General features: G+C 44.8%; 1 protein-coding gene across 2 annotated transcripts; it reads right to left on the reverse strand.

Moving 5' to 3' along the window:
* Nucleotides 1-7,736: 7,736 nt before the first annotated feature.
* LPAR4 (lysophosphatidic acid receptor 4) lies at nt 7,737-59,705 on the reverse strand. Of its 2 annotated transcripts, none has more exons than XM_068249556.1 (2): nt 59,355-59,705; nt 7,737-9,214 (listed from the first exon to the last, which is right to left on the reverse strand). In XM_068249556.1, exon 2 carries the CDS (start codon nt 9,064-9,066, stop codon nt 8,005-8,007), a length of 1,062 nt encoding a protein of 353 aa, XP_068105657.1. In that variant the 5' UTR covers nt 9,067-9,214; nt 59,355-59,705; the 3' UTR covers nt 7,737-8,004. The 2 variants fall into 2 exon arrangements, with proteins under 2 accessions (XP_068105657.1, XP_068105656.1); XM_068249555.1 differs by lacking the exon at nt 59,355-59,705 and adding an exon at nt 50,567-50,889.
* Between the last annotated feature and the right edge of the window lie 12,384 nt (nt 59,706-72,089).

Raw genomic sequence — 72,089 nt, forward strand, 5'->3', positions numbered from 1 at the left:
TAGAGTGCGTCCATGTGGTTGCAGCTCTGGCGCTTTGAGTCTGCCAGGAAAAAAACGCGATATAAATGTTATTTGTCTTGTCTATCCACTAAAGTGAAAGTAGTAAGTAATTCAAATCTGACAGAACCGACAGGTTTTGGACTAGGCTATCTCCTCATGGGGGATTCTCAAGGTTTTCTTTGTTTTCAACAGCATTTTTCTGAATGGCAGTTGCTAAGTCTAACTGCCAAAACAGTGTGCAAGTGAGTATGGAGGCTGGTTGGTGTCTTGGTTGGTAAATCCCAGATTATCCGACACCAACGGGGATTGGCTGATGCCGCATAAGTGTAGTTTCTGGTTGCTTGACAGTCAATGTTAAAAATAGGTCTAGCTAAAAAACAAAAACAGTACTATATCCCACACTGTATACTTACCATAAACTCTGTATTACTGTTGAAATACAGTAGTTAAAACAAATTAGAACAAAGTTCAGACAATGTAACCTACGTTTATTAATGTATATAGAAATGAAAAATTTGATTTATGTATCCTGAGGGCCAGAATTTGAGAATTCTGGTTCACTGGGTACTGTATTTTGGCAGTTAGATTTAGCAACTGCCATTTAGGAAATGCTTTTGAAAACAAAGAAAACCCTAAGAATCCCCCATGAAAGGATAGAGTAGTAAAAAAAAACCTGTCAGCTCTGTCAGATCTTAACTTTCTACTTTTTTCATTGTGGTGGTCCTTTTACAAAAATTAAGTCCAAATATTTATTTAACCATTTCAGCCTGCGGTATTTTTCACCTAATGGACGAGAGGAATTTTCCCATTTCAGTGCTCCTCCCTTTCATTCCCCAATAACTTTATCACTACTTATCACAAATAAATTATCTATACCTTGTTTTTTCCGCCACTAATTAGGCTTTCTTTGGGTGGTACATTATGTTAAAAATTATTTTATTCTTGTCACTAACTGTCCCTCAAAAGGAGCTTACAATCTAATCCCTACCATTGCCATATGTCTATATTATGTAGTGTATATATATATATATATATATATATATATATATATATATATATATATATATATATATATATATATATATATATATATATATATATATATCTTGTCACTAACTGTCCCTCAAAAGGAGCTTACAATCTAATCCCTACCATTGCCATATGTCTATATTATGTAGTGTAAGTACTGTAGTCTAGGGCCAATTTTTAGAGGGAGCCAATTAACTTATCCGTATGTTTTTTCATTCCCTAAAGTCCCTAAAGTCAATATGTACGCTAGACAAGACAAATAACATTTATATTGCGCTTTTCTCCTGGCGGACTCAAAGCGCCAGAGCTGCAGCCACTAGGACACGCTCTATAGGCAGTAGCAGTGCTAGGGAGACTTGCCTAAGGTCTCCTACTGAATAGGTGCTGGCTTACTGAACAGGCAGAGCCGAGATTCGAACCCTGGTCTCCTGTGTCAGAGGTAGAGCCCTTAACCCTAGACGCTACATAGGAAACAATGTGTTGCTACATTGTAACTAGGGAAGTGATGCAGGCAGTGATCACGGTGGCCTGTGGGGAGATTAAAGAATGGATACTTTGTTCTCATTCATAAATCTAACCATTGGCGACAGAAATCATTGGCGGAATGAAGTGCGGTGGCTCTATTTAAGAATAAACACTGTTTTTAAACAAAAACAGTGTTTATTCTCGGCGGACATGTACGGATTGGCACAGATGACTTTTGTCCCCTGCAGCCAATCCCCCCTGCTACCAGCAACATCGCAGTCGCGAGCATTTGCCCACACGTTCGCCCGCAAAGCACCCCAAACTGCAGGGACATGACTATCACGTCCCTGCGACTGTAGCAGCTGCAGCTTCGGACATGAGGCTCACGTCCGTGCAACATAAAGGAAGGATCGCTACAGTGAAAAAACTAAGCACTGCCACTGTACAAAATGTCTGTTCAAGGGATTTAAGCCTGCATAAAATACGACTCATCGTCTTCTCTATCTCTTAGCAAAATAAACACACACAAATGGTTTTTCAACAAATTACATTCCAGGACCCATTTGCATTTGGCCTTGCTCCCAGTGACATAAAAGTTAATGTATGATGTTTGTAGTAATGTGTAAAACATACAGATCATTCTGTCTGCTAATGGAAATCAAACTACTCAAGTAAATGACAAAGCTACAGTTGTGGATGTGAAATTGCTTGTGTTCTATCAAATCATACCAATAAACTAGGGGTGGGACGATGAATCCTGCGAATCCACGAATCCCTCGAATATTAGGAAATATTCGAGATTCGTGGATTCGAATCCCGACGCCATTTTCCACTATACGAATCCGCCGAATCCCGACGCCGCATCGCCGCGCATCCGCCGCTCGCATTCGTCCTCCTCCGACCCCCCCCCGCGCCTCCTCTGCTCGCCCCCCCCCTGCCCGCATAGTTTCCATCCACTCACCTATCGCGGAGCGCAGAGCGGCAGACCTCTCGCCGACTTCCTGGTTCCCCCTAGTGACCGGCTCTTACAATGACGTCATCAGTAAGAGCCGGTCCGGCCACTAGAGGGAACAGGGAAGTAACGAAGAGGTCTGCTGCTCTGCGCTCCACGGGAAAGGTGAGTAGATTCTTGCAGGGGTGAGCGGAGGAGGCACGGGGGACGGAGGGGGCCGTGGGGGGGTTGGCGGGAGGGCGAGGGATTTCTACCTACCGACCTACCTATCTACCTACCTACCACTATCCCTACCTACCTACAGGCCGCTATACCTACCTACCTACCTACAGGCCCCTATACCTACCTACCTACAGGCCCCTATACCTACCTACCTACCTAAAGGCCCCTATACCTACCTACCTAAAGGCCCCTATACCTACCTACCTACAGGCCACTATACCTACCTACAGGCCTCAATACCTACCTACCCACCTACCTACAGGCCCCCTATACATACCTACCTACCTAAAGGCACCTATACCTACCTACCTAAAGGCACCTATACCTACCTACAGGCCACTATACCTACCTACCTACCGGCCACTATCCTTACCTACCTACCTACAGGCCGCTTTACCTACCTACAGGCCGCTATACCCACCTACCTAAAGGCCCCTATACCTACCTAAAGGCCCCCTATACGTACCTACCTACCTAAAGGCCCCTATACCTACCTACCTAAAGGCCCCTATACCTACCTACCTACAGGCCACTATACCTACCTACAGGCTTCAATACCTACCTACCTACAGGCCCCCTATACGTACCTACCTACCTAAAGGCACCTATACCTGCCTATACCTGCCTACCTACCTACCTACCTATACTTAAGGCCCTATACCCTGCTACCTATACTGAAGGTCCCTTTACCTACCTACCTACACTGAAGGCACATGTACCTTACTACCTATACTGAAGGCCCCTATACCTAGCTACCTACCTATACTGAAGGCACATATACCCTGCTACCTATACTGAAGGCACATATACCCTGCTACCAATACTGAAGGCCCATATTCCCTGACACCTATACTGAAGGCCCATATACCCTGCTACCTATACTGAAGGCCCATATACCCTGCTACCTATACTGCAAGCCTCTATACCTTGCTACCTATACTGAAAGCTACCAATATTGAAGGCACCCATACCTAGCTAGCTATACTGAAGGCACCTTTACCTCGCTACCTATGCCTGGGTACCTATACTGCGGGCAACTATACCACGGATCGCACAATTTTTATGTGCAGGATTCGTTAGATTCGGGATTCGAAAGGTTCGAGATATTCGAGAACCTTTTTAGATTCGGATCCGGATTCGAAGAAATTGTGGATTCGTTCCATCCCTACAATAAACCCTAACCCACTGAGTCGAGTGCAATAAAACTCAATCGTCAACAATGCATTCATTCATATAAGCTTTCTCTCCAGTTTTCTTTTCTCATGAAGATGGTTTAAAGGACCACTATCATGAATAAAGTAGGCAGTTAAAATCTGACAGAACCAACAGGTTTTGGGCCAGTCCATCTCCTCATGGGGGATTCTCAGGGTTTTCTTTCAACAGGATTTACTGAACAGCAGTTGCAAAGTCTAACTGACAAAATAGTGCGCAAGTGAGTAGGGAGGCTGACTGGTATCCTACTATTTTGGCTGTTAAACTGCTGTTCAGGAAATGTTGTTGAAAACAAAGAAAACCCTGAGAATGCCCCATGAGCAGATGGACTTGCCCAAAACCTGTCAGTTCTGTCAGATTTTAACTGCCTACTTTTTTTGCGATGGTGGTCCCTTAAATCATCTGTCAAGCCAAATGCAGTAAAAGGATAATAAGTAATATCAAATGCATGTGAATTTAGGACAATCATTTTAAAGAGAATCTGTAATATAAAAAAAAGTGCCCTTTGGGGTACTTACTTCAAGAGGAGGAATCCTCTGGAGCCTCATAAGGCTTCCCCCATCCTCCAGTGTAGCCCTGATCCAGTGTTGGCTCCCCCTGTAAATACGACAAGTGCAGCAAATGGCACTACTATTCTTTAGGATCCAGCACAGACGCAGCCTCGATCGGGCTATGCTATTTCCCCTAGAGCCCAATAGGGAATATGGTACTGCTCCTGTACTGAATCCCGAAAGTATTGCTATTGGTATCAATCATAAACCATATTCTAATCCTAACAGTCCACATCACTGACTTTCATGCTATACTATTATTCCAGAAGCCATTTAATCCCTGAAATGGTTAACCCCTTATTGTGACAGAAACTCCATGCAACTGAAAAACTCAGTTTTAGCCATACAATAAACATACAGTATATAATCACCATCCATGCCAGGCATAAATTACATTAATGCTTACCTCCAACATGACTGTAACACTTGCACTTACCTCCATATTACACTTACCTCTGACATGATGAGCACTTGTACTTCTCCTTCACAACGTCTGGACACCAGAACACGATCTTGCAGAACTCATGTCTAGAAGTACTTCATCACCTCAGATGTCTTCTCATCAAACAGTGCATTACTATATTCGTGAAGATAAAGAGGAGGAGGCACTAATTGTTGCAAAGAAGGTACCTTTAATCCAGGGTGGTAGGATACATCGGGATGGAGTGGGGGTGAAGGAGGCTTCCTTCACCCCCACTCCATCCCGATGTATCCTACCACCCTGGAGGCCTCTTTCACCCCCACTCCATCCCGATGTATCCTACCACCCTGGATTAAAGGTACCTTCTTTGCAACAATTAGTGCCTCCTCCTCTTTATCTTCACATATGCATGCTTGCCTCCGGAGTGCACAATTGAGAATATGAAGTACGTAATCCGGTGAAGTCACATACCCTTTGGTGGACATCTAGTGCCAGGCTTTTTCTTTCCATTTGCATTACTATATTCCAGTGCCTCAAAGCACCAAATGCTCCAGTCAGTGGATGTTTTCAGTGAATTCCCGATGGGCAGAGAGGTGAAAAAAATGTTATAATTACAACAAACAATATTGTTTACAGGCCGCCACCTCTCCAACCGTACTGGTTTCGCTTTACGCACCCCTGATGAAGCAAAGATCAAAATTGGTCAGGTTGGACAGGAGGAAGCCTGTAAAAAATATTGTAGGAAAAGCTCTGTTACTTTTTGGCGCCCTTGTTACTGAAAGCCTTGATATACGTTTTAAATACTGCGGTTTCATGGAGATAAATAAAGAGGTCTTTAAATATGGTCTGCACTTCGTATTGATTAGATTTTTGATTACTCTGCCCAAGTGAAGAACATATTTAAAGATCTCTTTATTCATCTCCATGATAACACAATATTTAAAAAAAGTATATTAAGGCTCCAGCAACAAGGATGCCAAAAAGGAACAGCACTTTTCCAACAACATTTTCTACAGACTCCCTCCTCTCCAAAAGGACCGGTTTGGCTCTACGCTTCATCAGGGGTGCATAGAGTGAAACCAGTCTGGTTGGAGAGGACGCAGCCCGTAGATTATATGGTTTTTTGTAATTATTACATTTTCCTTCCATTTTTGCCCATCAAGAATATGCTAAATACATACACTGACTGTAGCATGTGATTTAAAAGCAAAATAATATACAGTTTCAACCTTATCATTTGGGTCTGTGAATATCCGGTAAGCTGCAGAATGACTTGGTGAAGGCAAGACTGATGGGAAGACATCCAATCTAGTGCTGATATTTATGGGGTTTCATCTTTATGATTGTGTGACAATCTTATTTCGGCCACTTTTGTGTTTAGGTGCCCATACATCTAGTAGTGTAAGAGCAGATCGATCAAGAGACAGATCTCTCTCTGATGGAATCTGAGCAGAGAGAGATCTGTTGACTGCCCATACATTGCAGGCTGATTCCCGATCGATTTTAGCATTACATTTTTCAGGAATCAACCTTGTGAAGCCGTCTCCGTCATCCAAATGGGATATGTGCCCCCGATGACTGCATTAAAATTTCTCACCTGTCCAGCTGTCCCCTGCTAGTGTCCACCTGCTCCTGCATTCACTCCACAATCGCTGCCTATAGCACGTGGCGTGTGACAGCAGTAAGTGGGGAGTGAATGTGGAAGCAGATGGAAACCAGCGGATGGCGGCCTGACAGGTGAGATATTTGAATGTATGGCCACGGGGGGTGGGGGCACATGCAACATTTGGGGGGAGAGCAGCTAGGGGTCCCGTCACTCGTCCTGATAGTGCACACTTTTACCGATGCACACCTGATCAACCACATTGGCCCGGATTTCCCAGCATGTGTGATCGATACATTCAACCGATTTTGGCTCGAAATCGGTTGAACCATCGATCAGGCTTGGTTGTTGCGGCACTGACTGCAAAATTGCCATGGCCACCTTAACCTCCTTAGCGGTAACCCCGAACTGAGCTGTAAGCCGCCGCGGAGGATATCTCAGCCCCTGGTGGGACGATTCCTGTCCTGTAAATTGCTGTACGCGCAGCCAGCACTTTGCTAGCTGCGCATCCAGCTTGATCGCCGCCTCTCTGCGGCGATCGTCCGCACGCAGCGGCGGAAGAGGGCCCCCCCCGCCAGAGCCCTGCGCAGCCCGGACCAATCAGTCCCGGGTAGCGCAAAGGGCTGGATCGGATGGGTCTGACGTCCACGACGTCATTCCGATCGTCGCCATGGCGACAGGAGAAGCCAAAAATTGAACCGCCAAGGAGGTTAAGGGCTCATTTCCATATAGCGCGCTTATGGAAACTTGATCGCAGAGACAGCAGACAGTGCATAGACTGCACTGTCTGCCGTTTCCATGTATGCACGGTGATTCAGCACTCTTTTGCCGCACATGGTTGACTGCATTTTGGGGGCGCTTTAGTCTTCGATTCCATTCAGTAATGTATGGTATTGCAAGACCCCCCCTCCCGCGCCGGGAGTGACGTGCAGCTTCAATGCAAACTAGCCCTTATTGTTATTCAAAGTTAAAAACGTACAAGCAGAGATACAGTATTGTGGAGCCTTTGAATGGGTTGACTGTTTCCTGAATTTGTGAATTCAGCTAGTACTGTATATTATTAGTATGTCATGTTTTGGGGTATGTTACAGATTTTTTTTAATGTGTTCCCTGTGTTAGTGTAACAGCACAGTGTCCCAGGGCAGTTAAGTCCAGATACAAAGTTTTTTCTCCATCACCATTTAAAGATCTCACAAATAAATCAAACTACCCAGAATATTGTATATATTTTTTTTGTTATTTTTTTTTCTTTTCACATTCAAAATGCCATACACTACAACACTGTCAATGAACATGAATACACATACAGTATATCTACAATACTATGATGGATATTTACAGAAAAAAGCACAATAAAACATCTTTCTGTGACAAGATCACACTTTTTTTCTTTACAATATAAATGGTGTTTTCTATTTAAATTAAAAGATCTATTTTTATACACATTTATACCATCTATAATACTGACCGTAGAGCTTAAAGTGGACTCCATTTAGAGTTTCAGTCATTACGAAACTTTCTGTTATGTTTTAGGTTACAACGCAGAGTTCTAGTCCTTAAAGTTAGATTCTGACATCAAATTTCCTCCATTGTTAACGTTCATTTGTTCAGTTAGTTCCTCGTGTGTTACTACTGGCAAAGCGATCTTTGTGGCAGAATCTATTTTGAACAGGGTATCCATTTTTATGAGAGGATTGAGATTGAAGGACTTTTGAAAGGATTTGGAGGTAAAATAGTAGACAAAAGGGTCAAAACAACAGTTAGTTGTTGCAATGCACAGGGTGATGGGATACAATGTCCTAGCAAATCTCTCGATAGAACAATTTTCTATTGCCTGGGAGCGAACCAAAGCATAAAGAAAAAGGATGGAATTGTATGGAACAAAACACACAACAAAAATGGCAACATGAACCACAATCATTTTTAGAACTTTTTCTTTGTTGGTCCCAATCTGGCACAAGGTGGCCGGCTTTCTTAACGTCCTGAGAACCAATGAAGAGCATGTCAGGTTCAGTAATAAGGGAATTATAAAGCCAACCACTTCTATGAAGATTGTGATCTTTGACAAGTAGGTCTTCCAAATGTTCTTAGAGAAGCCTTCAAAACAAGTGGTACTTGTGTTGGAGACATTAGTGGTTGAGAAGAGAGAAGCGGAGATGCCACCACTGAGCACCAAAATCCAAACACCTGCACAGACAATAGCAGAATTCCTTCGTGTTCTAATGGTTCGAGATTGAAATGGGTAGACGATGGCCAAAAAACGGTCCACGCTGATACAAGTGAGGAAGAGCATGCTCCCGTAGATGTTGGTCAAAAATGCCGTGCCTGATATCTTGCATAAAGTGTCTCCAAAGGGCCAGTGGCGGTTAAAGTTATAAAATATTTTGAAAGGAAGTGTGAAAACAAACAGTAGGTCAGACACGGCAAGATTGGTCATGTAAATGGCCGTTTCATTTTGCATCTTCATTCTGAAGCAGAAGACAAAGAGGGAAGCGCAGTTTGTGATCAACCCCAAGATAAATACCACACTGTAAACTGCTCCATAGAGGTTGTACTTGAAGGAGTCATCAATGAGGCAGCTGTTATTACTGCTATTGCTGTAGTTTCCCATCCCAGGGTCTGGAATGTTCTGCTGGATCCTTTCTTGGTTTTAACAGTATCCATAGAATATTCTGGAAGCGGTCATGGCATATCTTGCTTTTTTTGCCGAAGTTTGAAGTCACTTCTAAGTATCCTTATTGCCATGGTGCGTCATTGTCCTAAACAAACAGAGAACACTATTAGGCATTAGTTCTGGCTGTTCTGTTGAGCACCATGCAAGTAACCACTAATGATCACACACTGTTCCCAAAAATGTACTTGGCAAGGAAATGACCTAAACTCAATTGTGTAAGAACACAAAATATGATTTTCAAAAAAGCAGAATACCAGTTGCAGTTGGGAATTAAAAACACAAAGGCATGAATCACACTAATAATAAAGCCAACATGTATATTAGAGCGATGCTAAAAATAAATGTGACCTAAGCTATGGCCTGTTCCTCACGATAGTCTTCAAACTAGACAATGAAAACCTGATTAAACATTAGTCCGGAACATTATAGCGAGATGGCCAATTTCAGTGCAGCTCTGCACCAATGATTTGGGCGCCACCATAGGCCGTAATGTGAATTATGGCTATAGCAATGCTTATTGACTAATTTGGCTTCGGCAATAGCCAGAGCTAAAATTAACCATTTACTGACAAAGTAACGTATTAAAACGTCATGCATTAGCCTATTAACGGCAACATGACGTTTTAATACGTCGCGTATTCCCGCCGCCGCTCCGCACGTGTCTGCGCCGCTACCGCCGCCGTTTCCATCGGGATCCCTTGTTAGGTGATTGGGGAAGAGGACCGAGTGGTCCTCTACCCAATCGCAATGCCTGAAGTAAATGGACGTGACCGCGAACAGCGGCCACCTCCATTCATAAAACAGGAAACTGTTTCAGGTTAATAAAGTGTACATAAAAAAAAAAAGTGATCACTTCCTTAACGGGAAAGTGTTCACTAGCGCCATCTTGTGGCCAAAAAGTATATTACACACAAGCACAAACATACTATGTAAAATATACAATATTAATAAAATAAATAAATTACACTTCCATTCCCCCCTTAAAAAAAAATACTTGTAAAAAAAAAAAAAAATCAGCTTAAAATCAATAAATAAATAGTTGACTAAGGGAAAATTAATTTTATTACATAAGAGTTTAATTTTGGCTAAAACAAAAAAAAACAAAAAAATAACACCTATATTTTAAAATAATATATTGTCGCCATACATTGTGATAGGGACATAATTTAAACGGTTTAATAATCGGGACAACTGGGCAAATAAAAAGTGTTGGTTTTATCCACAGGAGAATGTTTAATTTTAAAACTATAATGGCTAAAAACTGAGAAATAATGATTTTTTTTCCATTATTTCTGTATTTTTCCCATAAAATGCATTTAGAATAAAAAAATTATTAGCAAAATGTACTACCCACAGAAAGCCTAATTGGTGGCAAACAAACCGAGGTATAGATCATTTTCTTGTGATAAGTAATAAAAGTTATTAGGGAATAAAAAGCAGGAGCACTGACAGGTGAAAATTGCTCTGGTCCGTTAGGGTAAAAACCCTTGGGGGTGAACTGGTTAAGAAAACACAAGGTAATTTGAGTGTTGGCAATAGCCGATGCCTGAATTACATGTTCCCTTGTATTTAGCGTGGGCAGGAGTTGGAATAGAGCAGGGTGAGCCATCTATCGCCTTCACCCTGTACCCAAATTTGCCTATGCCATTCTTTGTTTGTATGCCATTATACTAGTTACTTTATTTTTTGAGAAAAAGGAGTCAAAGTTATATATTGGTGTGTGAACTTCTTGGATTACCAGTTAATTTAAAAAATATATAAAAAAGGTATGTACACATGCTGCCTTTGCCGAGATTCCTCCCGATGCATCGGGAAAGATCTGGAATACCGGATCTTATCGGTTGTTCCCCCCTCTTACACTTCCCTCCAGAAGGCACTCTATTATGCCTCCTTCCTGTCCATAGTAGTGATGATCGTAACCTGCTAATTACGATTACGCAAACTTTTGCGTAACGTTTCATAATTACGGCCATATGTAATTACAGTTTGGACATGCAATTGATTTTGTGTAAACCATCCATATTTTTGTGTAATTGCACAAAATTTTGTGCCGACCAGGGAACCTAAACTGAGAGGGATATGGATGTTTCTTTTTAAACAATACCAGTTGCTTGGCAGTCCTGCTGATCTCTTTGGCTGCAGTGGTGTCTGAATCACACACCTGAAACAAGCATGCAGCTATTCCAGTCTGACTTCAATCAGAGCACCTGATCTGCATGGTTGTTGAGGGGCTGTGGCTAAAAGTATGAGGCTGCTTTCACAGTGGGACGTTACAGGCGCACGTTAGAGCAGCCTGTAACGCACCCCCACCGCACAGCAATGAAAAATCAATGGGCTGTTCACAGTGCCCACGTTGCGCTACACAGTAACGCTTCACGTCAAGACAACGTACTGCATGCAGTACTTTATACGCGGCTAGGCCACGTTAGACTGTTTGCACATGCTCAGTACGGGTGTTTTTTTTTTATTTTAGGGGCGCAGAGGAGGTGGGGAGAGGCCGCTACATTGCCAGGCACATGCACTTGCAGTGTTTACTCTTTGGAGCGGCCGCTGATTGGCTGGCGGGACCACGTAATGCGGAGAGCTCCGCTCATGTGGTCTCCACAGCGCCTCCAACAGAGCAGGCGCACCAAGAGCTGCTTGTAACGCAGCTCTTGGTAGCGTCCTGCTCCAACACCACCAGGCGTTGCGTTAGGGGCACGTTATGTGCCCTATAATGTCCCCTAAACGCAACGTCCTGGCGTGTAAGTAGCCTCAGAGACACAGGATCAGCAGGAGAGTCAGGCCACTGGTAATATTTTAAAAGGAAAAATGCATATCCTTCTCAGTTTCGGTTCTTTTTAGATCCTGAGATAATATTCAACACAGCAGACACATTTATGGTTATATTGGAATGCTTGCAATGCAGACTGCATGTAGACTACATAATAAACCCAGAGCAGTGAGTAAATGGGATTTTGTGGCTGACAATCCTGCTTTCAAGCACCTCCTGTAAAAAGCTAGAGTCAGTGCTAGCCTCTTTTCAGTGCTTACAGTGTGAATGAGCCATTAGAAAAATCAAGCAGTGCTAAGCTTCTAGGGATATGCCAGATTCCTTTCAATCGGAATCGATTCAGGGAGTAAGCAATTCCTACCACACACAGCACACTAATTTTAAATAGGTTCCTGCAAAGGATTCAGAATGGATGAGGCTAGTGGTGCCCATACATGGTACAATTTTTTTCGATTAGATAATTTTTTCAATTATTCTGTTAGATCGAATATAAAGATTTTTCCCAACATGTCTGATCGGATTTTTATTGAAAAAAACGGATAATCGTTCATTTTTCTAGATTGAAAAAAAAGATCATTTTTGACTTTTATTCGATTTTATCGTTTTGGACGAATAAAAAAAAAGGGAAAAATCAAAAGTTTTTATTGTACCGTGTATGGGCACCATAAGGTTTATTGACCAGCCTTGCAGAGGTTAATAGATCACTGACAAATATGTTTACAGTGATTAAAACAGTCTGAAAATGAATCACTTGCATGACCAACTTAGGAGAACACATGAACAAGTCGCCTATACTCCCAGTTGGACCCCCTGACGTGAGGTTTCTCCAAGAATGCCACTAGCGCTACACGTGTACAACTACAACCCAAGCCGACCAGATGTGTGATAAAAATACAGAATGACAGCAAACCGCAGCAATATAATAACAGGGGAAGTGCATTCTTGTGGTTGTGTGCAGCATAAGTAGGGCGTTTAACATGAAAACTTGAAGGCATTTCAGGATAGGCCAACTGGCACAGCTGTAAAACTACTTAATGTAAAAGATGTAAGATGCAGCATATAATGGTATTACCATATACTCTGCCCCACCAGCCTCAACCACTGAAAGCTAAGTCAAGCTATAATCTTTTCATAAAGTCATCATCAAAATACAACCACCATATCATTCATACAGACAAGAACTCTTTATTCAACATACCCTTGGATTTCAATACTGCAATACAACTGTAATACAAGTGCAGCAATGCAAACTAACTGCATTATTGCATAGACAAGACAAATAACATTTATATCACACTTTTCTCCTGGCGGACTCAAAGCACCAGAGCTGCAGCCACTAGGACACGCTCTAGATCACATGTGTCGAACTCCAGGCCTGGAGGGCCGGATGCATGCCAGTGTTTAGGATGGACTGAGAAAGAAAGGAATGTGTTCTACCTGATGGACCACACCTTTCCTGATTCAGACCTATCAATTTATTTGAGCTGTATCAAAGATGTGTGAGGATCTCGGCCCTCGTAGGACCGGTTTGACATACCTGCTCTAGATGCTCTAGTGTCAAGGTCTTAGTGCCCCCAGGGTCTCCTACTACATAGGTGCTGGCTTACTGAACAGGCGATGACGTGTAGCGGCCGGCATGTTGACGAGGAGCGTCACGGATCAGGAAGTCAAGGCCCAACACTTAGCGGAAGTGTCGCCGGTAATGAAGCCGCCATAGGGACGCAGAATGGAGCCAGGAGGACACAGGGGGACCTCACAGCCTACGGTAGGCTGGAGGAAGCCCCAGATGAGTACCAATTTTAAATGTAACCCACTGCTTAGGGTCTATTTAAAGCATAAGAATAAAGTTTAGAGTCAATTAAACCCATTTTTCAGTAGAAACATACGTATTTACACAGATCTGTACCAGGGCTGTGGAGTGGGAGTTGGAGTCGGAGTCGAGGAGTAGGAGTCGGGGCAATTTTGGGCACCCAGAGTCGGAGTTGTGATTTCAGAAACTGAGGAGTCAGGAGTCGGAGTCGCATGATTTTTGTACAAAATCCACAGCCCTGTTAAGTATTAGACTAAGGAGTCGAGGAGTCGGAGTCTGAGCAATTTTGGGTACCCGGAGTTGGAGTCGGAGTCGTGGTTTCAGAAACTGAGGAGTCGGAAGATTTTTGTACCGACTCCACAGCCCTGATCTGTACATCACTCCTGAAAGACAGAAGAGGAGGAAAGAGGAAGAAAGAGGGACATGGGGATTGGGTTCCCAAAGTGGGGCTGTCCCTCCAAAAGAGGGACAGTTGGGAGGAGCTATGGAATATGTCCATAGCTTTACAAAACAATGCCTGATCAGATAGGTCACATGATTTGGCTAAATTCTCCACAGGGAAAGTTTCTGTACATAGAATAACCTGATGACTTCTATAAATCAGTGGTGTTATAACTGCACAACAGATCAAGGACAATTTAACCAAATGTTGTCTATTTATAAAATTCACTTATCCTTCAAAATCATAACACACTCAGCTTCAAAGAGAATTTCACTTATTAAAACAACCAAACATTTTAACATTACAAATGACATGCTATTATTAGTAGAGTATTATGTAACTGTGCATTTGCTCTACCAGCAGTGACAAATGCTATGTGAAAGTCAACAGAAAATCAGTCTGGGAAAAAAGATCATTTCCATCCATACGATCTGCTCTGTGATGCCAGCTGCTTAGGAGTATCATTTATACATTTAAATCAGAAGGTCACAAATGAAGGCCGATTAGGAATCCCACTAGACAAGATATTTCACTTAACATTCCAACAGGATTAAAATGCCATAGTGATGCCTATAACTACTGGTGGAATACTCTACAACCAAGATCCAGACCGGTTACTATGGCAGGGTGAAAAAAACTACGAGCAGCAACCAAAATATCTGAAGTGGAGAAGTAATTTCTCTTTCAAAAAACACGTTGTCCTAAGTATTTTAAATTATAAAAAGAAATACACAATCAAGAGGAAAAACTGTGTCTGGCTACCCAATACTGGGGGTCCCTCTGATTACATATACTGGGGGTGGAGGTATTCTGCATTTGGCTATACTGAGGGCACTTACCTTATATTCGGGGCACCTACCTATTCCAGGTGGGCTGCATATGGCTACCTATACTTGGGAGGTTGGACCATGTCTGGCTACTTAAAGGACAACTGAAGTAAGAGATATATGAAAGCTGCCATATTTATTTCCTTTAAACAATAAGCCAGTTGCCTGGCAGCCCTGTTGATCTTTGTGGCTGTAGTAGTGTCTAAACCGCACACCTGAAACAAGCATGAAGCTAATCTTGTCAGAAACACCTGATCTGCTGCATGCTTGTTCAGGGCCTATGGCTAAAAGAATGAAAGGCAGATGATCAGCAGGATAACCAGGCAACTGGTATAGCTTAAAAGGAAATAAATAATAGGGTTATGTCTAGATACCCAATGCAGGGGTAAGGAGTCCTTGGGCAATACTCTATTGTAATTAATGCCTATACGATTAGCTATCCAATTCACTGGGGGGCACAACATAGCAATTGCATAGCAACAGCATACTCAAGTCTGCAGCAGGGGTGGGGTGATTTTTACACCCTGAGGGCTTGCTTCCACTGTTGCGACGCGATTTCGCCGGCATTCCGACGCTTGTAAAAACGCATGCGGATACGTTTCCACATGCGTTTTTACCCGCAATTTCGCATGCGATTTCGCATGGCAGGGTGCCATGCGAAATTAACCATGACACTGCCAGGGCAAAATAAAATTGAAAAAGGTGCGAAATCGCACGCGAAATCGCGGGTAAAAACGCATGTAACAAACGCATGCGTTTTTACTATTAAATACATTAGCGGCGATTCGCATGCATTCCACTCGCAGGCGAATTCGTTGGCTCTTTTGTGCGTTTTTTTACCGCTGAAAAAAACGCACCTCAACAACGCTACAGTGGAAACAGGCCCATCCACTTGCATTACATGTGCGAATCCGCATGCATTGGACGCATGCGGATTTGCGATAGTGGGAACGAGCCCTGAGAGCTCTGTTGCTTAGAAACTGCCCTGGTCTGCAGGCATGAGAAAACATTTTTAAGGATGTGCTCATTTTTGTAAAAAGCCATTATACTGTCTTTCTGTAAACATTTTGAGTCAAAAGCATACATTTTTATATGAAAGGGACTCTGCCAAAGTGCAGAGCATTTATTAACGGTCATACAGCTCTACACAATATGTAACCTTTCATTTTCCACTATAGCAAAAATAATAATTACATGTAAAATATCTACAAGGACTCTGATACATAATCACAACACTGTATAACAATAAGATGGAATTGATGGTCTCATATTATGACTCTTTAATCTCCCTTCTTGCCTCTCCAGGGAGACTAGAGAAGGGCCGGGATAAAAGGCTGATGGATGATGAAGCGTCATGTCAGCTGGAAATTAAACCTGCTAGTCTCAGTCTCTTGATCACCCCCACTCCAGCAGCTGATGATGCTGCAGATTGCTTAATAAACCTAGGAAAAATTGTGTTAAAATCCCAAAGGTAATTTGATGGGATTTATTTTGTGATTAGAAAAGGTAATTTCACTAGGGGAAATAATTTACGCTTAAAGTCAAAACACGCAAGGTGTTTAAGTCGCTGAAATGTCCAATTTTTTTAAAATAATTCACTGATATTTACACTGAACAAAAATATAAACCCAACTCTTTCTATTTTGCTCCCATTTTGCATGAGCTGAACTCAGATCTGAAACATTTTACACAAAAGACCTATTGTTCTCAAATATTGTTCACAAATCTGTCTAAATGGTGTCCATACAGGGTATAATTTTTTTTCATCCAATCTTACCATTTCTATGTAGTAGAAGGGTAAATTAAGTGAATATACTGAAAGGGTAAATTAAGTGAATATACTGAAAGGATAATTTAGGCAGTTCCCTTATATTACATAGAAATGGTAAGATTGGATGAAAAAAATTGTACCATGTATGGGCACCATAAATCTGTGTGAGCACTTCTCCGTTGCAGAGAATGATCCATCTCTTCCCACGAGTGTGGCATATCAAGGAGCTGATTAGACAGCATGAATAGTGCACAGGTGAGCTTACACACGTCCAACTTTATGCCTGATTGTCATTTAAACTGGTTGTTTGAACGACTTGAAATGCAAACAACAAATCGTTCAAACGTCCTGTACACACTGACCAACAAAGCGGCTGACAGTCTAATTTACATGTCATTCCAACTTGATAATGGACAATGGACTGGATAGAACAATGGACTAGATTAAATGACTGATCAAATGACAGCATGTTTGAACGTCCATTAGTTGGACAAATGACTAGAAGTCGTTTGTACACACGTACGGACCTGACAGTTGTTTAAACGACAATTGGTCGAAATGATCCACCAAACGGATCGGGCAAACCGTCTGTTATCAGTCGCTTGACTGGGCGTACACACATCCAACTTGTTGTTCAAATGACAAGTCGGACGATTAGTTGGGAGGAAAATCAGGATTAGCTTTAGACAATCAAAGGACCCTCTGAAATGTGCAGTTTACTCACACAGCACAATGCCACAGAGGTTGCAATATTTGAGGAAGCGTGCAATTGGCATGCTGATGACAGGAATGTCTACCAGAGCTGTTGCCTGTGAAATGAATGTTCATTTCTCTACCATAAGTCGTCTCTTCTCAGAGAATTTGGCAGTACATCCAACTTGCCTCACAACTACAGACCACGTGTACCCACACCGGCCCAGGACCTCCACATCCAGCATGTTCACCTCCATGATTGTTTGAGGTAGCATTGTCCATCGGGCATGCTTCTGGTGGCAGCGATTATCATTTGAAAAGATAATTTAATCAGGTGGTCGTTTGGCCGCCAAATCCCCAGATGTATGGCCACCTTTACTGTTGCCCATAGGATAGATTCTCGACAGATCGACAGATACTGCCTCAACTGGCTGGGTGGGACAGGGGATGATTGTGCTATGGGTGAAAGGGTGTAAGAGACTTTGGGTGAGAGTGCCCAGGGTTACCATAGGGGCAACCTGGGCAGTTGCCCCAGGGACCTCCAAGTGCTGCTAGGGCTCTACAGGTCTCCCCCTGACTTGTACTCCCCGGGACCCCCTGCAACGTTTTCAGCAGCATAGCGACTCACCACTCCTGGCTGGAGTGCTCATCCATAAGTCTTTCCTCCCAGTATTCATCCTCAACTGGCTGCATCTTCTCAATTATGTACTAACATGTGCAGGGCAACGGAGAAGAAGTACTCCTGTGAGGATAAAGATCACCGATAAATGGAAGCGCATGCAAGCAGGAACAAGTGAGTTGCTATGCTGTGGAAAACCCTGGGAGCACAATATAGTGTGTGTGTGTGCGCGCATGTGAGTGGGGGAGTAGATTTGGGAGTGTGGGGGGGGAGGGGGGCTGAGAGGTACATTTGCTGCCAGAAGCAAGGTCAGGGGGTCCCATGGTTAATTTTTGCCCCACTGTAGCTGGAACTAGACCTTAGAGTTGCAATGAGGGAGAGGAGTGGCCCCGATCCAAAAAGAGGACCAGGGATCTGACGTGATGAACACTTCCTGGACAGGAGTATAACATTTTCTACCAAAAGGTTAAGATTTTGCCTGGATCCAATGCTATGGTTTGGTTTGGAAGTTGGTGAAACAGTGTATTGGTTTTATATCCTGGTGAGTACTGTATATACTTGACTAGAAGTCTAGAAATTTAAGTCTGACTCTCTTAATAAAAGTATAGGGGTCGACTTAAGGCCCATACTCACGAGGGCCGGCCGTCGCCGCAACCGCGTGGCACGCGCGTGTTGCGGCGACAGTTCCCCCGTGTGTATGATGCGCGCGCCCCGAACCGTCGCCCGTCGGAGCTGTCGCCAGGCGATTGACATGTTCAATCGCCGGCTACAGTCGTCGCCGCAACCTCGCCGGAACTGTCGCTAGCCCCGCATGTGTATGCGGGCTAGCGACAGCTACCCACACACACCACACGGAGCTTCCGGCGGGGGGGGAGGAAACTCGGCGACAGCTTCCGCCGCATCGCTAATCCCTCTGCTGCCGTGTGGATGCAGAGGGATTTGGCGACGAGCTGTCGCCGAACTGCCGCCGAACTGTCGCGCACACGCTCCCGTGTGCGGCGACAGCTACAATTGTACCCCGTGGGTACTTAGCTTTATACACAAGTCATGGGCAACACTGACTGATGTGTGTACCATTAGTGACAAGCCCATCTTAAGCAATTTACCCAGTGGAAAGTGACATTTTCTTGATAAAGGAAATGTCAAAAAAAAAAAACCTGGGCTGAATGTCCTGGGCACAGCAATTAGAAAGGAAAGGGAGGGGGAAATACTGGGCTGTAGGAAAGGGAGAAAATAATGCTGCACTTGAGGACCTGGAGGAGTTATTGGCTGCACTTAAAGAGGAACTGTCGCGAAAATCTTAAAATTTAAAACACATACAAATAAGAAGTACATTTCTCCCAGAGTAAAATGAGCCATAAATTACCTTTCTCCTGTGTTCCTGTCACTCACAGTAGGTAGTAGAAATCTGACATTACCGACAGATTTTGGGCTAGTCCATCTCACCATAGGGGATTCTCAGCATGGCCTTTATTCTTTATAAAGACATTCCCTGAAAAAGATTTATACAAAGATGCTGACCAGCCTCCCTGCTCGCTGCAACTATTTTGGCAGTTGGACAGAGCAACTGCCATTCACTAAATGCTTTTAAAAATAAAGAAAACCCTGAGAACCCCCCTATGAGAAGATGGGGTAGTCCAAAATCTGTCGGCAATGACAGATTTCTATTTCTTATTGTAAGTGACAGGAACATAGGAGAAAAGAAATGTATGGCTCATTTTACTCTCTGAGAAATGTACTTCTTATTTGTATGGGTTTAAAAATTTTAAGATTTTTGCAACCGTTCCTCTTTAAGGAACAGGAGGGGTTAAGGGCTGCAATACTGTATGCAGTGCAGTCATTAACCCCTCCTGGGCACCAAGTGCAGATGTAAATTCTTCCTGGTTCCCAAGTGCAGCCATTAACTTTGCTAGGTAGACCTATACTTGAGTCAAAAAATTCCAGCTTAGAAGGGTTGAATATTGGAGTAGACTTATACAAAAGGTTGACTTGTATTCAAGTATATATGGTAATAAAAGAGGAATTAAACACATTTTTATAATATTTTAAAACCACATTTGCAATTTAACAAACTGTTACTAAAATAAAATAAAAAATCCTAGTATAAGCAACTTCTAAAAATACACGGTATTGTTGGACAACAAAAGGATGAATCACAAACTATTTGAGATATATTTCCAAATCAATGACTAAAGAACTGCTGATTCTATGGCCTTTTAGCCATGTATATCCTGTGAGGACTTCAGGCATTTCCTGGCCTAGTGTACACTGCAATGAAGGATCTGTTTTGGATTGAGTTAATTTTCTTCACGGTGAGGTCTTGAGCAGATCTTTGGCCTGGGGGAAGGGGGGCACATGTTCATCTCAGTAGAGATAATGTCAGCCAGCCCACCATCACACCGCATGCCAAACAGTCAGGAAGAATCCTACGGCCATATGTTCTCTGACTTTTCCTACATGGAAGTCAGTTGTAGCTTAGTAAGGACATTGGAATTTTACTGTAAAATCATAGTACTGAATTCCAGACTTTCCACTCATTACGTATGGTGAACTGTCCAATTCTGATCATACACAAGATGATGCAGCAAAGGAAATGCAAGTTATTATTGATACATTGTCCAAAATCATCTTAAGGGCTGTTTCTAGACATTTTGGCACTCCAGGCAAAGCAACTTTTTTCTTTCTTGTTTTGAGGGGTGTGTATCCACTTTAAAAACATTATACTGTTTATGCTTAACCTGGGGTCTTTACAGATTAGAATATTTTCCTGGAAATCCAATCAGAGTTGCAGCAATCGACACAGCAGCGCTCATTGAGGCGTTAAAATTACCATCTATCCATTAAGTTTAACTTAAAGAGTTGGCAATTAGAAATTCATAAAGTACAGTGTGCTAAGACTAGCTCTGCAGTGCCTCCCTGCTACAGTTGTCACTACAGGCATCTGCCTGGTCGCCTATGCCTAAAAACAGCCCTGATAATCTTTGTTAGAAGATGGTAGATTCCTGGTAGATTTGATCACTCTGCCAGGAATGAATGCCTCTATGTTCCATCCTGCTTAATGCCTGTGCTTTATGACCCCGCGGCATGTATGTGGTCACGTAACATACATGCCGTCAGGTATGGGTGGCAATGGAGAAAGGACACAGAACAGAGCGCACCAGCAGACTGGTCATTGTGCGCTCCACTGTTTACTTACAGCTAAGCATAGGCTCAGGCTGACATGGAGATTTTTTTTAACAGACCCTATTCCAGTGATGGCCAACCTTGGCACTCCAGCTGTGACAAAACTACAAATCCCATCATGCCTCTGCCTCCCCGAGTTATGCTTAGAGCTGTCAGAGTATTACAATGCCTGATGGGACTTGTAGTACCACCACAGCTGGAGTGCCAAGGTTAGCCACCACTGCCCTATCCTGTTCACTATATGCTGCTGGAGCCTGGAAACAGTTAACTGCATATATTTGAGCAGAGGAAGACAAATGCCCCAATGCAGCGTCACCCATGCAAGGACGGTATACCCCTCATACTGCCCCGTATATCCCCCTCACCCCTATGGACTGTATACAACAACCCCCTATACCCTATAATCCCACAACCACCTGCTACCCTCCAGTGCTGAGCTGACACTAATGTTTTGCTTTGGCATTGCTAACTACATTTAGTCCTGCCAGTAAAACTTTTTGGTTTGGCTAGAACGGATGAGGATCCGTTGGACATCCCAAAATCGAACGCCACTACCGCAACGCACTCAACTGCCCCCTTTTGAGCAAGATCTTTCTGGCCTGTGGATAGTTTTGCTTGATTTAAAAATCATATAAAATTACTATTGGGCAGCCATGTCATGTTGCGGCATTAATCTCTTGCAGATTTGATCACTATGTCCTATCCTATAGCAAGCCTTGATCTAATTCATAGCATCCCATTGTACAGCTTGAGCAACAGCTCATCTCCAGCCTGCTTGAGAAGATCCGCCTGGTTTCTGTACTGAAATGTTCCTTTTCCTCCGGATTAGAGGATTATTCTGTAATTACTGTGGCTGCCAGTTGTATCTTATTTCAAGGAAGCATTCCAAGTGTTTAGTAGGGACAGACAGCCTTTTTCATCTTTTTCACCCTAAAGGCCAACTCCACGGATAATTACTTTCCTGGTGCTGTGTAGGAACTTGGTGGCAGAGCTCGTTTACCTTATTGCCTTGTGAAATGGACTTAGTAAATACTCAAATCAATCCTGAAGTACTGAAGAAAAAAGACATTCTTTTAATAGAGCTTTGACAAGGTCATGCTCATCTTATTAATAACTCAGAGTCCTAAGGTGGGTGCCGATTTCCTACGGGCGACATCCATCAAAGGTGTGTAGGCACCTTAAGGTAGAGTAGCAAATTGGTGCCCTAATGCTGGGCATACACGGGTCGATTTCCCTTATCAATCGAGCCACTGATGGCTCGATTGAGAATATCCGACAGGTCCGATGACCCGCCGGATCGATTCCCCGCTTGATCCGGCCAGCCACGGGGACGCGGCGGGAGTCGATCCGGCGGCTAATCGAGCCGCCTTGTCGACTCGTCTATGCCCAGAATAGAGAATGATCTGCCCTTTTGAGGAAGGATATTGTTCTTGTCCACTTATCAGACGGGGCTTAGCTGGGCTAAGCATTGCTAGGGAACCTTACAGGATTTATTGATTACTCTGAGCTCATGTTATTAATGCTGCTGCTTCTGGATTGTCAGCACTAGGGTTCAAAGCATGTTTAATGGAACAATGCCCTATGCAGTAAATGAGCCTAGATCTCTTATCAGGTTCTCACTAACTAGCATGGATTATGCTGGGCATACACAGCCCAGATTCTTCTTATCAATCGAGCCACTGATGGCTCGATTGATAATTTCCGACATGTCTCATCACGCGGGGGATTCAATGCTGATAAGCGCTGAGAAGGAAGTGCCCGCGGGGATGAGCGGGAATTGATCTCTGCGCACACGTGGACGAGCGGTGACGCGCCATCATCGAGCCGTTGGCTCGATTCCGGCGCATAAACGTGCAATGTATGCCAAGCATAAGTTACTAAGTGCAAGTCAATGCAAGGTTAACAGGTACATACACATGCACAAGTACTGTCGCCTGCAGGGGTCAGGACTTTATCCTTTGGTCGATGGTTTGGGAGAGAGTGCTGTAGGGATGCAACATTGGCCTACAGGCTAGCAACATGTACTGTTACGGGGAGGAGGACGATATACGGCATATGATGGAGTGGGAGGAGATTCTCAGCAGAGGCAGCCCTGATTGGCTATCTCGGCCCAAAACCATCTAGTGTGCGCACAAGGCTTCAAGAGAACCAGAGGTGGTTAAAAACAAAAAACAAACAATGTGATCTTTACCTAAGAAGAGGTAAGCCTCTGGATCTTCTAGAGGCTTCTCACACCCTCCTCCAGACCACTGTAGCTGCCCGGGACCCTCTGGAAGTTCTTCATGCACAAGCATGGCTGTACTGCACTTTCACAAGTGCTATCACTCCCGCGCAGTAGCATGGAGCCACTTGTGGGTGAGGGGCTTTGGCTTACTGTGCAGGTGTGGCCATTCTCCCACAGGTACCATGCAGCCGCACTCTTGCATGGAGAGGGTGGCCACAATAAAAATATCTGACAAGCTCTTATCATATATGTTCTAGGGGTGTCTGCACTTGGCAATGGTGGGGGCGAGGAGGACACGGGAAGCCTCTGGACTATCCAGAGCCTTCCCTTTAACTAGGTAAGCATAGATCTTTTTCTATTCGGGTACACTTCAGTGGCAAGCTCTCCAACCCTGCATGACTACAAATCTTGGCCTGCTGATAAAAGCAACTAGGTCTCCACCTGGATTTAAGTCAAATTTGACCAGTTTAACCTCCCTGGCGGTAAGCCCGTGCTGAGCACGGGCTATGCCGCCGGGAGGCACCGCTCAGGACCTGCTGGGCCGATTTGCATACCGCTACCCGCCGATCCGCTGCTATACGCGTCGCCGCAGCCGCCCCCCCCCCCCCCCAGACCCCGTGCGCTGCCTGGCCAATCAGTGCCAGGCAGCGCTGTGGGGTGGATCGGAGTCCCCTTTGACGTCACGACGTCGATGACGCCATGGCGACGGGGGAAGCCCTCCAGGAGATCCCGTTCTTTGAAATTTTTTATAAAAAAAAAAAACGTATTTGCTGCCCCCTGGCGGATTTTGACAAACCGCCAGGAGGGTTAATAATTCAGAATAAACACAGTGCAAAGCACAACGTTTCGTGCCAAGGTGTAGACCCAGCTGATTTCTTTAGTTTTCTCGATGTGCACCTTTGGTAGATCTGGGTGTTGCCTGCTTGACTCCATGGGGTCAGGGTCAGCCCTACCATGAAGCCAACTGAATCATGTGATTCAGGCCAGCAGACTGTAGGGGGCAGCATCAGCTCCACACTCAGCCTATCTTTTTCAGTCTCTCCCTCTGCTCTGCTGCTTCTCTCTGACTCACGAAGCACAGAGCTTGCCTGCTGTGAGTCTATTTGTGCTGGAACACCCCTTATTAAAGATACACTGCTAAGGAGTTAGACGGTTAGCTTTGTCTTATCAATCGAGCCGCTGATGGCTCGATTGATAATTTCCGACGCGTCAGATACCCCGCCGGATTGATTCCGCGCTCGATACCGGTGGGCAGAACAAAAGAATAAATGAGCTGAAGATAATAAGTCGCCCGCAGGGACGAGCGGGAATCGATCCGGGCGCCCGCGGGGTTGCGCCGGAATCTATCGTGCGGCTTGATTACACGGTATAAACATACCGTGTATTCCCAGCATAAAGCCTCACACACGGAACAATTTTCCAACAAAGCGACCGGAGATCTGATGAAATACTGCATCGTGTGTAGACCTCCATATCGTTTCCGATTGATTTTGCAGTCAATTTTGCATTGACAAGTACCCAAAATCGATCTCAAAAATCAATTGGAATCCGATCGGACCGGTCAGAAATGATCTAATAGATCCGTCGATCTGATGGAAAAAAAGTGTACTGTGTGTGTACCTGGCTTAAATTTGCTTCAGGCAGCAAAAAGTTTACAACCTTCCCTGCCTGGTATCATATATTGGTTTGGGTTGCAGCACAGAGGAATTCTTATTTTGTTACAATCGTGGCCTGAAATATGTTCTCCACATACAGTATGAACAGATGCACAGCAGACATGAGGGGCAGTACAAAGTTCAATTCCAAAAGGAACCGGACACTAAATAACTGACACTAATCAACAGAATCACTCCGAAAACTCGCCTTGTCCAAATTATAGGCTTAAACTCAACTGAATTGTTGATCCAGTATAAAAATCATACTACAAGATTATAATTATGTAGAAGATAAACAGATTAGGCCAGAACATGAACAAAAACCTCTTGACGTTTTCTGGCACTGAAGAGAAAATACAGCCGCCAGGAGAGAGAGATCTCCCCTCCACAGAGAGTAATTAAACAGACTACGAGATGAACAACAATCTGTCCTAAGCTGCAGGCCCCATATATCAAATTCTGGACTGAGAAGATACCTTACAATTTAGTTTATGAGTCTGCAGCTGCTGTTCACCATCTGATTTGTAGTTTTTACAGGGAGAATGTTTAATGTGGTAAAAACAGAAGGAGACTTATGCTTACAGAAGCAAATGTAATGCTGCTTGCGTGTCTACATATATCTCAGGAACATGGCACACTAACAGCAGAGACTCTAATGAGTCTGTACTCTATGTAGTATACTACAACAACAAAACATTTGTAAAGCAATTTTCTCCTGTAGGACCCAAAGTGCATACGCTAATCTCAGATACATAGTGATGGGTACAGGGGGAAAAAGTTATGTGATCATAAATGCTAGACTAAACAGGAGGGGTTTCAGTTCTGATCTAAAGGTGTCCAGGGTTGGAGATGCCTTGATTAAGTTTGGCAAGGCACAGGGCAGATTCTAGGCTAAATTGCACCCAGTGCAAGGGTGTAAAAATTGCACCCCTTTTCCCCCACCCCCGTGGACTCGCAAACCCTTACACTTTAGGGACAGTCATATAGCCACAGGTCACAAGTAGATCTGCTTACTAGTGACCAGCCACTCATCCAGGGGGAAGCAGGGACCAGGAGAACACACAGGCAAAGAGAGCCCGGAAAGCCGACTCCTCCATGGGCGCCCCCACACTGACAGCCTGCAGTACTGCTACAGGACATCAGGTGTCATCATGCGGTGGTGACGTGAGGATGACCGGATGTTGGAAGCAGGTAGCCAAGGAGGAGTCAAGAAAGGTGATTGCACTGGTAATCTTCTTTCTGCTTTAATTTGGCTGCACCATGTGTCACCAGCTCCCTAGCACTTATGTCCTTCTGCCTGCGCCCCCTCTTCTTCTACTTGCCGGCCTGCACCCAGCGGCCCAGGGCAGTCACCCTGCTCGCACTGCCCAAGAAATGGCTCTGGCAAGGCATTCCAAAGGGTAAGGGCAGCAAGGTTTTTAGTTGGACTGTGGAGGTGGTCAAGTTATTGGATCCTTTTGATCTGAGGTTGTGAGAGGTTTGATGCAGTTGCAACAAATCCTTCAGGTATCCGGGGCCTATGTTAGCATTCAAGAATACTAGAAGGCACAAAAATGCCAGCACTCCAAAATAGAATTTCAAATTTTGAGCAATCTCATATTAATCTCCCTGGCGGTCAATTAAATCCGCCAGGGAGGCAGCGCAGCACTATTTTTTTTTTAAAATCATGTAGCTAGCCTAGCGCTAGCTACATGATAGCCGCTGAGCAGCGGCATCCCCCCACCCACTCTGATCGCCTCCGGCGACAAGGCCCATCAGGAAATCCCGTTCTGAACGGGATTTCCTTCAGGGCTTCTCCCATCGCCATGCCAACGGGCGCGATGATGTAATCGACGTCGTGATGTCAGAGGGCGTCCTGATCCACCCCTCAGCGCTGCCTGGCACTGAATGGCCAGGCAGCGCACAGGGTCTCGGGGGGGGGGGCACCCTTTAACACGGCGGGTAGCGGCGAATCGGCGCAGAGCGGCAGCGATCGTAAGTAACACGCAGCTAGCAAAGTGTATAAAAAAAAAATTATGCAAATCGGCCCAGCGGGGCCTGAGCAATCCTCCACAGCAACTTACCCTGTGTCCAGCACGGGGTTACCACTAAGGAGGTTAAATGCCTAAATTTCCATGTCAAAAGTTATCCACTTCGTGTGCCCATTTTCACCCTTCAATGCATGGTGCAAAGTAGTTAACCCTTTCTGACCCTGCGGCTGTCCTTGGCAGGTTTTGGTACTCCATGTCAGCTGGTACAGAATGCTCGACGAGGCCCAATGTAAAACACACATACAATTCCCCTAAATTTGTGTTGCCATCCAGGATCAAAATTGAACCTGTAGGGCCCCAATGTCGTGGAGAAATGTTGCTAGTCAACCACCTAGAATAATAATAATAATAATAATAATAATAATAATAATAATAATAATAATAATTGCAGTATTTGTATAGCGCCTTTCTCCTGTCGGACTCAAAGCGCTTGCGAGGCAGCCACTAGAGCGCACTCAGTAGGCAGTAGCAGTGTTAGGGAGACTTGCCCAAGAAACTCCTTACTAAATAGATGCTGGATTATTGAACAGGCAGATTGGAGATTTGAACCCAGGTCTCCTGTGTCAGAGGCAGAGCCCTTAACCATTACACTATCCAGCCACTGCTACCAAGTGATGCAGTCTGGCTCTGTGAAGATTGGCGGGGCGGGGGTATGACAGCACTAGGAAGATGGAGCAAGAAGACCAACTGCCTTTTAAAAATCCAGCATTCTAGAATCTAATGTTTTTTACGAGGCTTATAACTCGCGCCAGGGTCAATAGCCCCTTAGCTATGCTACTAAACGTACATTTTCTGCACCAAATATGTGAAAAAAAAAATAGAGCTCGGTTTCTTTTTAGTGGACTTCCGGAGGATTTCTCACACTCCCTGGTATAACAAAATAAATGACAAGCAGTTTCTGTCAGGCATTGCCATGTTGTTTAAATGTTAACATTGGTCCGCTTAAAGTTGCAACACAAATAACCTGCTCTCTCTGCTTATCTCATTTTAATAGCCAAGAACGACAGAGGAACTAATTAGTACTTGTAAAGCTGATATAGATTCACGGAAGACAATTAAAAAAACAAAAACAAAAACAAAAACAAAAAAAAAAACGGTATAAAATAAAAATGTTCCCATTAAATGTTTAGTCCAATTGCCATTAGTTGTGTTCTCCTTTAAAAATGCAGCTCTTGCCAGAGGTTCCCAGCAGTAATGAGCAGGGGGCTGGGGGGGGGGGGGGGGGGGCCTTAGGGAGAACGATGACTGTAGCATCAGGATGACAGATGCTTTAGGCCAAGTTCATTATATTGCAGGTTGGTTTAAAACAAAGCACATCCTTGTGGCCCAAGGCAAAGCCTTTGTGCTCAACCCCACCTTCCAGTCCTGGTCATTAGCAGATAACAGGAAAATGGTAAGGTGGTTATACATCAGGCGACTTGGCAGCCAGTCAACCATTCGATTCGATTATAATTTTATCGGATAAAAATCGGTGCCGTCCATGTGGATGCCAGTCAATGTTGCAACCAATCTCAGGTCGAAATTAGCTGCATTAACTGGTCAGACATGTTGCAAGATATCGAGCAATCGTGGTCGGTTTGGTGCACAGCGGTAACGGCAAGCGATATCCGGATGAGCGACAAATGCGACAAAACCCCCAGCGCTGTCCTCCTTAATGGTTATGTGGTCCGTGCCCAATGCAAAAAACATTACCTGTTCCAGGCACCATCCTCCTTCCACCCCACGTGGTTGCCAGTGTACAAGTGGGTCCGAGTGTGATGTCACACACACACACACACACACACACACACACACACACACACACACACACACACACACACACGTGGGGCGCGTGTATGGATGGAGAAGCTCAAAGTCATCAGCGGACACATACAGGTAACGTATAGTGCACTGGACACCGGAGGGGATACATCCACCATTTGCGGGACAGTGTCAGTCAGCGGATGCGGTGTTACAAAGCAGATTCTGGATTGATTTCTGCATGAAATTGATCTGGAATCGGCCTGGAGTGTATGGGCAGCCGACAGATCTCTCTCTAATCAGATTTGATTAGAGAGAGATTTGTCTCTTGGTCAAATCTGCCCACCATCGCTACTAGATGTATGGCTACCTTTAGGCACCTAAATGTAATCATGCCAAATGACCAAAGGCAGGGAAGGAGACAGATCTTCTTTCAGGAACGTTGAGCAACGAGAGATTTGCCCATACCGTCTAACAACTCACCAGATCTTCCAGAGTATCTGAACTGCGAACCTTCCACCCATTCACACCACTGAGAAAAGAAAAAAACTTGCTGCTGATTAGCTACAGCAGTTACTAGTAAGTAAGCACCACAGATCAGCATATAGTTTACCAAACCAAGTACACACTAAAATTGCCTTCTGCTAGAGATTGCTTTGGGTGATAGCTTTGGAGCAAGTGCTGTACACACTGTGCTGGTGCCTCTGCTAACAGCTGGTTCTGTTCTACAGAAAGAGGAGTGGAGAGAATTAACGAGTGGCACCCCAGTTTCAAAACCGGTTCCTGCAACTACAATAGCTGTTTGCTTGATTCAACACAATGATTCACCATCGTCCTTTGTCAGCAACTTCAAGCAACACTTGTACACACTAAATGTTTAGCCTAGACAATCCGTGAACAATTGCTTTGGTCTAGGTGTAGCTAGGTGTGCACATAGCTTTAGGGAGAGAGACTACCTACAAGGTCCTTCTCTGTCCCCAATGTGGAAGGCTCATTTTAAGTCACAGTCCACTTTTCTTATCAAAGAGCTCCTTAGTTAATTCCAATAGACTGCAATGATATGACAAACATTTCAGCTTCCTCACATTGTTCACATCTACTTATTCAATCCCAGTTATTTGAAATGTGTCCAATCAGAAAACACTAGATGGGAGCATCAGCCCTCTGCAATCCCTTGAATAGCCCAGGGGTGAAAAATGTGCAACACGTTTTGCAGGTTTAATCGCGCTTCATCGGGCAATAACAACAGAGTAATAGCATATAGGGTAAGTAGAAGAACCAAGCGCCTCAGTGAATAAATTGTTGTAAGTATTGTGAATAAATTGTTCAGTAAAAACAGAGCAGGAGCGCAATAGCGAACAGCAGCAGCCAAGGTGACCTCAGGGCCAGTCCTCGAGCCCTAAACAGGAGAAATGGGAGAAAATAATGGAGCACCTGGCGCTCCATTGTGAATAAATTGTTGCTTACTATAAACCAACAATTTTTGGTGTCTTCTTGGAGGAGGTAAGTCCACCACTACCTCCTATTTTTAAACATTTTTATACTACGTTGGCGCCTCTGTTATACATCCTAGTATAACAACCCACAACAGTACAGATAATCTTATGCAGTACACTCGTAGAACAGTGACATCTAGAGGCCAGATGTATGAACATTACAGTCTGTACACGAAAGAATGCATTAATACTGCATAATCTTTAAATTAAGTGATCTTCCAAATTCAGAGAGGCTGCATCTAAGCATCCTTACATGCCCGAAATGGCCATGCCTCATTAACAGGTTACCCACTTAAACCTAAAAAACCTACATAAATATCACTACACCAGCTATTTTGAAACTGAGATTCAGTAACTTTTTTTATTGGGTAAACTTAAAAGGAAACCATGGCAGCAGTATGTGGTTTGGAGTGATGGATACACCGATCTCTTTTCTTGGTCTGCCTTTGCATGCCATTAATTCACAAGTCTGCACAAAGTAGGACGTAAAACTTATGGCACCCCTTCCCATCCCATCTGCTTTGCTGAACTTACTGCCATGATACATTCACTCCAGGGGGAGAAGCGATCTTTGGGGATGATGGCTCTACAGACACACCGTTGGGAGAAATCATTCCCATATCAGTAGGGGCTGACATAGCCAAGCATTGCAGCTCCCGGAGGAAACATGCATAGCCTGTATACATGCAAAGTGCTTCCTTTTGGCACTCTTGCACACAAGGCATAAGGAATTCATCCATATGCATGTTTTACAGCAGCTTTCAGCTCTGTGCAGCAGAAGTAACATGGGGAATATGAATTTGCATTCCTGTTGTCAAAGTTTTAGAAGCGGAGTTTGTGTATAGAGATGTAAGAATGGAGGAAGTCAATAAGGAGCTTTGGGAATATATAAATCCTGTTCAAAGAAAACCTAAAAAATCCTCGATATGGAAACACATACTTAATTCTGCAGAGGGCTCAAAGATTGCACATGGGCTGTTACCTCCAGTGCGAAAGAAAAGGGTCAGGTATGAAGATTACATTGCTGTACAGTAGACTGCATAATGCAAAAAATAAATACATTTGTTTTACTTCCATCCAAAAGTAGCGACAACAATTTAAACACTCTCTCTAGCCAGCTTATCAGCTCACCTATTTGTACGAGTCTGGAAATAAGATACATTATTTCCCTTAAAGAGACACTGTAACGGGAAAAACGTCCCCTGGGGGGTACTCACCTCGGGAGGGGGAAGCCTCAAGATCCTAATGAGGCTTCCTCGTCCTCCTCTGTCCCACGGGGGTCTTGCTGCAGCCCTTCAAAGCCGGCGCGACAAATCCAACAGCCTCTCCAGGCTCCAGCGGGGGCGCTGTTTTGGCTCTTCTGACAGAGATAGGCGGAAATAGCTGATCTCCGTCGGGTCCGCTCTATTGCGCAGATGTAGGAGACTTGCGCCTGCGCAGTACAGCGGCTTGATGGAGATCGGCTATTTCCGCCTATCTCCGTGGGAAAAGCGGATACTGCACCTGCGCTGGAGCCACGGAGGTAAATATTTACATCGCCACCGCTCCGGGAGGATTTTCGCCACCATTGAGGCACCGAGGAGGACGGGGGAAGCCTCAATAGGATCCGGAGGCTTCCCCCACCCGAGGCGAGTACCCCCCAGGGGACGTTTTTTTTCGTTACAGATTTTCTTTAAGGTGGCCAATGGCCATGCATCTGGCAACTTGGCGGCCAATCTACCATCTGATGTGATTCCTACAATCAAATCAAATGAAAATTGGTGCCATCAAGTGCATGCCTGATCGACGATGCAAGCGATTTCAGGCCCAGCATGTTATTTGGACACACTGCAAGATGTCGGGCTGTTGTGGTTGATTGCGTGCATGGCACTAATAGCGAGCAATATTGGGATGAGTATTAAACATGACAAAACCCCTTGCGGTGTTCCCTCAGTGTATCAATGTGCATGTATGTGTACATTTATACATTATCTGTCCTGTGTCATGGTGCCCGTCCGTCTTCCGAATCCGTCACTCTTCCATTAGCAGTATGCACGCCACCGGTGCATAGCACATGGCGCGTGTATGATGTCACACATGCGCCACGCCGCCGGTGTGTATAGGGCTAATGGAAGAGCGACGTATTCGGAAGACGGACAAGCAACTGCGACACAGGAGGACATGTAATGTATAAGCCGGATTTACCATAAACCACTATAGGCACAAGTCTACAGGTGCTTGATGATGAAAAGGCGGCTCACTCCCCTAGTGCCTCCCTCCTTCCTTCCCTATGCAGAGTCCCAAGCATAGCGTAAATGAGAGGTAACTTACCCAGCTCTCTGCATTCCACTGATGAGATCTCCCTTCAGTCAGGGGCACCTCTAGCTACTTTGTATTAGGTAGCCAGAGGTACTCTCAGTGTTAAGGGGCACCTGTAGCTACCTATGACAGGTAGGGGAAGTAAGGGAGAAGTGACAGCTAGGCCAGCACAATTGTGTGGTTCGGTGGGGGCTTGTAGGTTTATGGAGGACTTAGTCTAGGCAGGGTGCCAGGACATCTGTGCCTATAGGCTCCTGTGATGTAAGTCCGGGCCTGTGTATAAATGTAAACATACATGCACATTTATACACTAGGGGAACGGCGGCGGATGTAGCAGACTCGGCCTACGGGGTATGGACAGCTTACATCTCTCTCCGATCAGATTGGATTACAGAAAGATTTGTCTCTTGGTCAAATATGCCTATCATCACCTGATGTACCCGTTCAGCTGCAAGGACAAAAGGATTCTCTGAGCACCAACATGTCTGCACTGTGAAAAACGACTTCCCAGATCCCGTTCACTTTGCACGCGTTGCCGTCCGGATTTCGGCAAAGCGTGCAGGAGACAGACATGCACAACATCAGAAGTGCGTAGACTGCACTGTCTGATGTTCACACAGCATGTGTTCCGGAACAGTGCGGTCTGCGAACGCATGCTGCACGCATTTTTTCCCAAAGCGCACAGCTGACCCATTTACTACAGTGAATGGGTATCAGCCACGCAACGCATGCAAAAGCAGATGGCGTGCGTTCGTACGTGTAGCGTTCCGATCACACGGCCATCTGCGTTTGGTAATATGAACGGGCCCCAGTTTTTAACACACCAGAGGGTGTGAAAAAGTACATTTATCTCACTATAGGATTTCACAGCATTTTTAAAAGCAGAAGTGGATAAGGAAATTACCATATAAACGTCTCTCTTTTATATAATAGATACATATGATATATAAACCATTAATAATGTTCATTTTTTGTTTGTTTGTTTGTTCAGAATTCACTTTAAATCTGGTGCTGGTATATAAAGCCAGTTGGACATACGAATAGGTCCTAACCATTTTCAGGACACTAGCATTACTGCAGACAGGATACACAGACATGCTTGTTTGACTGGTTTAGGTCATTTTATAGAGAGAGCAGAGCTGAGTTCAGTCAGTACTAGTGCCTGCTAACTTGTGATTCAGCAAATTGTAATGTCTGGTCCACACAATACAATTTTACTGTCAGATCAATGGGAAATTTCCTGTCATTTGATAATTTCCAACATGTCCGACCTGCTTCCGATCGATAAAGGGATGGACTTTGAAATCAGTACGGCACAAAATTGCACCAGTTTGTTATAAAAGAGTGCATATTTGAAGAAATATAGTGCACCTCTATAAAAAAAAAAAAATTAAGCATTACATTCAACAGAAAGAGTACCTGAACCATGGCTGTCTTTTTTTTTTTTTTAAATAAAAGTTAATGATATGCAATTGTCTGATACATTACGAGCTCCATATTTTGCTTTGTCTCTTTGAAGTCCCGTTCCTCATACATTTCCACTTCCTGGCAGTAGACTGGCCAACAAAGACTAGCTGGTTTTATTTATTCATGTTAGCACATGATGGTAAAAGAACAATTCTTCAATACAGGGGCCTAAGACAGCAGCAAAACCCCAGGGGTTAAACAATTTAAAATTTAGTTTTCAAAAAAAGTCTGCCCAATCCAGACAGATTTTTTTCTTTTTAAGGGATCACTTCCATTGACACTAATGTTTGTTTAGGTTCAGTATCTGACCAAAGTGAGTACACCTCTCAAATTTTTGTAAATACTTTATTATAAACTTTTCATGGGACAACCCGGAATACCCGAAATAAATATTTTACTCTGTTAAATAAGTGCATCACTGAATGAAGCAGGAAGAGGAAGTGACATGCATGGCCATTGCAAGAGGCTCCTCCAGAGGGGTGATAGCACGACTTTGTTGGAAGTCATCTGGCTTAAAGGTATGCCCATGAGAGGTGCTCGGAGTCCCTTTAACCACTGTAGGGTCTTGGTCACTGCGTGCAGTTCAGTTTCAGGGTGTAGGCAATCTCATTCTAGCCTAGGCCCTAGGTTTTCAACACACGGTACGTGTACCACTGGGGGTACTTTAGGAAGCTTCAGGGTGTATTTGAATTGGTCACAGCCAATCCATTTTAGTACATTTTGAGATTAAATAAAAAAGATAAATCATATAGAAATAAACCTGTATTACAGTAAAGTAAAAGCCTCAAGCACTGTTTGTGAAGCATTCACAGACGATTAAGGAGTAATCCCCGCAAAAAATGCACGCATCAAGGGGTACTTGAGATCAGGAGAACCACAACTGGGGTATTTGGCTGGGGAAGTGATTGATAAAGGGGTACGTGCAATCAAAATTTTGAGAAACGCTGACCTAGGCCATCTTTGAGTAAAGATCCTCAGAGTTTTCTGCCCTGAAGTTCCACGTTGAACTTCCAGTGACTTGTATGAGAGCGTGTGAGAGCGATAACACTACATTTAACACACATTCACACCTGAAACCTTGTAACACTAACGAGTAACATGACTCTGGGCGGGGAAATGTCTAAGTTGTTTGAATTTTGGCATTTTTCACTTAGGGTTGAACTAATTTTTGGTGCCAACGACATTAATGGCTGTGTGCTGAGTTATTTTGATGAGACAGCATATGTACCCTTTTATACAACCTGTTTTCAGTCTCTTTTAGTCCCCTATACAGTACTCTCCTAGTGGTTCTAGGTGATTATAAACTACCTGGGTATTCTGTACTACAGTGCACACTGACTACTTTACATTGTATCAAAGTGTCTTATCTTCAGTATTGTCCCATGAAACTATACATTAAAAAGCTGCCCTAAACTCAAAACTTCCTCTCTGCTCTAAAAAATAAGCAACAGCATAATAACCTTTAAAGAAAAACATTTCTTTCTTACAGCTTACAACCTTTAACGTTTTAAGCTTAAAGCGTTATTGTCACCATAAAAATCAAATTTCAACAGCAACTGGTCTGAGTGTATTAAGTAATAAAGATGTTAATCCTGCATTCAAAACTTGCAAAACTTTTTCTGCTGTTATGGATTGGAGTTATCACATACTTTAGGAGCACTGGCCCTTTAGTCAGTGCCAAACAGTTGAATGCTGGGGGTTCTTTTTATCTATAATATATTCCTCCTCTTTCATTTATTTCCCTGTCTAGCCTATCTGAAACATGATCCTCTACTCGCTTGTGTTTGCAAGCAAAGCGGAGGTGACTCAGTGATTGGAGGAGAACAGAAAAAAAAAAAAAACAGTGCAGTTCCTCAGTGGGAGTGTCTGAAGACTCGGAGGAGGGCAGCTAATGAATACACAAAGAGCAAGAGAAGGGAGGGGGGGAAACAAGAGTCAGGGAGGATATGATGTCAGTGTTAGCTTAGCAAGATGGCCACTGCCTAGAATAGGATTTTCTGCTTTTCCTTTATAAAATTCACAGGAATCATTATGTGGATAGCGCAATACATCTGTTATTTAAGTAGAACTAGTATTTATCTACTTATATATGTGTTTTTTATTTCCAGGTTAGCATGGGTGTCGCTTTAAAGAGCCCTTTTCCACTTGCAATCACAAATCACAAACGCCAGTGATTGCGATTTTTCATTTGCATTTCTCCCTCTTAAAATCGCTCTAGAAAGCGATTGCGATTTTCAAATCGAATCACTTATAGTGGAAAATACTTCTCATGTAACAACTCTAGCAATTTAAAAATCACTAACAATTTTGCGATTTAGCTGTGCAGTGGAAAAAGGCCCATAAAAAGCCTGAGGTGGGATCATATGATTAAAAAGAACCTAGGCTACCTGATCCAGCGTGCTGGGCAATCAGGTAGCCGACATCCGAGGCGCGCACTGCTCCACTTTCACTTTTGTGACCTCTGGGTCACGACGCTGGAAGGAGGGAGATCTCTCTCAGCGTGCAGGGAAGTGGGGGAGCTGCAGGGGGCGTGGCCATGGAGCGAGAGCTGCCCAATTGCAGCTCTGGAAAGCCTGCAGGAACTCCCCTAGTGGGCGTTTGAGCAGGGAATCCCTCTCCTCCCTATACCCTCAGAGAAAGCGACAAATATTGTCTCTAATTTCAGGGGGGCTACAGCGCGGCAGTGGGGGGCAAAATAGTATAAAATAAAAATGCAAACAAAACTTTCACTATAACTAACAGAATCATTGCCATCTGTTGGCTCGCTCCAACCTTTTTTTTGTGTGGCTTTAACAAGGAACTTATCCAAGAACAGTTCCTTTTGAGGATTTCATGGAAATGTGACTATTCACAGTCTCTACACTCAGATTAAGTAAAATAAGTATAATCCTGCAGCGCCAAAGGGAGAAGAACTATCAGCTCACTTGTGATGATGTGACGCATCTATAATTTTTGTTTTTGCTTGTATATCAAGTCAAAATTTCACAACATTTTTTGCTTGCATTGCAAGGCGCTCTTAAACCAATTGCTACCAACCCAAGGTTGTACTGTACTGTGCAAGAGTTCAGGACAGGTCCTCGTATTTTCTAAAACATGAGAGGTGTACTCACTTTTGTGAGATACTGTATATGGAAAGGACAGAGGAGTCACAAACAGCAGGTGCCCATGGCATGACCCAAACCAACCAACACAACTAATTATCTCATGTTCTCATGTCAGTGGTAACCAAAAAGATGATTTTAACTTTGTGGTTAGAAAAGACATCAAATGACCCCAGCTCTAAGCACACTCACCCAACATTAACCTAATTAAAACATAAATCTGTAGTAATAGATGTCCACACCATCTCCTCTCCATGCCCTGGAGACAGCTTCCCTCCCTCTTTATGTCTGACACTCATTAAAAATGTGTGAGCTCCTCTCTACCTCCCCCTCTGTGCTCAGTCCCCCTCCCCCAGCATCTCCCTTCCCTCCTGATGTTTACACTGTAACCTCCATCCTCCCAGCATCTGCAATAGAGTTCACTGTCCAGGTTAAAAGCACAAGGTCACACCCAGCCCTATACAGCTGCAAATATCAGAGACTGTACAGCTCACAATAGCCTTCTCCCTGTCTAGAACAATGGATTGCACACAGGGATTGCAAATGCCAGGATAGGTTGACTATTGACCATACACACAGCGTGATAAAAGAAAGCAAGGACAGATCTGAACATTAGCGGTGATAATTGAGCTATTTACAGATATGCTTTCCAGGCGTCATTCACACAACAGCCTGGGCTGGTTCACACTCTGGAGCTTTTCAGCGCTTTGCTGATCGTAGTCCATCAGCAAAGTGCTATGACTAATGTAACCCTATGGAATCATTCTCAATGCAGCGTTTGCATCAGTTGCAGTGGGGGGGGGGGGGGGGGGGGGGGGCAGGGGCATGGGCATAGTTACAGGGATTGAATTGTGATTCAATAGGAATAGCAAATCGTAGTAAAACATGTGCCTGCAAATAAGTACTTAGGAAGCCTACCCCACCTCCCTCACCGCCAATGATTCAGTACACACACACCTGCACAGTAGCTTCTCAGGCTCAGCTTTTTCCACTAAACCAAAGTGGCTCTGCGCTACTACGCAAGGCATCCTGCGCAGTGGGGCCGCCCTCGTTCATGGACAGGAACGCGGCCACAAACTTTCAGAGGATCTTGGCATCCCGCTGTGGTTTTGAGGAGGTCGTGGGAAGCCTCTGGAGGGTCCAGAGGCTTCCATTTACAGAGGGTAAGTAACTTTTTCTGCTGCGGATCTCACAGGTTTGCTTTAATCTGGCCATACATGACTCAGTTTTTGTGTTTGACCAAGAAGTTAATTAGGTCTTTGTATTGACCCTAAATCTGTTCCAAGACCATACACACACTAGATGGCTCTCGGACAAGGTGGCAGTTTAAGGCAGCCTCGGACAGCAATCTAATGTGTACAACATTACCAATGCATCGGTGAGAGACCCAGTTTGCCAAATCATTCAATCAAAACTAGAATTCTACTCCTTATCGCTCCTGGTCTGCCGTGCACCACGCTAACCCCTCCATAGCAGTACAATGCATTACCAGTCTGCAGGCTTGTGACACATCTGTGCAGCACTTGGCCCTGAACTGTCCACCCCCCTCCCCCTCCAATTGCTTGGCTGCCATTGCTTCTAGCAGTTATGGATGGCTCCCACTACCAAGCCAGCAGTCATAGGTGGATCCCAATATCATCCAGCAGTCACAGGTGTCTACCCATGGGCGGAGCTACGGAGCGGCGTGATGCCTGACGTCCCCGGACGCGGTGACTGGTCGGCGTGCATGAACATTTTGAACTAGCGGCGGTGTCTATTCGGGAAGCAGGGAGGGACAACATAGTGCCCGGTACAGTTACAGCATATAGCTGTTTCCATCCCCCTATCCAAGGCAGCCGCAAAACCGTTCTTTGTATACCAGCCTTTTTTGGTTGTTTTAAATTTTTTTACAATAAATGAGGGGAAGTATCCCTAGCACTCTTACGCTATGTGAAGCGTCTTCTATCTCTCTGGAGGTGATATCATAAAGCAGCGGTGAGGAAGTCCAGTGGAGCAAGTTGCCCAGGAGTGGAGGTGCCAGTGAGACTGAGGGGTGGCTTATATTTACTTAAAGGGAAGATCCGCGCTGCCCCCCCCCCCCCCCAAAAAAAAAAACTGCACTCACCTGGGGCTTCTTCTAGCTCCTGGCAGTGGATCGGTGCCCTTGGTGCAGCTCCTCTCCCTCCGGGCGTCCAGCGGTGAAGAAGCCGACCTCGCCAGGTCGGCTTCCGGGTTGGCGTCATGTGCGTTCCACGGTGCGGGTCACGTGGTGTACGTGACGTCATCGGGTCTCTTCTGCGCCTGCGCAGTAGAGACCCGATGACGTCTCTACACCACGTGACCCCCCACCATGGAGCGCACAGAAGCCGACCCGGGTGAGTGCAGTTTTTTTTTTTAGCAGCGTGAACCTTCCCTTTAAACTCTTCACAAAAGCAAAGGAGTGCTCCACCTAATTGGACTAGTGTTGTAGTAACACTGTAAAGGTTTTGGCTATCATTATTTTTGTAACGTTTGCGCTTATGTACATTTTGTTTTTATAGTTAGCCACAAGTTCACAAATTTCCTCTCTAGACAGGCAGTAATAGAAAGTAAGACTTTTTTTTGACACTATGGGCTTGATTCACAAAGCGGTGCAAAGTGTTTGCACGCCTGTGAAAAGCCCTTTATCATGCCTAAACTCAGTTTAGGCGTGATAAGAAGAAACTCGCGCGATCTCCAGCGCGCAAAGTTTTGCGTGCGTAGCGCACCGCGCTGCGCGCGCAGTGTGCCGTGCTTCGCGCGCAGCGTCCATTGAGCCCTATGGGACTTTGCGCGCGCTGCGCTACGCGCGCAAAACTTTGCGCGCGGGAGCTTCGCGCGAAGAGCAGCACAAATCGGTGATAACTCAGCTTTGCACCGCTTATCACGCCTAAAGTCTTTTAGGCGTGATAACTGAGTTATCACCGCTTTGTGAATCAAGCCCTATATATAGTCAATATATATAAGTAGTACATAGACCACCCCTCTGTAGAGAAATACATTCAACAATAAACGGATATATGGAGTGAGGGTTTTACAGGTCTGTGGCAAATCCAACACAGCTGGATTTATAAAACATAGCTTTTAATCATCAGCTTAAAAATAGGTTAATGCATATAACAAATTCAATAAAAATCCAATATGTTGACATAACCATCGAAAAAATGCTTGATGTGCGTTTCGCAACCTTTTGAATGGTCGCTTCTTCAGAAGCAAAGCGAAGACGTTTCAATAGTTGTGACCAGGCCCGGATTTACCTCACAGGAGCCTATAGGCACAGATGTCCTGGCACCCTAGACTTCGCCGTCCATGAACCTACAGACCCCACCAAAAATGTTAACTTCTCATTAACACACTGGTCAGAACTCTGCATAGGAGAGGAGGCACTCTGGGAGGGCATTGAGCTGCTTTTCCATCATCCGGCCCTGGTTGTGACATTAGGTTTAGAAAAAAATAGTATTGTACATCAAAGTTAAAGTTAAAGAGACTCTGAAGCGAGAATAAATCTCGCTTCAGAGCTCATAGTTAGCAGGGGCACGTGTGCCCCTGCTTAAACCGCCGCTATTGCGCCGCTAAACGGGGGTCCCTTCACCCCCAAACCCCCCACTGCAACACTTGGTCGCAGACTTGGTCGCTCCTGGAGGCAGGGCTAACGGCTGCAGCCCTGCCTCTAGTCGCGTCTATCAGCGGCGCACCGCCGCCTCTCCCCCGCCCCTCTCAGTGAAGGAAGACTGAAAGGGGCGGGGGAGAGGCGGAGATACGCGCTGACAGATGCGCGTGGGGCAGGGCTGCGGCGGTTAGCCCTGCCCCAACCAGGAAGCGCTCCCCCGCTGCACCGAGGGGATTTGGGGGTGAAGGGACCCCCGTTTAGCGGCGCGATAGCGGCGGTTTAGCAGGGGTACACGTGCCCCTGCTATCTATGATGTCTGAAGCGAGATTTATTCTCGCTTCAGACTCTTTAAATATGCATCAAGCATCCTTCTTGTCTAACCAGTATTAGTCACTGGATATGTAGTAAGCTAGTGTTTCCGGATCCGGAAGCAGGAGTAAGGCCTGGAACCCACTGAAATCAGCAAACGCAAAACGCAACCGCTAGCGTTTTGTCTAAGCGGTTTGCAAGCGGATTCATGCGCGTTTTTGGTTGTGTTTTGCAACATTGTATTTTTTTGCCCAGCGGGTGCGTAGCGTTTTGCGTTTTGCGTTTTTATCCTGATTGGTCCTGTGAATTATTTTTCATTTTGTTACAGTGTACTGAACCGCAAAACGCTAGCAAAACCGCTCAGTTTAGGTTTTGCTGAGCGTTTCTGCTAGCGTTTCAATACTTTACATTGAAGCGCTAACGCTCCCAAAATGCTGCAGGTCCTGCGTTTGCGTTTCTGGGCAACGCAAACGCTCCTGTGGAAGTTGCCCCATCCATTAACATTAGCCCAGCATTTTGGCAAACTGCTAGCGTATCGCAGTGCTGCCAAAAGCGCTCCTGTGGGTTCCAGCCCTCAGTGAGTGCAACCACAAAGGGGGGACCTGCTTTATTTTCCTCATAAGGTGGTGGCACTACCCCCTGGTGTGCGTCACAGGGTGCAATGTATAGCCTGATACAAGCAGTACTGGGCACTATGTGCTATTTGTGATTATTTACAGGGAAGAAAGGATGCGCAGTGAATCTTACGAGTAATTATTTATAAATGATTTAGTCAGTATTTTCCTATTGTAAAATCTTTTCTCTCCCTAATTTACATTCTGACATTTACCACATGGTGGCATTTTTACTGCTGGCAGGTGATGTCAGTGGAAAGAGATGCTGCTTGCTTTTTTGGCAGTTGGACCCAGCTGTAAACAGCTGTTATTTCCCACAATGCAATGAGGTTCACAGTCAGTAAACTGTCAGGACCATGGTCCTAATATCACCACAATATCAGCCACACAGAGCCCCCTGATGATCCATTCGAGAAAAGGAATAGATTTCTCATGGGAAAGTGGGTATCTGCTACTGATTGGGATGAAGTTCAATTCTTGGTCACGGTTTTTCTTTAATCTCAGTATAGAGACAGTACAATGTCACATTTCCATGAAATTCTCAAAAGTAGGCAAAAGCAACAGTCACTGGATAAGTTTCTTGTTAAAGCCACACACAAAAAAAATGTTGGGGTGAACCAGCAGATAGCAATGATTCTTATGGTTATAGTGAAAGCTTTGTTTACATCTTTATTTTATACAGTACAGTCCTTTGTATTAAATGTTTTTCTGTAACTGTTTTTGGATTGTTCAACAAATCACTTGTATTGACATTCATTGTTATAGGGAAATTTGCTTTGATTTAAGAGTGCTTTGGATTATAAGTATGTTTCCGGAACTAATTATGCTCGCAAACCTAGGTTCCATCCACTGTAGTGGCATTTTTGCTCATTGCTGCACTTCAGGAAAGTGCTAGTTAGCTGACTTACATGCTCATTAGGGTTAGTCAATGAGATGCTAATTATGTCATGATAATGCAAATTTTGTATTTTTATGCAAATATATGCACCATGGAACTGAATCAGTCAAATGCACATGTGGCTCAAAATGCAAATCAGATTTTTATCAAGTCAAATTAGCATCTCATTGACCATCTGTAATGAGGGTCCCCTAGATCAGTGCTTCCCAACAGTACACATTTCACAGGAAACTGCCCATATTCACAAGTGATGTGGTTTGTGTACCAGCAGAGCTCATTAACAACCTCTGTGGATTTCCATAATAGATGCCCTGTTGGTGGTGGGCCAGGTCTTGAGGATATAATGATAATGATATAATTGCCAAGCAACACACCTGGAACAGGTATATAGATCAGGACAGACATCTGATCTACATACTCGTTTTGGGTGAGTGATTTGGAAAGGCATTGGAGCTATAGAGTAGTGATAAGCATGTCTAGGACTCATGGATCAGTTTGATCAGCTGATAGATGTGTTGTTAGGTACACATTGAGATTTTCTGGTCGATTTACTGGCAGATCGATTATTTCCAACGTGCCCGATTTGATTTCCAGTCGATTTCCGAGCATTTTCTGATTTCCATTTCACTTTATAGGAAATCAATCGAAAAAATGCTCGGAAATCGATCGGAAAGCAAATCTGACAGTAAATGGGCCAGAAAATCTCATAGTGTGTACCCAGCATTAGATCCACTGGCCGCTCATGGCGGCGGAACGCCGAGACCCAAGCTGATGCGCAAGCCTCTGGGTCTCGGCCTATCTCTGACATCACTGGAGTGCATGGCGCTCAGCTCCCATTGGATAAATGGCGGACGCACTCTCAGTATGCGCTCCGCCGCTGTAAATAATAACCACGTGTGCGCATAGCGTGTCAGCAGCTCTGCTGACACGCTCGCTGTGGATTGGTCACTTTGGATTCCTTTAGTTCTAATTGATTAAGTGCTAGTATAAATGAAAGGTGAGCTCCCTCAGTTATCGCCCGTGATAGCTTATGCTGGGCTTGTTGCTGAGATTGCGCTCACACCAAGTACTTGTCTTGCTGAGGACTTTTGCCTGTCTCTTGACTAAGCTTCTTCTAGATTGGATTACCTGTTACCGACCCGGCTTGAACCTGACCACGCTTCTGTATTGGATACTCTGTTACCGACCCGGCTTGTTTAAAGGATTTGCATGAACACTGCCTGCATTGACCCTGGCCTGATTGACCTTGCATCTGTCTAGTGATTTACTTCACTCATTTCCTGCTACCTTGTCTTCATCTGGATTGCTTCAGCCTACAGGCCTCAGATGACTATTCAATATACTGTCTTAAGGCTCATACACACATCAGACCATAGTCTTTGGAAAATGAAAGATCACAGACCAATTTTACCCTGTCCGTGGGTGTGGGGGGCCGCCCGAGCTGGAGTGGATAGCGGGCAGGAAGGGGGTATTGGGCCTAGCAGCAGGGGGGGGGGGGGGGGGGTCGGACCCCCCCTCCCTCGCCTGGGTCCCCTGTCCTCCGCTCCCTTACAGCTTTAAAAAGTTACGTTGCTGCAGCTATTGTAAGAGGCAGGGGCGGGGATCACTCACCTCTTCCTCGTTCCAGTGTACGCTCCACTGACGTCACTTCCTGCTACGCCGCCCACTGTATTGTGAGTGGACGGCGTTACAGGAAGTGAAGTCAGTGGAGCGCACGTTGGAACGCGGAAAAGGTGAGTACGGGGGACCCAGGCGATCATCTGCAGATCATCATACACACCTTGTTTAACAGACATTCATCTGCAGATCAGATCCACCAGGTTGGATTTTCAGATCTCATAGACTTTGAATGCAATTTGCAGGAACGGATCTTTGGCAGGAATGGAACTTTGGCAGGAACAGATCTTTTGCAGATACTGATCTTTTGTGTCTGTACAGCATCTGTGTGTGCAGCATCTAGCAAAGATTTGTTTCTGATGGGGAGTTCAGCTCCATAGAAAACACTGTGAAGGTATGGCTCTCATACTACATGGAAGGGGGTAAAATTGGTCTGTGATCTTTCATTTTCAAAAGACTATGGTCTGATGTGTGTATGTGGCCTTACTTTGCCTTGCTGTGTTTGGCGATTGCTGTCTGCCAGTTTTTATGCTACATCTGCCTGCAGGGTATTGTAGTTTGTATTAGGCAGGGCTCACTGGCCCGTCCTTCTGTCTCAACGGCTGTCCGGGTCCGTGCTGCGCACCTGCGCGGTAGCAAAAAGCATGGACCCAAGGACACAGAGACAGGAACACGCAGGGACACAGGAGTTTTATTATAGAGGGTATTATTACTGCCCAAATTATACTGGACCTCATTATTATCTCCACTACCTTGAGGCTACTTGCACACCAAGACGTGTGTTTCGCAACCTTTTGAACGGTCGCTTCTTCAGAAGCAAAGCGAAGACGTTTCAATAGTTGTGACCAGGCCCAGATTTACCTCACAGGAGGCTATAGGCACAGATGACCTGGCAGCCTAGACTTCGCCGTCCATTAGTGTTGGGCGAACACCTGGATGTTCGGGTTCGGGCCGAATAGGCCGAACATGGGCCAGATGTTCGGCATGTTCGGCCCGAACCCAATGGAAGTCAATGGGACCCCCGAACATGCCCATTTTGGGGGCCCTATGGGGTCGCAGGCATAAGGGGGGGGGGGGGGGAGCATGCCCCAATCGCGCGGGGGGGGTTGGAAATTCCCCCCACCCCCTCCGCTTCCCCATAAAAAAAAGTTTAATGCAAGTTAAATAGTACCGGTGGCTGGCAGTGGAGTGAGGAGGAGGAGTCCGAGTAGGAGAGTGACGCGTTGAGGCCGGGCAGCGGGCGGTTCAGCGGTAGTACCCAATCAGCGGCCGCCAGTGCAGTGAATATTAAGTAGCCATGTGCGCGGCTACTGTAGCTGGCTCTCCCCGCCTCCTCTCCGCCCCCTACTGCGCATGTGTAAACAGTCTAACGCGGCTATAGCTGCTCTAACGCCGTAGCATGCTGCACTTTCCGGGCAACATGCAGCGTTACATGTAACGCAACGTGGGCTGTGTGAACAGCCCACTTGAGTTACATTGCTGTGCGTTGGGGGAGCGTTACAGGCGCACTAACGTGCACCTGTAACGTCCCTGTGTGTAAGCAGCCTAATTATTGCCGCAGCCACCTGTCCCACATACTGGATTTTTTTAATTGTCTTGTCTTCCTTATCCTTTTGGTGATGTCTTTAGGTGGGTACACACGTCAGATAAAAGTCTTTGGAAAATGAAAGATCACAGACCAATTTTACCCCCTTTCATGTAGTATGAGAGCCACACTCTACACAGTCTATTCTATGGAGCTGAACGCCCCATCAGATAAAAACCTTTGCAAGATGCTGCACACAAAGATGCTGTACACATGCAACAGATCAGTATCTGCAAAAGATCTGTTCCTGCAAAAGATCCATTCCTGCAAAACCCATTCATAGTCTATGATATCTGCAGATCTCATACACACCTTGTTTAACTGACAATTATCTGTAGATCAGATCCACCAGGTTGGATCTTCAGATCGGCAGATAATTGTCTGATCTGCAGATGAATGTCCATTAAACAAGGTGTGTATGAGATCTGCAGATGTCAGACTATGAATGCATTTTGCAGGAATGGATCTTTTGCAGGGATTGATCTTTTGCAGATACTGATCTTTTGTGTCTGTACAGCATCTTTGTGTGCAGCATCTTGCAAAGATTTTTATCTGATGGGGAGTTCAGCTCCATAGAATAGACTGTGTAGAGTGTGGCTCTCATACTACATGAAAGGGGGTAAAATTGGTCTGTGATCTTTCATTTTCCAAAGACTTTTATCTGACGTGTGTACCCACCTTAAGTTAGATTTTTATATTGCATATGATCTTTAACAAAGCTACAACTTATGGATTATTGATATTTAGTGCGTTGTGAGATCTTTTTTCTTGTGGGGTGATTGGAAATCAGATGGGAACTGTTGGAAACAGTCGATCTAACAGTAAATCTGTCAGAAAATTATATTGTGTGTACTCAGCATAACACTAACTGTGACGCCCCTTTTCCACCACAGCAGTTGCATGTATTAAAAATGTTGTTACCAAAACGCAATCGCACTACCTGCTGCTATTTTTGTGTATTGCGCTCAAGTATACTCCGTGGGAGCACATAAAAAATGCATAGAAAGTGTAGTACCATGCGAATATCATACGATTTCCGTATGCGGTGTGAAGGCTTTCCCCTTTGTCTTTTATCAACTGCAATTGCACCACACATAACGACTATTGTACGAAAAATCAGGACGCACCATCAAGTTTTCAAACAGCTGCTAATTGTGATCAGAATTACAGAGCGATTGCGATTTGCAATGGAAAAGGGCTCTAACAATCATTCCGGGCATCAACAATCTAACGTGTGCATAGTTTGAAGGACAACTGAAGATAGAGGTATATGGAGGCTGCCATGTTTATTTCCTTTTAAGCAATACCAGTTGCCTGGCAGCCCTGCTGATCCTCTGCCTCTAATACTATTAGCCATAGCCCCTGAACAAGCATGCAGCAGATAAGGTGTTTCAGACTTTAAAGTCAGATCTGACAAGACTAGCTGCATGCTTGTTTCTGGTGTTATTCAGATACTACTGCAGATAAATAGACTAGCAGGGCTGCCAGGCAACTGGTATTGATTAAAAGGGAATAAATATGGCAGCCTCCGTATACCTCTTACTTCAGTTCCCCTTTAACACCTTAAAGTGAACCTTTAGCCAGAAAAAAAAAAAAAAAGTTTTACTCACCTGGGGCTTCTACCAGCCCCCTGCAGCAGTCCTGTGCCCTCGCAGCCACTAACTAATCCTCTGGTCCCCCGCTGCCAGCTAGTTTCATTTTTGCCGACAGGCCCGTCAGGACTGGCCACGCGTAGCTTTTTCCACATTCCCGACTGTAATTAGTGTACAAAAATACGCGTTGCCGCATTACGAACGCATAGATATGCGGCAACGCGTATTTTTGTACACGTTGCGGGCCGCAATAGTGCTAATTAGTCGGGAATGCGGAAAAAGCTATGCGTGGCCAGTCCTGACGGGCCTGTCGGCAAAAACGAAACTAGCTGGCAGCGGGAGACCAGAGGATTAGTGAGTGGCTGCGAGGGCTCATGCTGGATACACACCATGCGTTTCCGCGTTCGATGCGTCCGTCGATACGCATCGATTAGATTATTTCCGACATGTCCGATTCAAGCTTCGATGGATCGTTAGGTCGATTTGCCATACTTTACATGGCAATCGACCTAAAAATCATCGAAATGCGTTCGGAAATGCTCGGAAATAATCAAATCGACGCGTATCGACAGACGCATTCGACGCGGAAACGCATGGTGTGTATCCAGCATCAGGACTGCTGCAGGGGGCTGGTAGAAGCCCAGGTGAGTAAAACTCATTTTTTTTCTGGCTTAAGTGTCCCTTTTAAGGTAGCACAATTGCCCATCTGAACGTCATGGAATGTTTACAAAAAGCTGAAAACCACACTTTTTGTGTCACTGACATATGGTCTGCTGTTCGTTTCCACTTGTGTGCAGGGCCGGGCCGAGGCAGAGGCTGGAGAGGCTCCAGCCTCAGGGCGCAGTGTAGGAGGGGACGCACAATTCATTCAGCTGTCATTCCCAATTGTGTTTGAAACAGAAAGAAATAAGAAAAGGGGATACATGACAGTGACTGCAAGCCAGGTAACTAGATATTAAGGTGTTGGGGAGGTTGGGGGCCTAGGGCACCTATTAGTCTAATAGCAATCAGTGTGTGAAGGCTGGGGTGGCAGGGATGGAGGGGCGCACTTTGCTGTCTCAGCCTTGGGTGCTGAAGGACCTTGTCCCGCCTCTGCTTGTGTGCACCCCCCAAATGCATAGTCCGTAAACAGAAACGCTTGGCTGCAACAAGCACAATTGTTTATTGGGAGTTTAAAGACAAAAATGGTGGGCAAACCGTGCCTACCCAATCAAACCCAATCCATTGCCTATAGCTAGCATAAATTATGATTATAAGGTGTTTGGGTACCTTCTGTTATGGACTGTCTCTGCTTGCCAAAAATGCATCTGTGTGGGTTTATTCTGCAGATTTCTCCTAGTAGAGATGAAGAAGAGGTACACATCCCTTCCTTTGTACCCCCCCCCCCCCCAGGGCCGGGCTGAGGCAGAGGCGAGAGAGGCTCCAGCCTCAGGGCGCAGTGTAGGAGGGGGCACACAATTCACTCAGCTTTCATTCCACTATTGTGTTTGAAGCAGAGAAATAAGAAAAAGGGATACATGGCAGAGACTACAAGCCAGATAACTAGAGATTAAGGTGTTGGGGACCCTGGGGCGCCTCTTATTGTAAAAGCAATCAGTGTGTGACGGCTGGAGTGGGAGGGATGGGGGGGGCGCACTTTGGTGTCTCAGCCTTGGGCACTGGAGGACCTTGTCCCGGCTCTGCCCCCCCCCCCCCTCCCCCAATCATCTAACCACCTCCTCCAATTCCCATAACAATACACAGACACACTGGGCTGAGCTTGCATTTTCCTAGCCAGGTAAATTACTGGGACCCACCCTCCTTAGTGCCATGCTAGGCTGTCAGATGCCACTGCATGGGTGACAGTCCTGGAAACATAATGCTGTGTGAAGGAGGTTGTATAACAGAGGACAATGCATTGTGTCACTAACTAGCTAACAGGGCTGGAGGCTAGATGCTCCTCACTAGATCCCTGTATACACATTTTTCTGACAACTATTTTGCACTTCTATTGTAACCTGAGCTCTCAGTAAACATTGCTGCAGACACAGCCCAGTCAGGAGGGTATTTGCATGAAATGCTTACAGTACATGTGGAGCAGATAACCATGTTTGCACTCCACCAGTAACATTATTCATTGTGTCTTGTCCTGACCTTTGTTTCCACAGGGAGCTGGAAGCCTACACTGCAGCCTATAATACAGCAAGACTGCAGATCACCCAATTGATGGAGACATACAGGATATAATCTATACATAAACTACACAATATCAGCAGCAAGCACTGAACAATACCACGGAAGCAAACTTCTTCCAAGTCTACATATGCCTGGTACACATGATGCAATTTACTGTCAGATTGACAGTCAAAATCGATTATTTTCAACAGATCTGATGTGATTTTCTAATCAATTTTCCGATCACTTCTACAGAAAATCGATCAGAAAACCGATAGGAAATAATTCGTTTGACCGTCAATCTGACAAAAAAAATTGCATTGTGTGTACCAGGCATTATGGCTAATGATTGCACAAGAGACTTTATTTATGCACAACTGTTCCAGTACAGTATCCCTCAAACATACACACACAAATGTATACACAATCACACTTACACATACACCTGTATATACACACACACTATGCTCATTTAAACATATACACAAACAAGACTATACAAAGTAACACTCACAAAATAAACACACATATATACAGACACAAACATATACACACACTATACACCCAGAAACACAAACATCAGAATGTAAACAGGCATATGACGCCACAATAGCATAACACTGGGTGAGATTCATAACATAACTAATCGATTTAAACATCTGCTGAATACAGAGGAACACAACAGCTGTATTTGCTGCACTGATTGCTCTTCATTGGCTCTGCAGGCAATTAGATGACTTTCAGGGATACGGCAACATTTTATTATTGCAGAGGATTTCAGCGTCGGCAACTTTGTATAAGAAAGTGAGACCCATAAGCTGGACCACTGAGGAGACAGTGATGTCTCAATGCCCAGACTCTATAACTTCTACAAGATGCACAGCAAATACTATTTCTTTCCAAACGTTAGCAGTGGCTGGAGCTATACTCACCCTGGTGCGAAACCAGATCCAGGGCTTCCTGTAGCTGAGTCACATATGACAATGATTACAGCTCCATGTGCAAAATAACCATCCTTGCAGGAAATAATACAGAGGGTCCGATATAGGACAGTAGTAGTCCAGTTTCTTATATTCCACAGAACAGCTAATCCTCCCAATCTGAAAGCAGCAGCTGTTATCCTCACTTCTTTGTTAGACAAAACCAAAGCTGAGCATTGCAAGCAGCATGCCTTGGAGAGAGAGGAGGAAAAAAAACAAAAAACAAGGGAGAAGAATAGGCCTTATGTCTGGGCTGGACAAGAGAGCAAGGGGATTCTTGGGGGTCTCAATAGGAAATGGTTCTCATTGGATGAGAGGCATTATTAGGCTCTGTAATCCCTCCCAGTCCCCAGTGTTTGGCCATTCTTTGAAAACCAATCACAAGACATCTAGAGTTTAGAAAGAGTACTGACAAGGAACACAGCTCCCCCACCAAAGAATTAACATGTTAAGCTCTGCTTTTAATGAAGAATACCCATTTCCTGCTCAATTAGTTTGCAGGAGGGGTGTGAAGGAGGATTGAGGGTCCATCATGCCCAAGGGATGAAGGCTATGTTTCATAACATACATGCATGGAGCGATTTGTTTTTAAACAAAAGGAAAACAGGATAGGGGCTATTCTGTAAAATAAGGTCATGTAAAAAAAAAAATATGTTTCAAAGCCCTTTGTGACTATTAATAGATTATTATGCCTGCTAAACTTTTTGGAAGACTACTTGCACACTCATTGAAAAACAAGACAGCAACCAGCAGAGGGGAAAAGCTGCATGTGTGCCATATGTGCGATGTGATGTAAGCAGTGAAGCATACTGTACATAGAAAGCTTCACCGCAACTATAAATACGCACGTTGTCTGGCAATGTACAGCATGTGTCGCGTTATTCAGACGGATTCTGGCACGTTACCCAGCTGACGCGGCGTTAAAACCATTTTATCCAATGCAATATAATGTGTCAGGCAGGGATCACACTTGCATGGATTTTTCTGCTAGTGTGTTTTTCAGTGCATTCCTGTTTTTTCAGTGTGCACATTTTTTATTCGATTTTTGAGCCCTTTTACACTACATACGATCCTGATTTCCACGTCTGATGCGATTTCACATGCGATTCAGATTTTTGTTGCAATTAAACATAAGTCCAGGCTCGTTTACACTAGATGGGATTAAGATTTCCGATTTTACAGGCGACTCCGATTTTTAATGCATTTTCTGCTTGTGTCACTAGCATCCAGTGAAAATCGTAAATCAGAATCGGAAATTGGAATTGCAATCTGCAGTGTAAAAGAAGCTAAAATGCATTTTGGCCCATTTGAATACATGATTACACAAACACATGCAAAAAAGTAGTGAGTGTACTCCACTTTTTTTCCTGTGGTCAATATGCAAATAATGCAATTCTGAATTGCAGTGGGGAACAGAAAACGCAGTAGCCACCATTATGTTCAATTTCGCATTGTGGCAAAGCACATGCCATTTTGCCATGTGTAACCTATCCCTCAGTGTGAAAGAACCCAGAGACTGGGCGCACACTTGCCTGTGTGGGAAACCATGAGATTTTTTATTCAATTAGGGCTGGTGCACACCGAGCGGCTTTTTGGGCGTTTTCAGATCCGCTTGCGGCTGCGGATCTGCTTGGTCAATGTATCTCAATGGGGTGGTGCACACCAGAGCGGCAGGCGTTTTGCAGAAACGAAAAATGCCTGGGTGAGGCATTTTTTGGATTTCGGATGCGTTTCTGCCTCAATGTTAAGTATAGGAAAAACGCAAACCGCTCTGAAAAACGCCTGTTCAGAGCGGTTTTGCCGGCGTTTTTGTTACAGAAGCTGTTCAGTAACAGCTTTACTGTAACAATATATGAAATCTACTATACTGAAAACCGCAGCAGCAATCCGCAAAACGCTAGCAAAACGCCTCATAAAAATAAAAAAAAAGCGTTTAAAAATCTGCTAGCGTTTTGCGGATCTGCTTGCGGTTTTTGGTGTGCACCAGCCCTACAATAAATAATCAAAGATTTTTTCTTTTTCAAAAATGCATCAAAAAACACATGCAAATCTCATACTTTTTCTGATTGTCCCTGGAAAACCATGGTGTGCGAGTTGCATGCAGTTCGCATGTAGGAAAAAGAAAATTGCTGTGTGGTTTTAAAATGCACAGAAAATTATAATAGCAAATCTCACAACAATGTGATTTGTCAATGTGCTGCTCTCCTGCTGACTGACTGGGCACTTCTTAGGGCTGGTTCAAACTCAAAACGCAAATCGCGATCTTGCCGCAATTAGCGTTTTGATTTCCGTTCAACAGAATAAGAATCAAATTGCAATCGCCCACAAAGCGCTGCATCCAGCACATTGTGCTGTGCAGTGAGAATGATCCCATAGGTATACATTAGCAGCAATGCCTTGCTGATCGCCAGCAATCAGCAAATCGCTGAAAAGCGCTCAAGTGTGAACCAGCCCTAGGGGCTCAGACACACTATAGGCACTTTTCTGAGCCCCTTTTTTGCCATCAGCGCATTCTGAGAGCTTTTTAAAAAAATGCTCCCATTACATTAAAATTCCGGTAAAATCACAATAAAATTGTACAATTTTACCGCGATTTTGATGAAAGTCAATGGGAGCTTTTTTTTTTTTTTTTTTTTTTTTTTTTTTTTTTAAAAAGCTCTAAGGGCTCTTTCACATTAGGGCAGATTTTCTGCGTTTCAACGCAACGGGTAAAGTTTGCGTTACCCAAGGTGAAATGAAAGTCCATAGACTTTCATTTTAGCTTTCACATATAACGCAGCCTTTTTGTGCGTTGCGTTACACTGCACCCAGTTTTTCGGCCGACGCTAGCTTTATGCGTTACAATGTTAGTCAAAAAAAAATGATCTGCGTTTTCCCATGTCCTGTAACGCATTGAAAACGGATTAAAAACGCACACTCACTGCAGTGCAACGCATATCAAAACGCATTAAAACGCATACAACAAAACGTATGCTTTGAGCGTTCTCTAACGCAAGCTCTGATGTGAAAGAGCCCTAAGGGCTGCTTTATAGTGTGCACTTTACCGCAATCACGTTTGCGTCCACGATTCAGCAGCCCAAATCTCGCGATTTGCTGCGATTCAGTGCGATTTGCGCATGTGATTCTCATTCAATAGAATGGGAATCACAGAACAATGCCCCCAAAATGCTGCATGCAGCGCGTTTGCGATTAATCAATCGCAAATGCTGAAGTGTGAATGTATCCATAAGGATACATTGTAGCAGCGCTTTGCTTATCACCGGCGGTCAGCAAAGCGCAGAATCGCCCCAATGTGAACCAGTCCTCAGAAAGCGCTGATGGCAAAAAAGGGTTCAGAAAAGTGCTTACAGTGTGTCTGAGCCCATAGTGCTCGGTACCAGTGCTGGACAGGCGGCCCCTCCCACGAAGTCACATCTGAGTATGGCCGCAGCCATGCTTCCTGCCTCTGGGTAACGCTACCATGTGTCAACCGCTGCCATTCGGCTGCATTTTAATTACACCCAAACTGCAATCGTTGGCTGCAGAACTGCTTTCAGCAAGCGCACAGCTAAGGGCCCTTTCAGGCCTCGTTCACATCTGAGGATGGCCGTGCGATCCCATCCATTGACAGTAAGGCCTCGTTCACATCATACGCACTTCCGTGCAAATATGTAAGCACGTATGATGTGGTGAAACGCAGGAACGGCAGAAGGGCATAGAGTGCCCTTCTACCGTTCACATCTACTGTGTTGCGCAGCAGTACTATGCGCTGGGAAGCGCTTGCGTACTGCTGCCTACATTTTGCCCGTAAGCGCAGAGCTGATCCCATAACAGTCAATGGATGGGATCAGCAGCGCAGTGGGCAGCGGCGCAGATTGTGCGATCGGATGCGCTGCGTTCAGATCGCACGGCCATCTGCGCTCCTCAGATGTGAACAAGGCCAGATGGGATCAGCTTTGCACTTGCAGGCAAAATGCAGGCAGCAATACGCAAGCGCTTCCCAGCGCATCGTACTGCTGCACAGCGCAGTAGATGTGAACGGTAGAAGGACAGTCTATGCCCTTCTGCCGTTCCTACGTTTCAGCACATCATGCGCGCTTCCATATCCGCACGGAAGCGCGTATGATGTGAACAAGGCCTTACACTGTACCGCAACCTAATGAAAATCTATGGGGGAGTTCATACCCCCACTTTTCGGTACGCTGCCCCAGAAGTGCTCTAACGCGCTTCAATACCTACGTTCCCGTGTGGCTCCTGCAGCGATCTGGGTCGGGCCAGAAGCCATGTAAGTCTATGGTAAAGCGCACACTTTTAAAAAACCTGCCTCAATTATCTGCGTTGCACATGTACGGAAGCTGCCGCACCGCCAATATGCAGTGTAAAACCGGCCTCAGTGGTTCATCTGAAAGAGGCCTGATGCTTATCTTAATGATCCTCATACTTCAATGAGGCAGAAGATGGCTAATAAATGAAAATGTGCTCTATTTGTATGGTGTGACAAGGACAATGATAATGAGCAAACAAAGCTCTGCAAAAGCCAGAAATAACCTAGAGATAGCAATTAAACTGTGTACACAAGCTAAATGACACTCAGCCTAGGTAACCAACTCAGCCTAGAACACTCTAGCATGTACACCAGCTTTAAGGTGCTTACACACTGATTTTACGCCCTATTGTCGTTCAAAACAAGTTGTTCAAATGTCTTGTACACACAGACCGACAAAACGGCTGATATGCTAATGGCAGCTAATTTACATGTCGTTTTACTGGTCAATGGACTGGATAGAACAATGGACCAGATCAAACGACTGATCAAAAGTAATGCTGGGCATACACGGGTCGATCCGGCGGCCATTTAGCCGCCGGATCGACTCCCGCCGTGTCCCCGCTCGTCCACACGTGCACCTGAATCAATTCCCTCTCGTCCCCGCCGGCGCTTCTTATCTCCCGTTCGATTCGCCGCTATTGTCCGGCCGCGGGTATCGAGCGCGGAATCGATCCCCGCGGTGATTAGACACGTCGGATATTATCAATCGAGCCATCAGCAGCTCGATTGATAAGGGGGCATCGAGCCGTGTATGACCAGCATAATGGCCCGTTTCCACTAGGAGCGGTGCGATGCGGCTCCATAGCCGCATCCCACCGCGGGTGTGCTGAAACACATGCACGGCAATGGAATAGTTTCCGCTGCGTGCATGCTGCAGATTCTCGCACGGCCGCATCCGCCCGCAGCCGCGTCCCATCTCCTCCAATACACTTCCGCATCAGGAGATGCGGAAGTGATGCGGCCTGCGGCGGAAGTGGAAACGGGCCCTAGGCCCTTTTTACGCTTAACTCAGTTGCCCTCAGTTATAACTGAAAGAAAACTGATTTTCAAAGTAATGCCCATGTTTTCCTATGGCACAGTTCCCACTATACGCGTTTTAACTGAAATCTTTCTGACAATCCACTGCTATGGAAAAAAGGTGTACCAACGCGTACTAACGCACACTAACGCATACTAATGCATTAAGTGTAAAAGGGCTCTTAATGTTTGAATGGCCATTACTTGTCTAAACGACTCCCACTCATTTCTACACCTGTACGAACCTAGCTGTCATTTGAACGACAGTTAGTCCAATGGATCCGTTAAGCGGATCGCTCAAAACTGCTCGAGCGTACACACGTCCAGCTGTCGTTCAAATGACCGGTTTGAACGAAAAAGTAGTTCGGAAAAATCTGGAGGTGTGTAGGTACCTTTATACTCCATACACATGAAAATTTAACGTGGCCATACATCACTTCAGGCGACTTGGTGGCCAATCGACCATCTGATTCATTATTATAATCAAATCGGAAGAAAATCGGTGCCGCCAAGAGCATGCTGATCGACGATGCGACCAATTTCTGGTCCGGAACTGTCAATGTATCGATGGGGTCCATACTTGATTGGGAGCACGGCAATAACAGCATGCAATATTGGGACGAGTGACAAATCCAACAGAACCTCCGGTGCTATCCCCCTAATGCAAAATGTGCCCCCTGGTGCCCATGAATACTTTACCTGTCTGTGTCTGCTGCTGGCTCCGTCCTCCATCCACATACATGCAGCCAGGCACAATACAGTATAATATTATAGGGCATCATGCGGGGTACACATAATGCAATTTCCCGTCCGACCGACAACAGGACCGATCAGGAGCAGTTTGGATACAGATAATGAAGACAGCCGACATTGGTAATGAAGGGGAAAGTGAAGCATTCACACAGCAGGGCACAGGGCTGTGCTCGTACTCTGTGCTCTCTCCCCAGAGCTGTTCCATGCTCTGTACACACACTGCTGCTCCATCCAAAGTCAACTGTAGCAGAGAAAGAAATTGCAGGCAGCAGCACAGGGCTGAGAGCTGCAGGATGGCTGCAGATATTCTGGTCCCCAGACACTGCACCGCCCTGGTCTGAGGGGGGATTCTGGGCAGCTGTAATTCACGGCCAAAACCGTCGAACTTATAATTGACTTTAGGAAGTCGGCTCCTACCCCCCCCCCATCTACATCAATGGCACCGAGGTGGCCAGAGTACCCTGCGCTCGCCTGCTGGGCACCACCATCTCCAACGATCTCAGTTGGAGGGTCAACATCACATCAATCCAACGGAAGGCCCAGCAGAGACTCTTCTTCCTCCGCCAACTGCGGAAGTTCGGCATGACGCAGGAGATTCTAACATGCTTTTACACGGCCACCATTGAATCGATCCTCTGCTCCGCCATCTTGGTATGATATGTGTGAGCCACCGCCAGCGACAGGCACAAATTTGGATCATTAGGTCGGCGGAGAGGATAATTGGGAGACCTCTGCCCCCACTTGACCACCTGTATAACACTAGACTGCGAGCCAGGGCACTGAGGATTGCAAGTGACCTCTCTCACCCAGGCCACCGTTTTTTCACCCCACTTCCACTGGGTCGGAGACTTCGGGCCATCCCCACCAAGACCACCAGACACAAGAACTCTTTCTTCCAGAGGACTGTTAGCCTCCTGAACTCCTTAAATATTCTACCACCCTCTATCAGAGCCCTTCCACCTGCATAGGAGTGGCAGTCCTCAGCAGTGTGTTTGTGAAAGTGGAATACTGTGCCATATGTATATCCAATGCTGATTGTATGATTGTATATTTGTGTATGTCTATATTTGATATTTGAGTATGAGGTGTTACTGTTATGTTAACGTTTTTACTTTCTTTCTATGTACTGCTCCATTGTGCCAAACCAAATTCCGGGCTTGACCCAGTCATGCTTGGCGAAATAAAATGATTCTGATTCTGAATTCACCCCCCCCCCCCGCATGTGCCTATGACAACATTAGCTGCATGCTTTTTTCTGGTGTGATTCAGACACTACTTCAGCCAAATAGATCATCACAACCGCGAGGCAACTAGTATTGTTTAAAAGGAAATAAATATGGCAAAAAGCATCGTACACAGGCGCAGTACACGTACTGTGCCTGCGCAGGACGCTTTCGCTGGCGGGAGTTAGGACACGAGCGTCCAGGGCCACGCAGGTGCAGTGGCCTGCACCAATATAGTCGCAAATAACAGAAGTAAGCCGCGGCAGAGACTGTAGGATCGTGTTGCCCCGGCGCGGGAACAGGACGTCTGTGAGGAACTTTTTTTCTAATAAGGCTTACAGTACTACTTTAATGTAATACTTGCAGCAAGTCAAGTAAAAAATTAGGCTCTCTAGCGCTCACTTTCTGTGGCGGAAATTCGCATTGCAAGCAAGTGCATTGAAAAAAAACTTGCTTCTGTGCATGCGCACCACAAACGCAAAAAAGTTTAAAATATCTGCCGCACCTTTGACTTACATGACTTCCGGTCAGCACACATCACTGCAAATGCTGAGCCACAATGCGCTGATGACTTTGCGCCAGATAGGATGCTTCTGGCGCATCACATTGCATTAGGTATGAAATGTCCCATAGACTTTCATTGCTTTATCGTTACCCTGCATTAAAAATGGGTCAGGCCTGGAACCAACTACAAAACGCTATCGCTAATCGCAATCGCTAGCGTTTTGTATGATCGGTTTGCAAGCGATTTCATGAGTGTTTTCAGTAGCGATTTTAAGAAGAGTATTCAAATTGCCAGAGGTTGTGTAGCGATTAGCGTTTTTAATTCTGATTGGTCCTTTCAATTAAATTTTAATTTTGTTACAGTGTGCAGTAACTTCAAAACGCTAGCAAAATCGCTCTGTGCAGGTTTTGATGAGCGATTATGCCAGCATTTATATACTTTACATTGCAGAAACGCTACAGCTAAATGTGAAAAATCCTGCATGTCCTGCGTTTTGCAATTTGGTAATCGCAATCGCTCCAGTGGAATTTAGCCCATCCATTAACCATCAGCTGAGCGTTTAGGGAAATCGCTAGCGGTTTCAATCGCTCCCTAAACGCGCAGAGAATCGCTCTGTTGGGTTTGAGCCCTCACAACGCAATTAAAACATGCTAGTGTGAAATGGGCCCCGCACAAACCAGCATTATTGGTTTGCCTTTTGTGCTACCAAAATAAAACAATCTGAATTTTTCTTTTCTGCAGATACCCCCACTGGTTGCTATGGGCAACACCTCTTGCCCTTGCTCTGTTTTCCACAAGTCAGACTCCATGCTTACAGTGCTAAAGGCTGAAATGTAGACAGAGTTCAATGCCAGCAGCAGCCATAACTGAGACACACTGCTGAAAGGCTAAAGCACAGAAAGAAAGCAAGCAAGCCTAGATAATTGTCTAGCTTACCTTGCTCTTGACTGGAATATCAATTCATCTGGGCTTTGGCCAGCTGGTTTCTTTCACTGCTAGCCCAGACTACTAAAAGCCTGAATGTAGGGCAGAAAATCCTTCAAAATCCTTTCTTCTGGTCATTTTCTCTTCTCATAGAATGAATAATACCTAGCCATAGAAAATGGCTCAAAAGATTTGATAGTTTTCTTTTCTAAAACTCATGGACTGAGGGACTAGAGCAAACACAGACCCGCCTCCTCATCCACATCATGTGTGGGGAACTCCTGAGTCTTTCCATTAACCTCACTTGTGCCAGGGAGATGGTCAGGTCTCTGCTGGAGGGGGGTGATGAGCATTTCACTTGGAGTCATAACTGCAGGCTTGTTCAGGAGAGCAGCTGGTGGAGACAGGAAGCTGTGCACAGAGCTGTGACCTATAACAGCCCATTACATGTCACTTTACTGGAGAACCTATCCCTAAAATTTCACATTACTGTACATCAATCGGGGGCACATGTCAGCTGTACCAGTCACTTTGCTATTCTGATTAAAAAACTGTTTCTTGCTGTAAAATTGCTAAGCAGCGTTGACTTCTTCAGCTTTTAGGAAATCTTAAAGGAAAGTTCAGAGGAAAATAAATAAATAAAAAAAATAAAATCTACTTACCTGGTGCTTCTTCCAGCCCCCGGCATCCGATCTTTCCGTCGCCGCAACTCCGGAGTCCCCTCTGTTGCAGATGCCGACCTCGCCAGGTTGGCATCTTCTGTGCGCGCTCGCAGTACAGAGCCGTCCGTCTTCGGGAGCACTCAGGCTCCCGAAGACTGCCGAAGCCTCCCACAGCAGGAGATTTAAATGTAGGAGTCTGCGGAGGATGAGAAGCGGAACGGGAAGGTTCTCTAGGACTCACAGACTTCCGTCTCCTTATGTATCTGTTTTTGTTTTTTAATTTTTGGCCGCAGAGCGTCTCTCTCGTTCCTCAGTCACGCCAGGTACGAGATTAGCAAAATTTGCAGGGAACGAGCGCTTGTGCGATCACGCATTTCCTGCAGTAAACAGAACGGGGCCACTGTGATCAGCCTGCCAGACGCGATCAGAGCTGGCAGGCTGAAATTATTTTTAAGAAAGCAAACAAACATGTACAGCGCTGCGATCTAATGCAGAGCTGTACAGAGGACATCCCTGTCACTTAACTGGAATTAGGGCTGGAAGTTGTGGCGTAGCTAGACATTATGGGGCCCCATAGCAAAACTTTAATGGGTCCATAAAATGTAGGCGTTCTTGAGAAATGCCACCTACCCTATGGATATGAGTTAACTGGGAGATTTGCATTATCATGTGATCTATACTGCATATAGTGTGTGGGCACTTAGATAAAATCATAGGATGGAGGAACACAAGAAAGTTAATGAATACATCAAGTACCACCTGGGCCCCTCCTACTCCAGGGCCCTGCTATGCCCTTTGCTGGAACCCACTTAGAGCGCTTTGGCAGTACTTGGGGATCGGCAAAGCGATATGCCAGTAGATCCCTTTGAGGGTGGTCATACTCAGGGCTGTATTTATCATAAGGCACTGTAGGCATGTGCCTACTGGCGCCTGATGATGGAAAAGTGGCTCACTCCTCTCCTTAAAGAGTAACTGTCAGGCTGCAGAAGCTAATTTAAACCTCTATTCTCCTGTGTTAAACAGTTTAGAAGGAAGCCCAAAAGCAATTAGTGAAGATAAAAATCTCAGTTACCTTTGATGTGTGCTTATCAGCAAGTCTGTTATTCTTAAGAAGACGCAAGCCGCATATTACTGCAAAGCATTCTGGGGCTCTCCCCTCGGCTGCTAATGAGACCTTACAGCAGCTTGTAATCCCGTAGCACTGATAAATCTCGGGCAGACTACACTGCAGGAGTCAGCTATTGTTCCTAGCCACATGGCTCATTAATATTCACTGCACACTGTGTTATTTAGTACAAGCTTATCTGTGATCAGGAAGCAGGCAGGACATGACGACACATTTGACAGAAAAACATGGAGCCTGCCATGAGCTGTCAGGAGCATCTATCTCTGCATATACTATATACAAATTCTGTGAAATCCAAACGTAGACAGTGAAATGCATATGTAATGTAAGTACAGCCAATCTTTAGCTACTGATATATGTGTTTATTTTCTCTGAGACCTTATACCTAACAGCTCCTCTTTAAGTGCCTCCCTCCCTCTCTCTATCCCTATACAGTGTCCCAGGGTGAGTGTAAATGAGAGGTTAATCACCCAACTCTCAGCATTCCACTGATGAGGTCTACCTTCAACTGGGGGCACCTCAAGCTACCTAATACTTTTAGTCACCTCTAGCTAGCCAGGCAGCACTGCGTAATATGTTGGCGCTTTATAAATACAATAAATAATAATAAATACTTAATACCGAGGGTACCTCTGGATATTTAATACTAAAGGGCACCTGTACTATCCACGCAGGGCCGAGCACGTGAATTATAGTGCAAGAGATTTGGGCGCAGCTGGCGCCACCATAGACCGTAATAGGAATAACGGCTATAGCAGCGCCGTCAGAAGATGGAGCTGAAGTTACTTTTAAAACACTGTAATTCGGCCACCAGCAATAGCTGGAAGCCGAATTACATCATCCCCCACTATCCACGTGGACCTGGAGGAGGAATAGTAGTTACCGCCCCCAGGACTTGTGCAGGAGCAAGGTAACCCTTTTTGAAGCACTTTCCCCAGCGCTTTCTGGGCGATTTGCGATTTTTAGAAGTGCTTTTGTTAAGCGATTTGAGTTTTTCTTCCTGAAGACAATCAGGAAGTGAACTCTTTGACCTGGAACTAAATGTATCTAATATACATTGTGAGCAAAAGTACTCATAAAATCGCTTTGCAAAGCGCTTTTTAGAGCGCTTAGCGATTTCCCTATTCCTTGCATTGAAACACAAATGCTCTAGAAATGGTGCAGGACCCGCGTAGCTCGGAAAGAAAGCTCATCGCTCATGTGAGAACATTTACATAGAGCAATATTACACACGTGCTTTTAAAGCGATTATAAAAATCGCCAGCGCTTAAAAAAAAAAAAAAAAAACCACTATAAGTGTAAACAAAACCTTAGAGAGACTTGCCCAAGAAACACCTTAGGGTTCATTCACACATGAGTGGGAATCGCGCGATTCCCTCTCAAGGCAAACCGCTAGCACATGTAACACTATGGCAGTGTTCTCACTGTTGCATTTGCGGTTAGCGTTAACCGGAAACGTGTTACATGCAGCAGTTTGCCGGCGATTCTGGAGCGATCACGATTAGCATGTATAGAACCGCTAATCGCGATCGCTCCCAAACCACTACAGTGTCAAGTGATTTTTCCGCGTTAATCGCCTGTGTTTTGCGGATTTAGGTGTGAACGGAGCCTTACTGAATAGATGCAGATTACTGAACAGGCAGCAAGGAGTTTTGAACCCAGGTCTCCTGTGTCAGAGGCAGAGCCCTTAACCAGTACACTATGCAATATATGTGCGAATCAAACCTAAAGGCTCATTCACACCAATGTGCTTCTGTCCGCTTCTGTGTGCTTTTTTTCAGCAACATGTATCTGTTAACATTATGTGCTGAAAAAAAGCGGACAGAAGCGCATGTGAATGTGAAGTGTGAATGAGGCCAAATAGTTATATAGCAGTGCACAAAGCAGAATATAAGGATGGCAACAGATGGTAATTGTTTCAGAGAAAAAGAGACATATCTGCCCACTCTTCTCATAAATGCATAAACCTTTGAACCACACAGAACTATGCATAGCGCTTTCTCCACCACAGTATTGAGCAAGCTAGAATGCGCAATAGGTGTGGGCTGTACATATTTCACACAGCGCTTGGGATGGGTTACTTTATTTTAATATTGTGCAGTGCTATTTCAGCCAACACTAATGGGAATCTTACATGTAGTGAATTGGGCTGTAGCCTGACATGCATCAAACTGATCAAAGCAAAATTCTCTTTGCTTGCCAATTAAAACCTAACTCTTAATGATGGAGTAACTACTGCACGACAATTACAAATTACCCAGACTTGGCGATTAGTGCTCACTGATCTACAGGAACAGAAACCACAAAAGCTAGTCATAGGTATTGTGTTACCACATTGGCTCTAACCATTTTAAGAATAACCAGCTGCTTCCATGAGATGTGGAAGAGATTAAAGAGGAACTGTTGCGAAAATCTTAAAATTTAAAACACATACAAATAAGAAGTACATTTTTCCCAGAGTAAAATGAGCCATAAATTACTTTTTTCCTATGTTGCTGTCACTTATAGTAGGTAGTAGAAATCTGACATTACCGACAGGTTTTAGGCTAGTCCATCCCTCCATAGGGGATTCTCAGCATGGCCTTTATTCTTTATAAAGACATTCCCTGAAAAAGATTTATACAAAGATGCTGGCCAGCCTCCTTGCTCGCTGCACACTATTTTGGCAGTTGGACGTAGCAACTGCCATTCATCAAGTGCTTTTAAAAATAAAGAAAACCCTTAGAACCCCCATATGAGAAGATGGGCTAGTCCAAAATCCATCGGTAATGTCAGATTTCTACTACTTACTGTAAGTGACAGCAACATAGGAGAAAAGTAATTTATGGCTCATTTTACTTTGGGAGAAATGTACTTCTTTTTTGTATGTGTTTTAAATTTTAAGATTTTCACGACAGTCCCTCTTTAAAGAAAATGAAATGTGATAAAGGCTATGTTCACTGTAGTGTGTTGCGGTGCAAACGCAGAAATGTTGACAGTAACATTATTGGTTAAACTGCTGTATAGTAAAGCAACCACAAGATGTCACTGTAAAATGTAAAGTGCTGCAATGATCTCTAGGTGATTGTGATTACCTGTGTTCCCCTCTGTTCTGTGTTAGCTGCATTACGTTGGTAGTGTATGTCTGCATGTTTTCTTCAGTAAAGAGTTTTAACTTGTTATTCTGGGTGCCTATTTGCGTGTACAGCCCACTCTTCTCCATCAAGAAAGCCATAAGTTTATGAGTTCAGAGTGCATGCGGTGTGTTGGAATCCAACGCACTGTAGCATCCCAATGCACTACATGCAGTGCATTACCGCGTAAGGCGTGCGTTAATAGAGGCTAGGGATGCTCACTCGGATTTTTCAGAACCAAAATCCGATTTCTGCGGAAATACCACATTAATGCAACTTGGTAATTTTAGTCCAATCACAGAACTGGGAAGCATTGGACCAATAAGAGAATGCAGAGTTATCTCAGAATTATTTGGCCAATCAGAGGAGGCAAAAAATGACCAAAGAAGACTCCTCGGAAATTGGAAACTGTGGAATTGCTAATCGGTAATGGAGGATATAGGAATTACCTTGGAATCGGAAATCGGCAATTCCGAACATCCCTAAGAGAGGCAGTGAAGCATACTGTTCATTGACTGCATGCTTCACTGTATGGAACCTAAAGGTCGCATAACGTGGTGCAAATTTTTCGTTCCAATTGTTTTTACAGGGAACGCAATGCAGCGTCCACTGTGAACCTTTGGCTACTTTCAAAGTATGTCCATTGTGTTGCATCGGACAATATAATTGCATCAAATTGCGATTCAATTATATTTCGATGGCGTTTTTACCCTGGCTCATTTGAAGCGTGGCGCAATGAATTCCAAAAGAGTAATGCGAATGACGCAATGGTACAAGTATAAGTCTATGGACTGTATGTGTTGCATCGCATCAAAAATGTGCTGAATGTGAAACGCAATGCAAAGAGTGCTAAAAAAAAGCCATATTTTTCATCCTGTAGGCTTTCCTAACAATGATTTCACTAAGGGCCCATTCACACTAGAGCGTTTTGCCAGCGATTTCTGCAAAATGCTCAAGCGCTATCGCTTTTTAAAGTTATTGTTTTAGCAGTTTATAACAGTATAGTTTTTGTCATATTATTTTGTTAATAAGTACAGATTTTACGTTTTCAAAGTTATTATCGTTAATATATCTAAAAGGGTGTTTCTGCAGAGGGAGTGGTTACTGTTAGGCAACACCAAGGGGAGTGGTTAGGGTTAGGCACCTCCTAGTCAGCGGTTAGTTTTAGGCAACACCAGGGGGGGTGGTTCGGGTTAGGCACCACCAGGGTCGTGGTTAGGTTTAGGCACCACCTGGGGCGTTAGGGTTAGACACCACTGCGGGGGTGGTTAGGGTTAGGCACCACTAGGGGAGTGGTTAGTTTTAGGCACCACCAGGGGACGGTTCTGTGTGAGGGTAGGGTTGGGTTAAGCAGTATTGACGAAAAACGTTACAATATTTAACGTTAATATTTATTCGTTATTATTTTTCGTTTGTTTTTGGAACAGTAATTATCGTTAATAAAGCTTGACAACGATGATTCTCGTTAGCAAATTTCGTTAATACCTGGCACCCAATTCGGTAATAACCCGGGCCCTTTTTTCACGGCGCCCTTTTTTCATGCACGCATCTACAAGATTAGTCAGTAAGATGCTAATTATTACGATGGAAGTTTCATGTAAATTTACTCAGCTTGTAGTAAGGCCCAGGTCACAATGGTACTAAAAAATGGTCCGTTAGCGGATCGAAACGGAACGGATAATAATAGATGAGAACGAATCTAATGTTAACCTATGGTTCCGTCCACATTGGTCCTTTTGAACGGATCCGTTCCACACAATCTGCTGAACGGACCGCAAGTTTCCTGCTGCAGCAATTTTTCCGGACAGCAGTACCCAGTGAAACGTGCGTGCTATTCAAGGACAGCAGAAAACCAGATGGCATGTTTTGGACACACTCCGGTCTTTAATCGCAGTCAATCAAGTACAGCAGCTGGATTTGACTTGACTTGAGACTGTTCATGATGAGAGAAATGTGCAAGAACATACAATGTAGCACAGCTAGCTGCATTTCCGCAGAAGAGTGAGAATGTTCAGCCTCACACACACGTACAAATACTGACGCCCTGGAGGACTTGATCCTTCAGAATGGCTAGATTTATACTTTTTGTGCTCTTAGGCCAAGTATGCTGTGGCTCCACTGTCATATGCAGCAGCGCCTCTCCCATTCCATGTGCAGCCCCTCTTCCATGTGTATCATCCATGTACTGTAGCCATCTCTTTCATAAACAGCTCCCTTGGGCATAATTTTCCCTTATCAAGTGTTGACCTAAGAACAATGTCCTCGGCCAGCTCTCAGCCAAATCGATCTGCCAGGTTGATCGCTCACGATGCACTGAGGGGGCTTGGGTGCTGCTGTGCAAACTCTAGATTTTTGGCAGGGGTGGTCCTAACCAGCCGCTCAACTGAGAATCACTTAGGGCCCGTTTCCACTGTTGCGACGCGATTTCGCCGGCATCCCGACGCTTGTAAAAACGCATGCGGATGCGTTTCCGCATGCGTTTTTACCCGCGATTTCGCATGGCAGGGTGCCATGCGAAATTAACCATGACTCTGCCAGGGTAAAATAACATTGAAAAAGGTGCGAAATCGCACGCGAATCGCGGGTAAAAACGCATGTAAAAAACGCATGCGTTTTTCCTATTAAATACATTAGCGGCGATTCGCATGGATTCCCGACGCAGGCGAATTCTGTGGGTCCCGCCGTGCAGATTTGGCCCGCCGCCAAATCGCTCCCGCACGCCGCACATATGGAAACAGCCCCGGCCACTTCAATGTACCAAGCGAATCCGCATGTCGGCGCCACATGCGGATTCGCTATGGTGGAAACGAGCCCTAAAGGTGGCAATATACTTAGGCCCCGTTCACACTGCACGCGTTTCCAGTCACGTTTTGGAAACGGTGGCAGGTGGCCGACACGCACGACATCAGACATTGCATAGAGTGCAATGTCTGATGTTTACACTGCATGCGTTCCGGACCTGTGCGGTCCGGGAACGCATGCTGCACGCATTTTTTGTAAAAACGCGTGGCTGTCCCATTCACTTTCAGTGAATGGGATCAGCCACGCAAAGCAGAGACGCACATGACGTGCGTTCCTGTGCGTTGTGTTCTGAACGGAACGCGCCTGCGTTTTGTGATGTGAACGGGGCCTAATAGATTTGCAGCAGATTCGACCATCAGATAGATTTCTGTCAGATGCCTGTCAAGTTGAATCTGACAGGAATCTATCCGATCTGTGCCACACACTAGGAACAGATTTCCAATAGATTTCAGAATTAAATCTATTGAAAATCTTTCTACGTGCATTATTGGACCATTGGATCCAATGCAACTCTATGGGCCATCGATCTGCTGCCAGCTGCAGATCGACCTCGATTTTTCATCCTGTCAGATACATCAAACCGTTCGAAATCGTCCGCAAAACGATCGATAGATTTGATAGAATCAATTTCCGATCGATCGATTCCATAGAATCGATTGATCAATGGCTAAAATCGACCAGTGTATGGGCCCCTTTACTGTCTATATAAAGCTTCACTGTTTATGCTAATCTCTTTATCTAATGAATCATGTTTACTTTAACCTCAAAATTACTCAGATCTCAGTTCAATCAAGCATCTCTGAGGTGTTCATGAATGCCCCAATTTGCAACTTACAGAACTTAACCATTTCAGCCGCCCGGACGTGATGCTTACGTCCAGGCGGCTGCTCTGCTGCGGTGCTGCGAGCGTGCCCCCGTGCTGTCCCCCGGTAGCCCTGGGATCAGTGAATGGGAGCATGGTTCCCGATCACCGATCCGTGTCCCCAGCAGAAAAGCCGAAGCTCTCTTACTAGAGGCTTCAGTCTTTCTGCAAATGAAAATTTCCGCGTCCCCCTTGTGCTTCCGGTTAGCGAGAAGCACAAGGAGAAAAAAAACCTCAAGTTTACTCAATAGTAAAACTACATCTACATATTTTTTAAATTACAATTTACACATATAATAACATTAAAAATTAACTGTTTATTTCCCACACCAAAATATTACCCAAATAAAAAATTTTATGCAAAAAAAAAAAAAAAATTACAATATAAAAAACAAAGAAAACAAAACATAAATAGTTACCTAAGGGTCTTAACTTTTTAAATATGCATGTGAAGGGGGTATACTACGAACATTTTTTTAAATTACAAGCTTGTAAATAGTGATGGACGCAAAACGGAAAAATGCACCTTTATTTCCAAATAAAATATTGGCGCCATACATTGTGATAGGGACAAAATTTAAATGGTGTCATAACCGAGACAAACGGGCAAATAAAATACAAAGGTTTTAATTATGGTAGCGTGGATTATTTTAAAGCTGTAATGGCCGAAAACTGAGAAATAATGATTTTTTCCATTTTTTTTTATTAATCCTGTTAAAATGCATTTATAAAAAAATAATTCTTAGCAAAATGTACCACCCAAAGAAAGCCTAATTAGTGACAGAAAAAACAAGATATAGATCAATAAATTGTGATAATTAGTAATAAAGTTATTGGCGAATGAATGGAAGGTGAAAATTGCTCTGATGCATAAGGTGAAAAATCCCCGTGGGCTGAAATGGTTAAAGGACATCTATAGTGAAAAATAGTAATATTTAAAATATATGCATATAAAATTTATATTTTTTTCCCAAAGTAAAATGCTGTTTATCTCTTATAGAAGGTGAACAAAAGCTGACAGTTCTGACAGATTTTAGACTAGTCCAATATCACCTTTATTCTTTACAACGCCACTCCCTGGAAAGGGACATTAGTTGGACTGAGCAACTACAAATCAGTACGTGGTTTTGTAAATGAAAAGGAGTGTATGGAGGTGTGTTGAGGGGGGTGGGGGGACTAGCTGGTATTTAGGTTTTTTAGAAAAAAATAATTTTTGATAAATGAAGTATAATGAATTTTCTTAAAATGTATCTAAATGATCACAAATGCTTTCTGTTTTAAGAAAGCAAACTTTTGTTTTCCATAGTATTTTAGTAGGAGGGCTTTTCGGAACCATTGTAGCCCCTTACACACTCCTAGGAGTTCTGGTTCGCCATGAGCTTGCTGGTTAGTCTGTACCTCTCGGTGTTTCAAGTCCTACTCTATAGAGCCTCATTAATCCATGCCATGCACTGATGAGGATCAACCAATCCGAAACAGTCTGTATGCATGTTGGATTACTATAACTCTGTAAAAGTAACACGCTGACACATCATTGCATTCCAGCAGGTCTGGAGGTGTGTTTAGCTTCCAAGGACAATAATGAATGATTTGCATATTTCAGCAGTGATGCACAGGGAGAAATCTCAGAGCTCACTCCAACCTGAATTATAGCAAATACTTTCTGTTTTAGGAAAGCAAACTTTTGTTTTCTAAATTAAAAAAATACTGAAAATCCCCCTTAGGAGATGGACTAGTTCAAAACCTGTCAGATCTGTCAGATTTTTAATGCCTACTATAAGTGACAGCAACATTGGAGAAAAGTAATTTATAGTGCATTTTACTCTAGGAGATGATGTACCGTATTTTGCGGAATATAAGACGCTCCGGCATATAAGACGCACCTAGATTTAGAAGGCAAAAATCAGGAAAAAAAAAAAAATAAACCTAGGTGCGTCTATGTTGCAGGGGTGTCTTATGGACCTTTAAACCCCCCAAAACTGTCTCTATCTAAGCTGAACTGCTCATCTACACTAAATCCTGCTACACTACACTTCACTTACCCCTGCTGCTCCCACCAACTACACTACACTACACTACACTACACGAACTAACCCCTGCAGCCAACCCAAACTACACTACACTTCACTAAGTAACCCCTGTAGAAACCCAAACTACACTACACTACTACACTACACTTCACTAACTAACCCCTGCAGCCAACCCAAACTACACTACACTACACTAACTAAATCCTGCACCCAACACAAACTACACTACACTTTGCCCCTGCAGCATCTCACCTGATCCTGCTGCCGCGATCCTGTCCTCCTCCGCCTGACTGCCGACTTCCAAGGGTCATCTGAGGGTCCCAACTGTGGTCATCTGAGGGTCCCAGCCATCCCATCCAGAATCCCGGCTCTTCAGTGTCCCAGTCGCCAGATCGTCTTCACTGCAGACAGCAGCCATGCGGTAATCACGCGCTGCTGCCTCGCCGACATCCTCCATGGTAACGGCGTCCTCTTCCTAGTTACGGTGCCCCCTTCTGTGTGACGAGCAGCGCATGTGCGCCTGACGTCATGCGTGACCCGGCGCACATGCGCCGCTCGTCACACAGAAGGGGGCACCGTAACTAGGAAGAGGACGCCGTTACCATGGAGGATGTCGGCGAGGCAGCAGCGCGTGATTACCGCATGGCTGCTGTCTGCAGTGAAGACGATCTGGCGACTGGGACACTGAAGAGCCGGGATTCTGGATGGGATGGCTGGGACCCTCAGATGACCACAGCTGGGACCCTCGGATGACCCTTGGATGGCGGCAGTCAGACGGAGGAGGACAGGATCGCGGCTGCAGGAACCGGTAAGTATGTTTTGGGGCCCAAATACCGTACCTTTAGAATATAAGACGCACCCACTTTTTCCCCCTAGTTTTGGGGAAGAAAAAGTGCGTCTTATATTCCGAAAAATACGGTAATTTTCTTTTATATTTTACAGTCTTTCGGATAGTTGCCCTTTAACCTGCTGGGCGGTATGGCTGCCGCTCAGGCCCTGCTGGGCCGATTTACATGAAATAAAAAGGAGCACACGCAGCCGGCACTTTGCCAGCTGCGTGTGCTACCTGATCGCCGCCGCAGTGCGGCGATCCGCCGCGTGCAGCGGCGAAAGAGGGTCCCCCCAGCCGCCCGAGCCCAGCGTAGCCGGAACAAACAGTTCCGGCCAGCGCTAAGGGCTGGATCGGAGGCGGCTGACGTCAGGACGTCGGCTGACGTCCATGACGTCACCAGCCAACTTTCAGTTGGCTGCATGGAATCGTTTTTTTTTTAAATTAAAAAAAAAACCTCCCACAGCCGCCCTGGCGATCTTAATAGAACACCAGGGTGGTTAAACTATCTGCTGCTAATGACTTGGTGTCAGATATCACAGGACAGTGTTAGTGGTCTTTTAAAGCACATGCCTCAACAGTCCAAGGCTGCCTCGGCAGAATAAGAGGGACACAATATAAGGCAGTAGGGTTACTTGTAATCAAAATGACGAATGGCACTTACTGGCCGCGGCAGAGGGGGGTTAACTTGTCTATGCCGCTGCCTATAGTTGATGTGTCGCGTTCCACCTCACTTCCCTGATTTCTTCTTCCAGGTTGGAGGAGGAAGCATAGGAGTGACATGGAACACGACGTGGAACACAAGCTATAGGTGGCATTAGTAAGTTAACTCCCGCCCTCCCGCGGCCAGTAAGTTCTACTCGTAATTTTGATCATGAGCAACCCTATTAGGCAGATGGTTTCAATATTTTGGCTTATAAGTGTATAAGATGTTGAGTAAAGTAGCTAATCTGTATATGTAGAATAAGGAATAAAATTGACCCAGCTGCTGTACAGTATTCTTTTACTTAAAGAGGAACTTCAGCTTAAACAAACATACTGTCATTAAGTTACCTTATTTATGTTAATTAAAATAGATAGGTAATATAATCTCTCACCCACCCTGTTTTGAAAGAACCGGCAAAGGTTTGTGATTTCATAGGGGCAGCCATCTTTTTGGTTGGAAGGAGGTGACAGGGAGCATGAGACACAGTTCCAACTGTCCTGTGTCCTGATCACCCCTCCCAGTTGCTAGGCAGCGTAAATAACAACATATGGAAATCCCATCATGCTTTGCACAGCATCATGTAAAAAAGCCCGGGCAGATTTCTTTGATGGGGCGGA

This window comes from Hyperolius riggenbachi, chromosome 8 (genome assembly GCF_040937935.1).
Source record: "Hyperolius riggenbachi isolate aHypRig1 chromosome 8, aHypRig1.pri, whole genome shotgun sequence".
NCBI lineage: Eukaryota > Metazoa > Chordata > Amphibia > Anura > Hyperoliidae > Hyperolius > Hyperolius riggenbachi.

Excerpts from the sequence above, each read along its gene's own strand:
- LPAR4 (XM_068249556.1), bottom strand. The coding sequence starts at position 9,066 with ATGGGAAACTACAGCAATAGCAGTAATAACAGCTGCCTCATTGATGAC.